The sequence below is a fragment of the Dermacentor andersoni genome, chromosome 1 (assembly GCF_023375885.2).
Source record: "Dermacentor andersoni chromosome 1, qqDerAnde1_hic_scaffold, whole genome shotgun sequence".
Lineage (NCBI taxonomy): Eukaryota > Metazoa > Arthropoda > Arachnida > Ixodida > Ixodidae > Dermacentor > Dermacentor andersoni.
The window spans coordinates 299,958,879-300,030,967 of record NC_092814.1 but is presented as its reverse complement, the minus strand read 5'-3'; the positions used below and the strand labels follow the sequence as shown (position 1 = coordinate 300,030,967).

At 44.5% G+C, this 72,089-nt stretch overlaps 1 protein-coding gene across 1 annotated transcript; it reads left to right on the top strand.

The window, feature by feature from the left end:
• The first annotated feature begins 23,762 nt into the window (after nt 1–23,762).
• Nucleotides 23,763–49,158, top strand: LOC140218970 (uncharacterized). The gene is made up of 2 exons (XM_072288755.1): nt 23,763–24,693; nt 48,971–49,158. Exons 1-2 carry the CDS (start codon nt 23,799–23,801, stop codon nt 49,156–49,158), a joined length of 1,083 nt encoding a protein of 360 aa, XP_072144856.1. The 5' UTR covers nt 23,763–23,798.
• The last annotated feature ends 22,931 nt before the right edge of the window (nt 49,159–72,089 follow it).

The window sequence follows — 72,089 nt, the reverse complement described above, 5'->3', positions numbered from 1 at the left end:
AAAACGTCGTCCGCTATGCCCTTCAGTACGTGGTTCACTTTGTCTTCGTCTTCGCCAACCTTGCGGCAAAGGGTGAGAATGTCCTGGATGTATGACACATATGATTCGGTTGACGGCTGGACGCGAGACCCAAGTTCCGTTTGCGCAGCTCGCTGCCGGCCAACAGGCTTTCTGAACAACTGAATGAGCTTTTGCTTACATTGCTCCCAGCTCGTCAGTTCTTCCTTGTGGCTTCGAAACCAGGCCCGTGCCGTTCCTTTCAGGCAGAAAATTTTGTTAGCCAGCATTAAAGTTTGGTACCACCTGTTATGGGTGCTGACGCGCTCGTACATTTGGAGCCGCTCATCGCCATCAAGATTGTCGGTGCCGAAAAATGTTCCTGGGTCTCGGGACTGCGACAAGATGACTCTCGGTGTTGTGTTGGTGGTTGCTTCTGTCCGCATGGTGGTTATCCTTGCACCGGCTCCATCAGTCGTCGTATTGTTAGTGGCCAGCCTACGTCCGCTTCGGAGCTCCATCCTGCACAGCAGTACGCTGCACCTCCACAGAATATGTTGTGGAGGAAAAAAGCAAGACGCGAAATGTATTTATACAATGTGCAGTAACTTACAGTAACTGACAAAGCCAAGTCTATAGCAGGCTAATTACTGAAGCATCTTCTTGAGCCGCAAGTTCGCGCTCATCTTCCTCAACGTTCTGCAGAACTGTGTAACAATATATTTGTTGGTAGGATGTGTTTCTAAAACAGCTTGGGAAGGAAGAGAGCAAAGAAAGGGAGAAAGAACGGGTGCTACTCAGAAGGCTTCTGGTTGGATAAAAATCACTAAATGCTTACTTCTCGAATTCTATAATGGTTAGATTAAATAATTTAGTAGATGCTACTGCCGTGTGTACCAGAAACTTCCACAGCGCTACGTTACAAGTTGTCTTAAAGAGGTCCTGTTCTTCTCTAATTACTCCTAATATTAAGCTGAAATATTTTCTACATATAACATGACAATCTCAAAAATGCACAGCCTTTGTGTGACCTTACAGGATCCAGCTAAATTTCCAGTGAAGGTGACTCTGCCGAACAGCTGCAGCAGGAATTTCGTTGCCTGTAATATTAACACAATTAAAACTTGGCACGCGTGTTATTTATGCTTGACAGCCATTTCCTCCACAATGAAAGCCAGTGTCACGTCTCATTCTGCAAAGGCGGTATAATATATTTGTATAGCGCTTACGTAAAACCATAAATAACGAAAACGAATTAAACTTTTGAGGCACATCTGACGGAACCTGCGCCATTTCTAAACACGTTACGGTGTAGTTGTCTAGTTTAGCTGGCCAAGGACAATAGGGATGCCTAGTATGCGCGCCGTATTATGTATGAAAATAGGCTAAAAAACAGTATTGACTAATTCTCTGCAGAACTCATAATTAAGCCAGTGAACGCTCAGTTGGCGCTGCGGTGAAGCAACTGGTAATTTCTTTCGTTATCCTGGTGTCATAATGCAGAATCCGCAAATTGTACCACTGTCGAATCAGTGCGTGACTTAAACTTATAATTCATCAATTTTTAAAGTACCTGTTATCAATTTCTTGCTTAAAAAACAAAGGAGCATGGCTCTAAGAGGAGCAAAGGCGAAAGATGGTGAGTGCTAACCACCGCATTCAATTCCGAAGTCTTTTGAATTCTTAAGAATCCTTCAATTTTCATGTTTTTAACGACGACTCAAGCAAGTTAGGCTTGAATTTTGTAAGCGCGACGTCACAGTGTGATTAGGCAATAATTATTGAGCGTTCAGCTGTTTACTGATGATTGAGTTATCTATATAGAAATAAAGAATGGCCAATTTATTATGAGAGTCCTCTCTAACCTTGACGCCGTAACTAATTGGTGTAACGGATGGCTCATGGAAATGAATGCTAAGCAATATAAATTTATGCACGTGTCCGGAATTACTTCAAATTTATTTTTTATTCATACAAGAACCACAGCGACATTAAGACATGCGCCATTACGTGCGTCAAACATCAACATTATTGCGGTACTCCACATCAGCAGGAAGTGAATTCCAAGCAACAATAGTTGTTAGAAAAAAAGAACATTCAAAGTGATCAGACCTGGAAATATAGGGTCGAAGTTGAAGTTAATGACCGTTATGCGAGCAAGCATAATGCGGGCCCTTCTGATGAGCATACTTCCGTATATTATGGAAGGTCGAATAAAACAGCTTCAGTTGTAACCTGCTTCGCCGTTCAAGCAAAGGGATAACACCAGGTTATTTTTTAATTGCTGCTACACTTACAAAGCAGTCGTATCTCCCCAGGACATACCTTGCCGCGACGGATTATATTTTGCATTAATATGCACCCCAGAAAACGTATACCCCACAGGGGAAGCATACTACAAAACTGGTAAAACATATGTTTTATACGCTGCTTCTCATACCCAGGAAATATGGACACATTCTTCAGTCCTTCAGAGGAATGGAGAAGCGTGACTGAATGGGCATGGCATGGCATGGCAAGAACTTTATTTTAGTCCAGAGAAACTAGGGTCCGAGGGCACAAGCCCCCAGGCTAAGTCGGTGGCTCCGCCCACGTAGGCACCGGTAGGCCAAAGGCTTTCCCGATGTCGTGAGCTCTCCGGACGGCCAGGAGTTGATCTTGGAGGACTTCGCTGGATATGCGCCGACTCCAGTCCTCCTCACTGTTGAGATCCGAAGCCCTTTGGTTGGGGCACAGCCAGAACATGTGATCAAATATACACGGAGTGTGTCCACAACTTTTACATTCCGCGGGAAAATCCCGGTCAATTTTGTTCAGCACAAAAGGTGTGGGATAAGATTTAGTTTGAATCATTGTTAATGTGACTGCCTGAGCTCGGTTGAGCTTCTGATGGGGGGGAGGAAAAAACCTCCTGCCTTCCCTATAGTGTGAGGTGATCTCGTGAAAAGTAGTAAGTGGGTCTTTGTAGGAGCCGCAGTCATCCTGGAGCAGTTCCTGATCTGATGCGCGGCATGTGAGATCTCGCACAGCAGAGTGAGCTTGCTCGTTAGGATTGCAGCCACTGGGGCTGACCGAGTGGCCCTGATGAGCCGGAAACCAGACTAGGTGTGAGCTATCCAGTTGATCGTAATTATGAGTATTAATACTGTGTATAAGTAACTTGTGTGCTTCCACTGAGATGAAGCCGGCTGAGTAATTCCTAATAGCTGTACGGGAATCGGAGAAAATCGTGGAGCCTCTCCTCATTGTAATTGCAAGTGCTATGCTTGCTTCTTCGGCGGCATGAATGGAGGTCGTTCTTAGTGACGCTGCGTTTATTAATTTACCGCTCTCATCGACCACGGCAATAGCGTAGCGGTTGCCCGATCCATAACTAGTTGCATCGACAAAAAGAGCTGAGCTGTGTTGTTGGTGCAGTTTACCCAGAATGCATTTGGCCCTGGCGTCCCTTCTGCCCTTGTTGTACACAGGATGAATATTTCTAGGTATGGGGTCTACAACTAATTGTGTCTCCACCTCCTTGGGTATTTTGAATTTAGAGACGTCTCCTCCTCGAGGCAGTATTCCGACTTCATCTAGAATTTTACACCCTGGCTTAGTGTTGGAGAGTCTTGCAATTTGTGACATCGAATGTGCCTCAATGAGCTCATCTATAGTGTTATGAAGTCCTAACTTGTTGAGGAGTTCGGTATTCGTTCCGTGCGGGAGTCCCAGAGCCCTTTTGAGTCCGGAGCGTATAAGTGCGTTTAGCTTAGCCTTCTCTCCCTTCCCCCAGTTCAGGTATGATGCAATGTACGTCACATGACTGACGAAAAATGCATGATATGCTCTGATGAGATTGTCCTCCTTGAGGCCTGCATTTCGGTTTGAGACCCTGCCCAGGAGCTTTAAAGTACTGTTGGCCTGACCTGTGAGACGGTTTAGGGCCGTAGCGTTACAGCTCCTTGCGTCAATGAGAAGACCCAGAATTTTTATTTGCTCTACTCTGGGTATGACCCGTCCTGTGTTGTCTGTGATTTTTATTGGCAGAGTTTCTAGAGGCACAAGGTTTCTAACACCTTGTCTCCCCTGTCTGAAGAGCAGCAGCTCAGATTTACTAGGTGATAGCCTGAGTCCGGTGCCCTTAAGGAAGGATTCTGTGGTGTCTACCGCTGCCTGTAGTGTATGCTCTAGTGCTGCGAGTGACCCCCTTGGGACCCACATTGTGATATCGTCAGCGTATATGACGTGCCCCAAGCTCGGGATTTTGGACAATTCCTCCGAGAGCCTGTGCATGGCAATGTTAAAGATGAGTGGGGACAATACTGAACCTTGTGGTGTGCCGTTGTTGCCTAAATTGTATGGACCGCCTGTGACTATCCCGAGTTTGACCCGAGCTGTCCGATTAGCTAGAAAGGACCTCACATAATTGTAAAAATTGCTTCCCAGGTTCAAGGTTGAGATTTCATGTAGGATATGTTTATGTGCAACCGTATCAAATGCTTTGTTAAGATCCAGACCCAGGAGGCCCTTTACGTCCCTGCTAGGGTCGTCAATAATAGCCCGTTTGATCATTAGCATGGCGTCCTGTGTGGATAATGCCTTCCGAAAGCCTATGAGATTGTGTCTGAAAAGCTCCTGGTTTTCTATGTGTTCTATTATCCTATTATGAATAGCATGTTCGGCTACTTTGCCAATACAGGATGTTAGTGATATGGGCCTGAGGTTCTCCATTGTTAGTGGTTTGCCGGGTTTCGGTATAAACGTCACCTTGGCCTCCCTTCATTCCGGTGGGACAGTGCCGGATCTCCAGTGACTATTAATTTTGACCGTGATTATGTCTATGACATCATCGTCCAGGTTTCGCAAAAGTTTATTTGTGATGCCATCCGGACCCGGGGCCTGAATGGGCGAAATAAAAAAAATATACTTCACAATATCGGCAGAGGATCAGCAAATTTCAACTAACTACCCTTAGAGGGTAGACCCTTCTAGCTACGTATGCGTTTATGGCCCTTAGCCGGCACCTTGGTGGTTCATTGGAGCAGTGTTTTGGTCAGGGATAGGCGGTGAAGTCACACTACTCTTCGGGAGAGAATCGTTTTGCATCCTCCCGACAGAGGGAAAATTATGGCTATTGTTTTTACCTTCACTTCGTGCAGACTCATGTGGACGTGTTTAGTGCTAGGCAGAGGTTATGGCGTGGTGTCCTGCACTTGCCGTGCTGGGCTGTAGCCTATCACAGCAGTCTGCGCGTCGCCTTCTGCATCAGCAGACGAAAACCACCTGACTTCGCACTTTGCGACTGCGTATTTCAGTGTTCGCGGCGACAACACCCAAGGGAGCATCGCATCGGGCCTTACTCGTAGCCGCTCGCCATCGTACCTTGCAGGAGCAGTAACCGCCGTCACAACCGCTGGTATCGCGGATTGACGACGCCACAGATGAGTGTAGCACTACCCACCCTATGCTGCCCTCAAACTAAACGCCAATGTACTATGTTCTTTAATCGATAAATCTAGACAAACTGCAGCTAAATACATGGTGAATTCGCTGAGCACGAAGACACCGCGGAGTCTAAAACAGTCCGCTCCATCCGTGAGAAAGATAATAGTTTTACTTTCTTGGAAGACTAGCTCACCTCCTTCCGCGACACATTGTCATGCAAGCACTTCGATACTATCTTTGTAGCGAATATTCACTATCATATATATATCAGCGCCTACAGTATAAGACAGAATGGCGTCATGCGTTTGCAACGCCAGCCTGTTTGTTTGAAGTACGCTGCTTGTACTCGCCGAAACCGCAGTGTAGAAAGTGTAGTTCTTATGCTACATCACCACCACCACCACCACCACCACCACCACCACCACCACCACCACCACCATCATCATCATCATCACCATCATCATCATCATCATCATCACCATCATCATCATCCCATTTTATGTCCCCTGCAGGACGAAGGCCTCTCCGCTCGATCTCGAATTACCCCTGTGCTGCGCGAACCGATTCCAAGTATATAATTTCATCGCCGCACCTAGTCTCATTCTGTAACCCTCATGGTCCAACGGTTACCTGACTTGCGCATTACATGACCTGCCCAGCACCATCTTTTTCTCTTAATGTTAATTAGAATATTGGCTATATCCGTTTGCTGTCAGATCCAGACCGCTCTCTTTCTTTCTATTAACGTTATGCCTAGTATTCTTCGTTCCATCGCTTTTTGTGCCGTCCTTAACTTGTTCTCAAGCTTCTTTGTCAGTCTCCAAGTCTCTGCCCCATATGTTAGCACCGGTAGAATGCACTGATTGTGCACCTTCCTTTTCAATGATAATGGTAAGCTTCAAGTCAGGAGCTGACAATGTCTGCCGTATGCGATCCAACTCATTTTTATTCTTCTATGAATTTTCTTCTCATGATCAGGGTTCCCGGTGATTAATTGACCTACGTAAACATACTCCTTCACAGACTCTAGAGGCTGACTGGCGATCCTGAACTCTTGTTCCCTTGCCTGGCTATTCATCATTACCTTTGCCTTCTGCATATTAATCGTCAACCCCATTCTTGCACTCTCACTATTAAGGTCCTCAATCAATTGTTGTAACTCGCCTACATTGTTGCTGAATAGAACAATGTCATCGGCAAACCCAAGGTTGCTGAGATATTCGCCATCGATCCTTACTCCTAAGCTTTCCCAGTTTAATAGCTTGAATAATTCTTCTAAGCACGCAATGAATAGCATTTGAGAGATTGTGTCTCCCTCTCTGACCCCTTTCATTATACGTATTTTCCTACTTTTCTTGTGCAGAATTAAGGTAGCTGTGGAATCACTGCAGATATTTTCCAAGATATTTACGCAGGCGGTCTGTACTCCTTGATTATGTAACGCCTCTATGAGTGCTGGTATCTCTGCTGAATCAGTAACAACATTCAGGATATTTGAAATACACGCAGGGTCGTCTTGAGCCAAGCGGTAGCTTTGACACGGTGCTTAGACGCTTCAGAAAGCTGACCAGCAAGAAAGAAGAAAAAATATGTACAGTTGCTTTAAACATTAGCTGAAACATATAGCACGTAATATAAGGGGCCCCCAAGGCTGCACAGAGGTGCTGGCAAATAAAAACTTCAAGAGATAAACACTTTCAGATTACTGGTATTTATTAAAGCAGCATTTCAGGTTTCATTGCAGCCCTGTAGTCCAGGGACCAGTTTCATCACGGCCACTGTGTGGGAGCTCGTATTTCACGTGACTGTACGTATGTCAGCCATAATTGTCACAAAATCGTGGAAGTTTCTTCTTTAGATCTTAACATTAGGCAGACAGAACATATGCCGCAAAGCACTCATCCTGAAACTTCAGTATATTTCGTTCTAACGCACATTTCCGCGCTGCTCCCTCATGTCATACAATGTACTACAAAAATGATCAATTGTTTTCCGCCAGGCAGCTGTTTTTATTCTTAATGACGCCAAGAAAGGAAGCCTGATGTCACCAACGCTCACAAGTCTAATAGGAAGCGCACACAATGTTCTTGCCCACCTTGTGCTATATACTGTAGCGCTGACGTGCTGCTTGTATGATGTAGGGAAATCCATTGCAAAAGCAGAAGTGCACGGTTGGGCACATTCGTTCAATCTCATGAACTTGATTTGCGCAAAAAAAAAAAAATAAAAGAAGTCCATGAATACACGCAAAGTGCCTCCAGCAGCCAGTCGCGCGGCAATTTTTCATGTATTTGCGCGCTTCTTTAAAGCTCGCAAAAACACTTTTATGTCGCACGTATCGAGCAAGAGAAAGCTGTGTCACGAGTTTTTCATGTTGCTCTACAATTGGTTAATTGATACAGTTAATCTAATTACAATATCTGAGAATATTATTAATTAAATAATTAACCCATTACTACACCTTGTTTAATTTACGCAACATTTCGATGAACGGCATTAAACACAGAAGCAAAGTGCGTTTAGACATGCCTGTACACGCTGTTGCATTTCCGCAACATTCTAAAAAAAAAAAAAAAAAAAAAAAACGAGCCGCTTTGTGCTGCCATCTGTGCTAATCCTTCGCATCTTCTACCAAAACAAACGTGGCGTAGGCTGCGCGCGCCCGCGAGCAGTGATACGGATAAGTTTCGCCAATTGTAGATGTATTTCCCCATAAGAAAAAGCGCAAAGAAAGTTTATATGCTAAGCTCCACGTTCTCCTCACTCTGTGGATTAAAAAGAAAACAACATTATCTCGGAATTCGTTTGTTCCTGGCGACGGAACGTTTCCATGTTGCGCAAATGCAACAGCACGTACATGGTTTATTTTCTTTGGAAAAGTGAAATGGCTCCCAAACGCTTTTATGGCCGAGCAATACCTCCTGATAGTCAACGCAGTGACCTTTCCAGGAGTGACGACAATCAGGAGTTAAATCCGTTTCGATTCAATATGTGTGCAAAATAATTTCCGGTCGATTTCTTTTTTCAGAAGGATGCGGTGTGTTCGCACGCTGCCGTGTCGCGTCATCACGGGCACAGCCTTGCGTCTGTGCTTCCATGCTCGATATTTTTACAAAAAAGCGAAAACACTGCATTGTTTCCTGGCAGCACGGGAATCTGCATAACGTACTGCACGAAGTGTGGGAACCACCTGTGGTGTACAAGCAAGTACAATTGCTTCTTTTTGTCCCACACTAAATCATAGGTGCACTAATGATTGTCACGTGCAAATAAACATCTCAGTATGAATCGCACGCAGTCTATATTTCACCTTCAAGTTCTTATTTATTTGCACGTTGTTGCAAATACGCAACATACCATCTTTCTGCGAATTCAAGCCACAGAAATTCGCTAAAGTTTGTTTCCATGGGAGTACAGCTACTGTTATCCTTCCCTACAACTCCATGAATAATAATTTGAGGACAAAAAATTGTGCAGTGAAGGGATAATTAATCAATTGACAATGAATAAATAAATATAATTAATTAGCTGAATAATTAATTATTATTTGAGACTAATTTTTAATAAGCAGCAATAACAAATAATCTGAGTATCTCCAAGCGATCGCAAACATTAATTTGAGTCTGTTCAGCTACGTGTCATTTACAGATTTTTTATGTTTGGCTCAAGTTTCGCGGGACACCCTGTATATACGCACATGCATCTACATTGACTATGGGCATGACTTGCTGTTGAATTAACACCACCTAATTACTCGTATTTTCATTAAAGATCACAATTCTCGATTTCTCTGTGCTAATCTTAAGGTCTAGATTTGTCGCTGCGTTGCTACAAATATTCGCAAGTGTCTGTAAACCTCTTTCATTGTCCGCTAGTGGCACAATGTGGTCATCTTACATCAGTCCGGGGACTCTGTTGCGCCATTTGTCAATTACTCACGTAGGATAAATCAACCCCTAATTCCCCGTTTTCCAGTCGCCCAGCACCCCCGACGAAAGTGGCACTATGAAGAGATCGCGCATCCCGACAAGCTTAGGGAGGCCCGTTTTCACACCTCCCAGTTGTCGCCACCCTAACGCAGTGACTTTGGCGTTGTGCTTCTGAGCCTGAGAGCGTGAGATGGAATGCCGGCGCAGGTGGCCGCATTTCGGTGGCGGTGAAATCCAGGAACGTTTGTGGGGGGGGGGGGGGGGGGGGGGTGCTGTGCATTGTGTGAAAGTTGAAAGAACTCCAAGGTGGTAAAAATTAATTGGAAGCCCCCCACTACGATGTGCCTCATAATTATACTGTGGTTTTTGCTCGTAAAACCGAATACCTTATTATAATTCACGTTATGCAATCCATCTATTTGCCGCAAAGGTGTCATCGTAAAATTTCGATATTTTCCGTCCTAACCCAGAACTAATCGGGTCCGCACTGCCCCATCTGTTCCGAATTACTGCAAAAATTATACAGTGCTTTCTTTCCCCCAGACAGCTGTTATCAAGGTGAATAGCATTATTTGCCTATACTTCAGCCATATCGAGCCTATCTATCTAACTAACTAACTATCTATCTATCTATCTATCTATCTATCTATCTATCTATCTATCTATCTATCTATCTATCTATCTATCTATCTATCTATCTATCTATCTATCTATCTATCTATCTATCTATCTATCTATCTATCTATCACCTTACGCCGACCCAGTGGCCGAAGTAGTCTACCTGCTTGGGCCACTAGGTATGTGCTCTTTTCAATCGTAATGACGCCAGGTAAATAAGCCTGATGCCCCGAACGCTCAGAAATATAACCGGGAGCACAGACAATGTTCCCGCCCAGCTATTGTGATGTACCGTGGCGATGAAGTGTTTCTTGTATAATGTAGGCGAGTACATTGTAAAGAGTACATTGTCTATGGTTGGGCACATGCATTCTAAGTTCATCAACTTGAATTGCGTCAAGAAAACCTGCCGAAGCATAGGCTCCTGCTGTATCAGGAGCCTACTGCTCCATCAATATAAAGGCGGTATTTTTTAACGGCACCAAATTTTAAGAAATAGGCGGATGTGAATCTTCCTGATATTATTATCATTCGAGTGTTCAGATGGTAACCTCCGGATCCGGAGTAAGTTGAGCAGTCGTGTGTTATTCACGAAGATATGTTAATTAACATTTAAAGAATTGATCTTGGGCGGCTAAAGCTAATGAGTAGTTTGGAGCCCATCTTCAAGATTGTGTAGCTGGGCGAATATATGTTTAGAAAACATGTTTCTGTAAGAGCAAACAACAAATATTTTGCAATTAAGATCGTGGGTAACATTGGCCTGACCGCTTCCAGCCTTTTGAGATATTTTCATCGATAATACGGCTCCGTGAGTATGTTCCTTGCGGCCAGACGGCTTCGGATTTTTATTCACATTGTTTTTCCGAAGGCAAGACGTTTAAAGTTGAAATGTCAATGTAGCAGCGAAAGTGCGCTACAGAAAGCTTGCTTGGTCACAGGAACAGTACACGATTCAATGATGGTGCAAATTTAGCGCGTCATCGTCCTGAAGACATTGCGCTGCCGCCGACGGAAGTAAGATAACGAAGGTGAACCGCTGAGCAGCTTCTTGCGGCCGTGCCGATCTAGGATGGCGATACTGACGTCACAGGTGCTTTCTTTTTTTGTGGGTTTTGCTTTGAGAAAGAGTAATGCAACTAATGCAGTGTCATTCGTTCTTGTCTCGTGGATTTAAATATGGGTTTTAATAATCTTCACATTGCCGTTGTTTCCAAGAGTAGGTGTAAGCATAAAAATGTTCATTCACACCCACAAGCACACACACCCTCGCACACACACCCTCGCACACACACACACACAAACACACACACACACACATACACTCTCCATCGCACGAACACACACTCTCTCCCTCGCATGCGCGCACACACACACACACTCTCTTTCTCGCACGCACCCACACACTGTATCACTCTTACATACACACTCTCTCCACTTCACACGCACACACACGTAGACGAATTCTCTCTCCCTCAGACTCACATACACACACAATATGCACCCACAGCTAACCATGCGCATACAAACAAGTACACATTCACACGCGCCCATGCATGCACCGCAAGCACGCAAGCAAACATGCACTAACACGCGCCTACACGCTTGCGCACGTACAAATGCAGGCATGCACACACGCCGCGAATGCTCACACACGCATACACGCACTCGCGCGCATGGAAATACAAAACACGGAGGCACTCGAACACGTACAGACTCTCTCTCTAGCACGCACACTCTCTCTCCGCTCGTACTCACACACATACTCTCTTTCCCTCGCACGCACAGAAACACTCTCTGTCTCCCTCCACACAAGCGCACTTTCTTTCTCCCTCGTACCCCCCCACACACACACGCACACACACGCACGCAGAGCATCCATGCGCACACAAACACGCACACATTTCTTCGCACGCGTGCATGCTGAAACACGAACACACAAGTTGGCACACGTACACGTTCACACGTGCCCACGCACACACAGCAAGCGCGCGTACACGCGCACACATGCGCACGCACATGCAGGCATGCACACACTCCGCGAACACTCACACACGCATGCGCGCCCTCACGCGCATGCAAACGCAAATACGGAGGCACACGTACGCACACACATACACAGAGTGCACACCCGCATACAACCATACACAGGCACACCCAAGACGTGCACACGCATAATCACTCTCTACTGTCTCGGCTGCCTCTCAAAAACCTGCGCGTGCAAACAGACTGCACTCCCTCTACCACTACCGTTTTAATGCCAACTGTAACAAATCGCAGTACGGTTTAAATTTGGCGATTACCTCCTGTCGTGTGACTTCACGTCCCCTCTATTACCTGCTTTAACACACCACCAACGTTCCGACTAAGTGCCATAATGCATATGTTAGAGGGGACTATCCTCTTGTTGTAGTCAGTTGAAACTTTTTGACCCTCGGCCTATTTTCTAAAATATAATTCAAAAAGAAATTTTCCATTGAGTTACAATTGCGCATTGCCGTGAAGTTTCGAAGGAGAATGTCCAGAATTGCTGTACATATTTGCCGTACTGCAAAATCAAAGCGCTTTATTTGACGTTCACTGCAAGCTTCTGGGGCGCGCTTCCGTCGCAGTGCATCGCATCGAAACCGAAGGAAGTTCAATCGTACGACGCCGCGCATACCACGTGCCCTACGTTAAACGCAATATCAATGCGGACAACGTTGATGAGATGCTCAAGAGAGACATTATTCGGCCATCGTCCAGTTTTTGCTCGTCTCCTGTTGTGCTCACCCGGAAGAAAGACGGCTCTGCACGGTTTAGCGTCGATTATCGAGCACTTAATATCATCACGGCAAAGACATATATCCAATGCCTAAAATCGACGATGCCATTGACTCGCTCCAGGGCACTAAAAGTTTCTCAAGTGTAGACCTTCAATCCAGGTATTGGCAAATACCCATGCACGAGGCGGTCAAGGACAAGACAACCCTTGCAGCACCAGACGGACTGCACGAGTTCAACGTAGTGCCCTTCAGTTTATGTAATGCTCCTGCAACATTTGAACGCATGATAGACACAGTTTTACGCGGCCTTCAGTGGAAGACCTGTTTGAGTTATTTAATAACATCCAGGGAAACACGAGGAAGGTGGAAGATCGAAATTCAAGACGATGAGCAAAAGGAGAACAAGGTTAATGCGGGAGCCAACTTTTCAACAAGTGCAGTTGTCTTCTTCAAGGCGACATACGCTTTCCTCGGCATAGGGTTCTTCTAAAGAAGAGATGGGGTAACGCAGGTGCGCGAGCCAACGACCGAGGGTGTGTTAGCGGCGAGGGTGTAGAAAGGAAAAGACAGGTGTGCGATTCAACGTCGTTGGAGGAATGTGAGGTTGCGCCATGTGTCAGGCGGCCGTGTGTTTTTCCGTGGGAGGGGCCCGGACGACAGCGTGTGCGGGGGAAAGGGGACTATTATCTGCTCCGCTGGACGTCAGTGAGCTCTCGTCCCTCTGAAATAGAGAATAAAAGAAGCGGCAGAAAATTGCGCTCGTGAAAAAAAAAAAGAATTACTGAAATGGAATAAACATATACATAGAAAAAAAAAGAGAAAGGGACGGGAAAAAACGCTAAGCAATCCAATTAAAGATCACCAAGTTCTGTTTGTTACCTATAGCTGGAAGTTTAGCATAGCAAACAGATTTTGCGGCTTCTTTCGAAACGTTTAAGCCTATTGGTTGCAATGTCGTGAACTTGGATGAGGTATGATTCGCTGTATTTTCTGCCTCGCGCAGAATGGAAATGTGGCCATAGGATGCAGAGTTTAAGTTGATCAAAGTTATGACCCGCTTAGTGGAAATGCTCGGCGACGGCTTTGGGAAGCTTTTTAGATGTGCGCGCACGTTGTGCGTTTAACCTGGCGTTTATTTATTGCCCTGTTTCAAAGATATATTCTTTCTTGCAAAAGGAACACTCAAGCATATGATCCACATCAGAACTAGTGCAAGTAAAGCTAGTTTTCACTTCGTGTGTATGACTATTTGCGGAGCTTTTATATTTAATGTCACTTTGAAGGTGCCTGCAGGTTTTGCACCTGGGGCGGCGACATGCTTTAATTAAGGGGGAATGATGTTGGTGGACTTTTGTGTGCATTGACATGTCTTTAATGTTTGTTGTGGCGATAGGTCATCCTTGGTGCTACTGGGAACGCTTTTCTCAGACGCTCGTTACTTGATAATATTGAGTAGTATTTTGGTAGGATGTCTTTCTGTATGGGAGGGCATTAGAATATTTTGTTATAAAGGCTGGTGGCACCTCACATTCTGGTGTGGGCTGTTAGCTAATTCCGACTGCCTCTCCAATCTTGACGCGACATCATAAGCTCTGTCGAGAGGAATTTGTGAATAGTTTCTTTCAGCTCCTTTGCTTTAAGGTAATTTAGGCCGTGGGTATAATCGTGGTCTTCACTGCAGATTCTTCTTATTCGTTTCGCTTGTCCGCCAAAAATTTTTTGCTTGCAGTGTGGCGGGTGATGACTATTGGAGACTAAATATTGCTGGCCACCCGTAGGCTTTCGGTAAAGTGTCATTCTCCGTTTTCCATTTTCTATGAAGACCGTCGGGCGAAGGAGGAAGCTGGATTGACTAGGAGAATGATGAGCGGTAAATTTATTACTCGAGTGACAGCGGATGAAATGGCTAAATAGGTCGATTAATGCGATTGTTCCATGTTCCCATATTATAATTATGTCGCCAATGTAACGCACATAGGTGTTGGTTTTAAAGCGTATGAATTTATCAGGCTTGCTTCTAGCTGTCTCATGAAAATGTTGGCATACATGGGAGCGAATGGTGCTCCCATGCTTGTGCCGATAGTTTGCAGGTAGTGAATAGAATCGAATTAGAAATAGTTCAGCCTGAGAACTAAGCTAAGGAGTGATAGGTAAAATTCAGGAGCATGCGCTTGAGGATTGACTACGAGCGATTTCGATATGGCTTCAATTACTTCTCTGATAAGTATGTTAGTGTAAAACACAGGAACATATAAAGTGATTAAAATAGTGCGGTTGGAAAGGGCTTGGTTGACGCTAATGCCGTCGATAATTCGCTGGAAGTGAGGCGTGTATTGAATAAAACATGGGAGGGTGGTGAAGATGTTTAAAAGGTGATGATTTAAGAGTTTAGATAGTGACTGGGTAGGTGTGCTGCTCATAATCATCATCAGCCTGGTTACGCCCACTGCAGGGCAAAGGCCTCTCCTATACTTCTCCAACTACCCCGGTCATGTACTAATTGTGGCCATGTCGTCCCTGCAAACTTCTTAATCTCATCCGCCCACCTAACTTTCTGGCGCCCCCTGCTACGTTTCCCTTCCCTTGGAATCCAGTCCGTAACCCTTAATGAACATCGCTTATCTTCCCTCCTCATCACATGTCCTGCCCATGCCCATTTCTTTTCCTTGATTTCAACGAAGATGTCATTAACTCGCGTTTGTTCCCTCCCCCAATCCGCTCTTTTCTTATCCCTTAACGTTACACCCATCATTCTTCTTTGCATAGCTCGCTGCGTCGTCCTCAATTTAAGTAGAACCCTTTTCGTAAGCCTCCAGGTTTCTGCCCCGTACGTGAGTACTGGTAAGACACAGCTTTTATACACGTTTCTCTTGAGGGATAATGGCAACCTGCAGTTCATGGTCTCAGAATGCCTGCCAAACGCACCCCAGCCCATTCTTATTCTTCTGATTATTTTAGTCTCATGATCCGGATCCGCGGTCACTACCTGCCCTAAGTAGATGTATTCCCTTACAATTTTCAGTGCCTCGCTACCTATCGTAAACTGCTGTTCTCTTCCGAGACTGTTAACCATTACTTTAATTTTCTGCAGATTAATTTTTAGACCCACCCTTCTGCTTTGCCACGCCAGGTCAGTGAGCATGAATTGCATTTGATCCCCTGAGTTACTAAGCAAGGCAATATCATCAGCGAATCACAAGTTACTAAGGTATTCTCCATTAACTCTTATCCCCAATTCTTCCCAATCCAGGTCTCTGAATACCTCCTGTAGGAAGGAAGGAAATCAACTTTATTCAGGTCCTGCAGGCCACGAGAGCTTTGGGCTCTCATGGAGTGGGCGTCTCCCACGACGGAACCGGGAGGTTGAGTTTCCTGGCGGCGTCGTGGACCTGCTGGACGGCCCAGAGTTGGGGAGCGAGTTCTTCGCTCCGGATTGCCTCTTCAAACTTGCGCTTGTCCTGTTCGTAGTTTACGTGAGCTTGCGAGCACGGCCAGAGTAAATGATAAACGTTAAGGGATGTGTAAACAAGCTGTGAATAGCATTGGATATATCGTATCTTCCTGCCTGACGCCTTTCTTTATTGGGATTTTCTTGCTTTCTTTCTGGAGGACTACGGTGGCTGTGGAGCCGCTATAGATATCTTTCAGTATATTTACATACGGCTCGTCTACGCCCTGTTTCCGTAATGCCTCCATAACTGCTGAGGTTTCGACTGAATCAAACGCAGTCTCGTAATCAATGAAAGCTATATATAACGGTTGGCTATATTCCGCACATTTCTCTATCACCTGATTGATATTGTGAATATGGTCTATTGTTGAGTAGCCTTTACGGAATCCTGCCTGGTCCTTTGGTTGACACAAGTCTAAGGCGTTCCTTATTCTATTTGCGATTACCTTAGTAAATACTTTGTAGGCAACAGACAGCAAGCTGATCGGTCTATAATTTTTCAAGTCTTTAGCGTCCCATTTCTTATGGATTAGGCTTATGTTAGCGTTCTTCCAAGATTCCGGTACGCTCGAGGTCATGAGGCATTGCGTATACAGGGTGGCCCGTTTTTCGAGAACAATCTGCCCACCATCCTTCAAGAAATCTGCTGTTACCTGATCCTCCCAAGCTTCCTTCTCCCTTCGCATAGCTCCCAAGGCTTTCTTTACTTCTTCCGGCGTTACTTGTGGGATTTCAAGTTACTCTAGAGTATTCTTTCTTCCATTATCATCGAGGGTGCCACTGGTACTGTATAAATCTCTATAGAACTCCTCAGTCACTTGAACTATCTCATTCATATTAGTAATGATATTGCCGGCTTTGTCTCTTAACGTATACATCTGATTCTTGCCAATTCCTAGTTTCTTCTTCACTGATTTTAGGCTTCCTCCGTTCCTGAGAGCATGTTCAATTCTATCCATATTATACTTCCTTATGTCAGCTGCCTTACGCTTGTTGATTAACTTCGAAAGTTCTGCCAGTTCTATTCTAGTCTTAGGGTTAGAGGCTTTCATGCATTGGCTTTTCTTGATCAGATCTTTCGTCTCCTGCGATAGCGTGTTGTTATCCTGTCTAATGGAGTTACCACCGACTTCTATTGCGCACTCCTTAATGATGCCCATAAGATTGTCGTTCATTGTTTCAACACTGAGGTCCTCTTCCTGAGTTAAAGCCGAATACCTGTTCTGCAGCCTGATCCGGAATTCCTCTATTTTCCCTGTTACCGCTAACTCATTGATCGGCTTCTTATGTACCAGTTTCATCCATTCCCTCCTCAAGCGTAGGCTAATTGGAGTTCTTACCATCCTATGGTCACTGCAGTTCACCTTGCCGAGTACGTCCACATTTTGTATGATGCCAGGGTCCCAATACGAGCATTTTTTATGTTTTGCTTTACTTGTAAATAAGTAATGTAGAACTTGCAACTTGTGGTCTGATATACAGGGTGCTTTCTTTTTTTCAGCTGCACCAATTTTTGAAAGATTGCCTATAGCAGATAGCATAATTCGAACCCTTGATCTAAATTACTCTATGAGGCGCGGCCATTGCTTCTACGGGGAATCAAAATGTTCATGTGAATAATTAACACAGTTACGCTAATTAACTTCTTAATTACTTACCTTACGCCGCATGTTTCAATCTACCAATTATAGCGGCTGAGTTCGCGCAGCTTATCCACTTGGAACGAATTCTCTGAACAGCACCAGTTCCGAGATACTAACTTTCAAAGCGTGTCGAAATGCATTGACGTTCCAGTTACTTTTACGCTTCAGTGCATGAAGTACACACCCATGTAAGCGATCTTGCACGCGACGGCGACAAGTGACGCGATGGAGATGGCTATCACGTTCACTCGTCGGCTACAAGTCGTACCCCAGGCGAGCGAAAATGTTGAGCGACGTCTCCCCGCTGTTGGCGGTATGAGGGCAGCAATGTATACGCGCCGAAACTAGCGTGACGCGTGCTTTATTAAACTACGTTTATGTGTTTTACTGTAAAGAGACACAAAAATTATTTCTGAACATCTCCCAGCATAGGTTCCTATCCTTGCTCGTATCCAAATTTAGTCATTTGCTCGTTCCGTGCGACAATCGGTAGTACTTGACCGACGTACATCCAGTTCCGGTTTCGCGCTGTTGGCTAGTCGCTCATAGAACTTCCGGGCGACGAGAGACGATTTCTATATTTCCAGAAGCAAGCGATCTGTTCAAGCGACGCTACGTTTCGTCGCTCGAAGCCGTCGCTCGTCGCCGTCGCGCACAAAATTGCTATCATGGGGTTTATGCTTAAAACTGCGGCTTCTTAAAGAAAAGTAACTGGAACAACGAATTTCGTCGGACCATGTTAAAATTATTATTTTGGAACTGCTTCTGCCCAGAGAATTCGTTCCAAGTGGATACGCCGTGCGAACTCAGCGGCTATAAATCGTAGATTAAATTATGTGGCGTAAATTATTTAATTAGAAAGTTATTTAGCGCAATTATGTTATTTATTCAATTGAATATTTCGCTTTCTAGTAGAAGTAATGGTCACCTCATCGAGTAATTTAAATCAAGGGCTAGAATTATGCCATGTGGCATAGGCAATCTTTAAAAAAATTGGTGCAGCTAAAAAACAACACCCTGTATATTACACTACATGCCATTACAGACAGCCACATCCAAACGCATCACTGCTGCATGCATCCTATTTCCGTAGTTGCGCTTTAAAATAAGTCTTCTGGGGAAAAAAAAAGAACGGAAACACCTGGCCATCTGCTTCTGCATTGCAATTTCTACATCAGATGCCGACTTCGCTATCTACATGCAGATGGCGTACGTTACTCTTAACGGACAAACCTAATTTTGCATTTATTCCACATCACGCGAAGAAGCGCATCTGAGAGTGAAAAAAGTCTGTATTTATGGCAAGTGTCGTCGAGAATGGGCAAGCCTAGAGTTACTTCTAATAAAACTGGCAAATTAAGCAATTCATAAAGTAAACATAAGGACCATTTGGGATATTTTCACGATGAACAGCGAGCCGGCGTAAAGCGGCGTCAGATATTTCTCCCAATATTCATGCACGCGATCCTATCGAAAGCAGTTAGCATATGCGTGTCTGCCCCCCCCCCCCCCCCCCTTCCCTGTGTGCTTCAGTAGCCTGCACTCAGTGCATTCTTCACCGAAGCCGATGACCCGCGCGGTAAATTCCCGTGACGTCAAGCTCCTGTGAATTGGCACGTTCAGATGAGATATACCAGAGGACGCTGGCAAACTGCTTATTTTCTTGTTTTCTGTCGACGTCTCCATAAAATGCTCGCGCCCATGCGAGTAAAACGATTGCTGTTGTCAGTGCAACGTGTTAAGTGCTGGCAGCAGTGTCTGAACCGTGCGGGGGCATTGCACGGCGAGAAGCGAACACTCATTGCTGCGGCACAAGGCTGCGTTTCTCATTAGCAACAAGTTTCACGCGTTGTACATTCAAGGGGTTATTTATTCTTCAAATTTTTGATATCCTGGAGCGGTGGGCATTTTCCTCTTGTTCTTCTGATTGTCAACATTGCAACGCACACATCGTCGTCTTTCAGAACTTCGAAGTAACCATGCCCAGAAGTAAACTCGATTTGAAGAAAGACAACGAATTGTTCTTGCGCACCCGCAATTTACATCAGCCCTTCAACTTCACTTCTCTGACACATGATTCAGACCAGTCTTTTAGTGTAGAGTAGGTTGACGCGTAAGATGTCAGCCGTGCACGGTCGTTGGCAAAGTTGCAGACGTCATATTTAAAATGAATGTGCTCACACTAGTCTACTCCGAATATGTTTTTTAGTGCATTCAGCGAAGACTTGCTGAGCTTGGTGCAAACGCAGCCAAATAAAATTTTGCTACAAAGCGCTGTTTGTCCCGACACGCAAAATATAGTACATACGGGATGTCACCATAACAAATTATGATGCTTAATAAGTGTTCGAGCAAGAGAACTAGTGAGCCTGGAGAAACATTCGGAGCAGGACACAATTTTAGGAATTTTAGGAACTAAACAGTTCGAATTACCGGCAGTAGTAACTATAGTAAGAGTTCTGGCCCCCCCGAGGGTCAGCGTCCGCAGAACGGAGCGCCTTAATCTCGGTTTACAAGTGCGCTTATTCCGGCTCTTACGACAGTAGCAGCTCTTACTTTCCTCACGCATTTTTTGCTGAAGGACACGCCACTGGGGGTCAGATTATATCGTGTTCTACTGCCAAGAACCATGTCACGGACTTGGTTTTTGGTGGCGGTTGCCGCATTCTGCTGCAGGCGGAATAAAATACCACTGAAATTTCCCTGCATACTTTGCAGGGAAATTTCCCTGCACCCTGGGCTAGCAGTGCATACCTCCGCGTACGACTAGAACATAGCCTGGGCTAAATTCCAAACAAAGTTGGCAGGGCTGTAGGAAATTTAGCTTCATCGCGAATTCTGAGTACAAAAAACTATTGCGGTCGCGTTTGGTCGTGTGACCGCCGCTGTCGTTAGATCACAAGCTTAGGATTTGGGTGAAGAAGAAATGAATCAAACCGTTTCGAGTAGGTGAACTGATACAAGGCAAAAGGAAGCTCAGGTAAGTGGCAAACACAACCACAAGCTATGCTTTGCATTTACTTATTGCAAATCTTGCAACTAGGAGTCTCGCATTGACGAAGTTGATGGAAAGCCGCTCTCACTTCGTTATGTCCATTACTTCGTTTCGACCATTACATAGTTGTAACAATTGTTCGCTCCCATGGCCAACATTGGCCACCAGGAAAGGTGAAGGTGCGCTGTTAGTCGACCGCTCCTCCTCTTTGTTACCCCCTCAACTAGTCGCGCTTCAATGTGCTGTACTACATGAAGTCTCTGGCAGGAGGTTTTGGCACGCATTTCCTTCCAAGCTTCGCGACCCTCTCAGAACGGCCTTGGCCTGCTACCCTACAAGCGCTGCATATTGAGTTCCGTAAACTAAACAAAGAAAAACCATCGCGCTCCGTCATTCAATTTAATGGTGTTTCGGCGTTCGAACGGAGCCGGATATAGTGGAAAGTGCACGGCCGCTTTTCAATTGCTTATTACGACCTCGGCGAAATACCTAATAGCCCGCCGCTTTTTTTTTTTCTTGTACCTTCTCCCTACAAATCCGGCCACTCCGCCGAGGAGAAATCAAACGAAGGCTGTCTGAGCGCACATGGAGGAAATCAGCGTGCGATTGGTCTATTACTTAAATTTATTTGTTTATAACATTAGCTGTCGTACAGCCAAGGAAGCGGGCACCGAATGCGTAAATATCAAAGGAATGAGAGTGAAGTGAGGGCCCTATAGAAGAGTAGCAGGCCGAATATACATGGCAGCGCGTAATAGATATAAGATTACAAGTGTTGCTGCACAATCCAGGAAACAGGATAGCAGAAAATAAGCATATATAAAGTACCCACCACATGCGACAACGACAGCGAGAATTCCACCATACATGCATGCACTTGTCAAATATATTCTGCGATGGCATTTAACCCATTGTGCGCAAACCTGGAGCTATACAGCGTCTCCAGGACGACAGAAGCGCTTGCTGCGCTGAGCCGTGACGTCAAGCGCCGAGGCTGATAACCTCGAGTCACAGGTGGACGCGGCGTGACACTTATTGCAATGACCTTTATTTCGAGGCGTGGTTCTAACGCCCTTATTGAGCTCATTCATGGTGTCGCGTCACTAAATTAGCAGGCGTCGTTGTCTAGGAAGAATGGGCTAGCATTCTCAAATGAAAATTCCCTTTGTTATGTGGTCCTTTGGTTACTTATTCGGAGGAACAATTTAGAGTTAAATTCTGAACCCAGAATGTAAGCGGCATGTGTCGTGTGAGCTACATACGCCGTGCTTCACGTGTAATTAAAATAATTTGTGACGTTTAACGTCCCGAAACTGCGAAGTCTGTTTAACCTGCATGCATATCAAGTATAGCGCGCAAGGTCCCTCGATTTCCACCTTTATCGGAATGCAGCGGCCACCTTGAGAAATCGAACCCGCGACCTCATTCTCAACAGCTCCACCCCCACTGAGCGCCTTTGGTAACTTTGCAATGCTTTCCATAGATGTATGCGCGGTGTCGCAGATATCGTCCTCACCGTTTTTTGTTATAATCAAAAAGTCACAGTTTCGCCCGAAAGGCCAAGCATCGATTGCGATAGCAAACTAGTGGACGAAGTCAGGATAGTAGTGTTATTGGTGGTATAAGCTTGTAAACATAGGCACACTAACTAAATTAACAAGCTAAAAAAAGCGCTCGTCCTTGTGTTGCCCCTATTCTTTGTCCCTGTTTGTTTGCGGACAAAAAGTTTTAAGATGACTCTGTTTCAACTAGGCCGACTCGCTGTTAAGCAAACATGACCACATCTCACTCGATAACCGCGGAACCTCGCTGTGAAAGCGCTGGAGTGAAAAAGCACGATAGCAGCAGCGAGCGAATAGATTTTCGTGCTGCGTCTCGCATCAACGTGAACTAAGCCGCGAAAGCACAACGCGCAATCGGACTCTGTCCCCGTCGCAGATGGCTTTCAAGATACAGCGGCGTGGGCGGGCGCGCGCGGCCGCCAGTAGTAGAACGCGCTCCCTTTACCTCCCCCCTCCCCCCAGTGGTTCCTTTCGCGCGATGGTAGACGGCGCGCTTCCTCCCCAATTGCCTCGCTTGCGTGCGCGAGATTGAACCGCAATCGCCGGCTCACCCTCGTACGCTTTCACTCGCACATACAGCACACGGCTCGCGGCGACGATCTTATCGTCCTTGGACTTTATATGGAACCTCACCGAGACACCGAGGGCGCGGGCAGAAGTGCGCGCCTTGAGTGTCCATACAATTGCTCTCGCAATAAAACGCCAAATCCTTTTCGAGGCTTTTGACGTGCTATGAGCGAGCACTGATTCACTGGTGCTTTGCATCCACTTGTACAAGAAGAAAGGCTGCATTTTGCAGCAGGTCAGAAGAAGCGCCTACAAACTACGCCGACCCTGACAGCCTCCTCTTATATTGACCGAGAATGCTCTACTAGCTCGTAGTAGCTACTCGGGGAACTTTCTGGTATGAGAAGACTCCAAAGAAAATTGCACATTGATTTTTTTAGAGCCAGTTTTTGAAACATATATACCTTACCATTCAACGCTTCTGCATGATGTGCGTTGTAAACGCACTTTATTTTGAGGAACGCGTCTTGCTTTGTTAAAAAGGGCTCAATGGGATCTTTTCTGTCAGTCTAATCATGCTACAGAAAATTTGAACACCGTATAAGTGTGTTTCGAACGTACGCGATGTCGAAATATGCCAGATGGTACTTGAGAAAGGAAAAATGTACTTCAAATAATCTTCCACTGTGTGGTAGGGCTTCATCCGATTAAAGAAAACATTTACACATTTCTGATGAATTTAGGATTATGATTTAACAGGATCTCCGCCAGAAAAAAAAAAGTGAATCTTGCAATACGGCTATACTGAAGAAAAAGAAAAATCCGGGTACTAGAAATGATGATAGAGCATAAGGGTGGCAATGGCGAAGCACTTCGCAAGATAACGGCAAAGGCCACCAGCACGATGCAGCTCATTCGACGCATCACCAACAAACACGCGGGCATGCGCGAAGGCAGCGTCATCCGACTCATACAAGCCTTCGTCATTTCTCAGATAAGGTACACGGCAGCGTTTCACAACTGGACGGTTGCGGAAAAAAACAAGCTCAACGCGCTCATACGCAAGGCGTACAAATGTGCGTTGGGACTTGCGCCTGGAGTTAGCACCACCAAGCTTTTAGAACTAGGCCTACACAATACGCTCGAAGAACTCGTGGAGGCGCAACAAGTGTCCCAACTTGAACGCCTATCCAAGACGCGCCCGGGCAGACACGTCCTTGAAAATCTCGGCATCACATACCACTCGCAACACGGCGTCAAAGTAGACATTCCAAGACCCATACGCGAGCAACTATACGTACCCCCATTGCCTCGCAACATGCACCCCCAACACCACACGGGGAGGCGTAAAGCCAGGGCAAAACACATGAATAAAAGTTACTCTAACGACAAGGAGGCGGTCTTCACCGACGCAGCCCGCTATCGAGACAGGAAGAGTTTCGTGGCGGCAGTTACTAGCCACCGAGGCAACCACCTCACGAGCGTCACCGTGAACACGGCACATGCCGAAGCGGCAGAGGAAGCGGCCATAGCACTGGCCCTCACACAAACCAAAGCTACATACGTGATCTGCGACTCGCAAACGGCAATTCGCAATTTTGCAAATGGGCGCATCTCGCAAGAGGCGTATCAGATACTCCAGCGACATCCCATACACCAGGGAGAGGCCGACGCTGATCACCGAAGGCATTTGCTATGGATCCCGGCACACACTGGAATGAGCACCTCCAACGAAGCGGCTCACGGCGTTGCTCGAGGCCTGACTCACCGAGCAGCATCGGAGGAAGAGCCCCCGCGGGGTACTGCAAACGTCTGGGCATCGGAGGATCGTATGACCAGTTTTCACGACATCACGGCACACTACCAATTACAAAGACGCATATACCCATTCCCTCACGCTACGTTAGACAGGACGCAAGCAGTACACTTCAGACAATTACAAACAGACTCTTACAGAAACCCCAGACTCATGCACGCCATGTATCCAGACATGTACACTACAAACAGATGCACATCGTGTGGCGAGGTTGCCACACTAAATCACATGTTATGGGAGTGTCGGGACCTAACAAACAAGTCGGGCAGTGCCGACCCCCCCGTCTCTTCCACCGCCAGCCTCCGGTCACGCTGGATGACCGCACTGCTCAGCTCTGACCTGTCAGCACAACTCTGGGCCGTCCTGCGAGCCGAGGAAGCCGCTTTTAGACAAGGTCACGGAACCGCGTCCGCGGCGGGTGCCCAGACCCACTAAAAAGACGCCGGACTCAAATCTTGTTGATTTGAAATAAAAGTTTACGCTCTCTCTCTTTTAGTGTGCAAAACATGAAGGGAAGGAAGCAGGCGACAGGCCAGAACAACAGGTCAGGCCAGTCTGGGCTATAAGAAGAAACATTTAAAGAAGTATGTGGAATGCACCATGACAGTTGTCTACCGCATTTCTTTACGATGTGGTCGCGGCTACATCGGCCAGAGAGGCCTGTGTATTAGCCACCACATAAGGGAGCGCGCAGATATGCGCGGGACTGTAGGCACCCGACTTTCATGTCACTGTTCCATGTACAAGTAAACCCTTAGTTTTGACGATATCCAAGTTGTAGCCAAATGCAGTGACAGAAGGACACGTGCTATTCATGAATCCTATCTTTCCGTGGTGCAGGTGAAAAGAAATGTGTGAGTGCGCCGTCTATTACCTTACTAGATAATGAATACCAGTATCTTCTGTGACGATGCGTGTTATTCTACATGTGCCTAAGTAGTTATTTACACCCTTCTTCCCCCTTCTCCTCCCCCTCCGATTGTATTTATACTCCCGCCATCTGAGCAATAAACACTGTTGTTATTTTGCACTCTGTCCAGTCGGCTTATTTTATTCTTAGATGTTTTGCAGATTAAAAAGGATTATTTTCTTGCCTGAAGTAATGTTTCACCAACGAGAGCTCAAGTAGCACCCTTATTTAATACGAGGGCGAATCAGAAAGTCCTTTCCCGTATTTTTTCAGCCAAATTACGGCTGTAAATGCGAAGTCAACATATCCATTCCCAGCGGTGGACCCTTATTGGACCGGCCCGACCTCATCTACCGGTAGCTCCGCGGCAATGCGCTGCTGTCAGTTGTGGAAGATGCTGCATGAGTCAATGGCTCATGGAGCTTAACCCTGCAAAATGCGAATATGTGTCATTCCACCGCAAACGCAACCCCCTTTGCCTCCCTTACTTAATCGCTGGCGTCGCAGTAGAATTAACCAGTTCTTACATGTACCTGGGCGTAACTTTGTGCGAAGACCTAACCTGGAATGCGTATGTCACAAACATCCTATTATCAGCTAACAGAACCCTTGGTTTCATTAAAACGGCGCTTGCGCCACGCACCACCAAATGTAAAGCTTCTCGCACACAGGTGTCTGGTACGAAAAAAAAAACTACAATACGCATTTCCTATTTGGAGCACTAACCAAATGTATCTTATAACTTCGCTACAATCACTAAAGAATCGAGCCACTAGATTCATTCATTCGTGCTATTCATACAATTCCAGCATATCATCTTCAAACGCGAAATCCGGTCCAACAAATCTTGCTTGTCGTCGTCGAATCGCTAGCATGTGTTTGTTCCATAATTTTTTTTTCAGCTCACTTCGTATTCCACCCTACATCAGCCCTCCGGCACACATTTCACTCCGCATTGGTCATCCCCTGCAAGTTGCCCGTCCACGTGTCCATACTACAACGTTTGCTGCATCATTCTTTCCTCGCTCAGCCATAGACTGGAATGACCTCCCACACGACGTCAGTGCAAACACATGTCCATCTACATTTTCTAAATGTATAATTGTCATATTTAACCAATACTTTTTCTTGTATATGCGATTACTTACACCAGTATCCACCGCTTATTTAATATCCCCATATTAGGGGTCTTTAAGGAAATAAAATGATGTGATGATGGCGGTTGTGCTTAACACGTCCACGTTTTTTATTCGTTTCCTATGAGCAAGGGACGAACGCCCATCGAAAACCACAGGGAAATTCAGCCTACGTATGGGTAAAGGTGTCTCGCTTTGAGAAGTGTGAGGTGTTGGTGTTCGCAAAAGGTGACGAAGCCAAGAGAGCCGTCCGAAGGTGGTTCCACAGCTAGCTGGACGAATTGTATAAGAGGGGCATCACAAATTCCGTGCACGATGGGGCAAATGTCTGAACCGGTGTGGAGACTGTGTGGAAAAATAGTGTACACCCATGAGCAAAAGTATACAGACTACAGGGTCACCGTAAAAACAGGATTTCTTCGTAATTAACACGCCTAAGCGGAAACTGACGACTGCGCTCGAAAATTCTTAATGCCAAGTTTAGACTGCAGTCTTTAATGTCAAGTTTTGTTCCCAGACAGAGGAGAAAATTAGTTTTATCGCGCAATCCCTTGTCCGTGTACTTCTGCTCACGGGTGTACGTAGAATATCGCACACATTTTAATTTCCTATATGTACCCTATTTTGCCTAATGAAAAATGGGGGCAAAGGCTTTCTGATTCGCCCTCGTATCCCAGGCTGGTGTTTACAGCGCGACCTAGCCATTGGTCGGGATTCGGTATATACCCCGCTCATACAGATGTTGCAGGGCCTCTTTAAGCTCATGGTTGTAGCGACACCTATGAAAGGAGGCATTCCACGTTTCGACAAAACATAACACCAAAATAAAATCCAGTTTTTGTCGAGTCGTTTTCCTTACTAAGAAGACGTGCACGCTCGAAGAACCACGATCCCTTTTTTGTTTTCACTACGATCAAGAGAAAAACGTGTGCGAGTGAACCTCTAGCACGAGCATAAATACGAGTGTATATTTTTTTAAAGCCCTGTTCAAGGACTTTCCCTAACCAACGTCAGGCTGCGAAGGCACCAAGTGGGTAAAAGAAAAAAAATAAGCGAAAGGAGATGTTACATCTAGTGCGGTTAGTGCCGCATTCGTTAACTATATCCTCGTTAATGCAGTAGACCCGTGTTGGTAGTGGCTGCGTAGGCGCCAGAGGCTCATTGCTTGATGCAATCAATAAGCAATCAACTAGGTTTCTTCCTGTTGAACTTTAAGTCTCAAATATGGCCGCCTAGCTACGCATGAGGTCGCGGATCGAATCCCGGTCACGGTGGCCGCGTTTACAGGGGGGAGAAATGCAAAAACACCCGTGTACTTACATTTAGGTGCACGTTAATGAACCCCAGGTGGTCAAAATTTCTGGAGTCCCCCACTACGTTGTGCTTCATAATCAGAAAGAGGTTTTGGCACGTAAAACCCCCTAACTTTTATGGCCGCCTAGCATTATTACAAGAGTTTAGCTGAAGCTTTGAGGCGCAGTATTTGCCCTTATGACTGCGCTCTTTGGTTGACTATGTCAAGAATAGAGATGTGCAAGCCCGGACGCGTAGAGCACAATCTTTCGGACCTTTTGCGACCGCGAAGAACTATGATATAGACACAGTTTCGCTTCTCGTGGCATAAGCTGTGTTCTCACAAGGGAATAGGGTATGGAAATTCACCTGTCTGTTGGTTTCCTCCTTGCTATGGGATGCTTCTGTTACTTGAACAAAGATATGCGCAAACTTCATCCACAACCATTCGCTCGGAATTGAAAGTTTTCAGTGAGGTAGGCAGTAGCAGTTACAGCTCATCCACGGTAGCGCAAATCAGGGCGACCTACGAGAAAGCAGATGAATTGTGCCAGTGAAAGAAATTGCCTGCAGTTCCCGAAGACACATGGACTTCTATAGCAACGACCATCAAGACAACGCAAACCACTGAGGAAACTGCCGTTCAGGAGGTATAAAAATTGGCGCATGTATTCAAAGAAATATTCAAATTACTATGAGCAACCTAGAATAGACCACAAGGCCTATGCTTGCTCACGGTAGGCTTGTGTCGCCCGCGGCTCTGCAACACAGACGCTAATGTTTAGTGATTTCAGAAAGCACGGAATTTCGCATTTCCTTTATTGAACACGGATACAAGATCGAGATCGGCTGTGGAAGGGCTTCGTGGGTTCTACCGATGCGTATTATTCGCTGGTAATGTCGAAGAAGCAACTATTAACTCGATACATCGGGAGTTCCCCAAGTGGTGAATCTCAAGGATGCGCACCGATGACCTCAAACGACTCTTGATGTCCTCATACTTGATTTCAAGGTCTTCGTCGGAAATCACACCAGTCATTGTCTCCTTTCCGTAAGTAATGAAGGAGCGGACATGGATTACGCATAACTATGGAATGATCTTCTCCAGTGTTGCCGAAGTTTTCGCATCTACGTCAGGATGTTCTTGTGAGCATTGATCTTGGTCTCACTGGTTTGCCCAGGGGCTAAACTGTCAAAATATTCGATTAGAAATTGCCTGCTGAGGGACTTTATGCTGCGTGACGTCGAAAACAGCACGTAAGAAACTATGAAGCATTCCTGTTCACTCTGATTCAATGAAGTCTTCTCAGTCGACATACGGCGCATCTTATTCATACAGCGGCCCATGGCTACGGTGTACTCGCTGCCAGAGTCCATGACTTCCGGCGTTGAGCTCTCCCGGGAATCGAGTTGGTCTGAGCTTCCAAAGGCACGTCGACTAAAAATGAGCGATGAAACAGACGATTGACCTTGTTCAGGTGGCCCTGAGAGCGTCTTCTTGCGCATCCTTGACGAAATGACTATCACAGAAGTGGCACAAACATAGAAGGTTTGTATAACATCGAGAGGTTTGGTGTGGTTTGGTGCCTACGGATATGGCTCAACCCACTACAGGGGATTGGCCATGAATCGGCCGGCGGTAGGTAAGAAGGGAAGAATACTTAAAGAGATTTTTATGATTTAAACATGATATTAAACGAATACTAACCGTTATTATCAATTTTCAGGCTGTATTATTTTCATATTTGAAGTTACTATTCTTGTGTTCATATTCAGGAAAGTAAAACAATGAAATTAACATGGCAGTCTCTTTGTTTCACTTACAAAATTAAATATGGCATCACATGCGTTTCTATTTCAGTGTCCTAGTGCCGACGCCCGAAGAGACAGCATCACAGGGAGCGCAATGACCCCAATCCAAGTTTGCGAAGGGGACCTTCTAGAAGTTGTTTTCTGTGAACGTCGAACCTACGACACTCTATAAAGAAATGTTCCATAGATTCATGTTCGTTGCATTGAACACATTGAGGGGAAGGTACCAAATGAGGGTCGCTATAAAGTAAAACTATTCCAAACTTTTCTATTCTAATTCTGTAATCAGCCCTCCGCGATTGGTAAAAAACTATTTTGGAGCACTCCCACTTCACCTGTCTGTCACGTGACGTCCCGAAAACCGCGATAGCTCCCCATCTGATATGACGTGTGCACACTGATTATGCATGATTTGACCGAAAAAAGAAAAATGGTCATTTCCGATTCGAAGCTTTTTTGCCATTAGCCCCCGGCTATTGGTCAAACGTTTTCGGGCGGCACCCACTTCACCTGCCTGTCACGCGACGTCACAAAACCGCAAAAACACACCGTGTCAAAGTGACGTGTATGCGTTAAAGATGCATTATTATGCCGAACAAAACTGAATTTTCTTCTGAATAGCCGCAGGCTGCCCCCTTCCGAAAGGAACAAAATATGGCTGCCACCGATCGCTCAGGCGCTGGGTACTCGCACCTGCCGGAGAGCATGGGGTTATTTGCATATAACAAAACTTCTTGCGTGGCCGTGTAACGTTTTCAGCACTTTCGGCAAGTTTACGACCTCGTTCTGCTAACTGTTGTTTGCTGAGGATCCGTTTTAGCGTCATCATTAAGCTTCCGTTGCATGCCGCCGCGATTTTTGACCAGCCATCGCAAGCTAAGTAAGGGAAAGCGCACTAATCGCAGACGCCGGCACCGTCTTCTTCATCCGATTATCGACTTTCAGTGCAGTGGCTCGGCCCTATCAATCCCTCTCCACTTGAGCGTGCTCCTCGCCTCTTGTCAGCCAATGAGATAAGACAAGATGCTCAGTGTAGCTAATGTTATTCGTTTTTCAAGCAAACAAAAGTGACCACCTATTGATTGACCTCCTTGATTGGTCTGTTCAAACAACCCTGCGGGTGACCGCCTGGTGCTTGCGTCGGCGGTTACGCAAACTTGACGTCGGGAAATTGGAATAAAAACTTTTTGGAATAGTTTAAAGTTATAGGGCCTCAGACCTGTGGGAATAAATTTAAGCATTGGTATTCAGTAACGCATGCTCTTGAATGAAACATCAATTTTTCTTGTTGAACACCACCTGCTGTGCCAGGGGAATCTAAGGTGCTTAAAATCGGTGTTAGTTAATACACATGATTTATCATGTCCTTCTTCAACACAAAATTTTCTAAATCTTGCAGCCGTGATGTATGCTGAAGGTTTCAGGAGGCTGTAAGAGATGCCACCGCTAGTGCGTCTGCCGACTCGTTTAAAGTGAGTCCGATGTGTCCTGATAACCTTACCAAACGGATGAGGCATAAATGTTGGGGGATAGATGAATAAGATTCTCGGAGAATGGCAGATAAATTTGCCAATGTTAGAGCAGAACAAACGGATAAGGAGTTGGTTATGATTACGGCTGAATAAATAGATGAGGGAAGTTTTCGTAGAGCTAGAATGATAGTGAATAACCCTGCCTGAAATACTGGTGTAAACGTGGGCGGTCGAAGATAGACGTACCAATTTACAGATGACGAGAAAATGCACACCCCTGCCTTCTCTTCACTCACAGAAGCATCTGTGGCTATTAGTGTGTTTATAGGGAAGTTCTCAAGCTGGCCATCTAACAAACCTTTTAGGTATCTGTCAGGCAGAAGCTTAGCGTTATTAGGAAATATATTATCGAATTCAACGCTTACTGTCGCAGTAGGTAAATTTGGCAAAACCACATCACAAATTGATACTTGCAATGGTTTTAATAGCTACTGCACCAAAATTACTTGGGGATGATGCAGTCGAGACCACTGATTCGCAAACAATACAGTCGGCTCTCGAATGTGGGTTTGGTGGCTGAGCCACGAAACAGTCCACTAAACTGCTGCTTTTAAATATGCAGGTGTTCATCATCGCACTGATCGGCATCGCACTCTGCCCGCTACCATTTCGGCTGTCCCGCACGTTGCCTCAAACTGGGTGGAACCACTCCTTGGCCGTATCTCTGCTGCCTTTCGTCAAGTCACGCTAGTTACCCCAACACTTCTACCAGCGTCACCTGTGACAAGCGCGATGAACCCTGCCTCCTGGGAGGTGCCTACCTCAGCAATATCCGCCGCCGGTTCAGCTTTAAAAGAGCAACACCCTCGCGCGCCAACGTGTGGACTCGGTGGCTGTGCCACCAAACAGTTTGCTAAACTGTTGCTGTTAAATATTCAGTTTAGTCAATTTTATAGTCATTACGCTAAGGAATTAAGCGACTATGTTTTGGTACTGCTGCCGAGCCCCCAGTGTCTGTTTGCCATCGCTATGCATTGTATTCATGTCTAGCGCCCCTTGCTGCTACTCTCGGGCGACATAGAAACTAACCCCGATCCTGACTTAAGCGCTGTACTAACTGAACTACAGAAGCGGTCTGCTGGGCAATCGCAGTCAATTAACGAGATTAACGTTTTTTTTTTTTTATGAGCTAGTCTTGACGAACAGCTTGATATCCGAACTAAACAGAAGAATGCATGCCGTCCTGAGCCACTGTCAACACATAGAGGACCTGCAGCGGCAGGTTGAAACGTTTCAGACTTCTGCAGCCGTGACGACACGGGCAATCTCCGATATAGAAGCACGTATTGATGACGCAGAAAATTTAGCCCTGCACAACAATCTAATATTGTTGGGTATCCCCGACCCCAGTGCATCCGAATCCGCCGCTCAAGTAGAGCGAAAACCGTTCGGCTTTGTGCAGACCAATTAAACATGACCGTGAATCCTGAGATTAAACGAGCGCATGGTCTCGGCCGCCACTCCAATAACCGAAACCACCTTATAATTGAAAAATTCTTTTTTTATAAGACAAACGAGACAATTCTGTATAACGGACGCAAGTTAAAAGGGACTAACTATAGAATTGGCGAATACTACTCTCGTACTGTACAAAGTGCCCGGAAACATCTTTTCACTTTTGCGAGGACCAAATTGGTTCCATTTTCATTACGCTAAAGAACTCTATAGGATCTTCTAAGTACATGTACGACGAAACTACGAAATGTGTAAAAGAAGTCCAATAGCAATCGCTACATCAGTGTCAATCAACACAGCGTTCGATAACAACAACCCGCCCTAACACTACTATTTCAGCAATTTATTCTAACATACGTAGTTTCCTTTTCAAACGTAACGTTGTATCTAATCTGGTTATATCATCTAGATATAACTTGTTCACACTTACCGAAACCTGGCTAACCGCTGACGTACCCGACGCGGAGGTCATGGATGACATACCCGGTTTCCATGTTTTCCGTAACGATGACCAGCACTCAAGAGGCGGTGGAGGAGGGGTGCTCATTGCCGTTAGTAATACGATACCCTGCTCTGTTGTTGTTCGCAACCCAAGTGACCTTCAAATATAAAATTATAAACTATGAAGACGCCAAATAAACAGACACACACAAGAGAAGAGAACGGGACAGGGCGCCAACTGTTTTATTTACAGAACGCAGGCACATATATACTGTTAGTCAACACATGCGCACAGAGCAAACATTTATTCACGCATCTAATCCAACATTCATGACGCACCACGCTCAAGAAACCTCATCTCGGCCTTATAGAATGATATCGAAGTATCGCTAACGCACAAGCTGCCTTTCTTGCCTATGTGATAGGCTTCAACCAATTCGCTTGCTCTAGTATCTTTACTTTGGGCAAGAATCCGCACATTTGAAAAACGTGGTTCACAAGAGCGTGAGGGACAGGTCCCCATGTGCTTAGGCAAATTTGGGCCCTCTTTCATTTGCTCAACATGCTCCCTGACACGCTCATTAACACAGCGCCCGGTCTGACCTATATAGGAACGACCGCACGAAAGGGGGATCTCGTAGACAACCCCTTCGGCACACCTCATGAAAGGTCGCCCATGTTACCGTTCTCTTTTCTTGTGTGTGTCTGTTTATTTGGCGTCTTCATATTTGATAATGAACAGGTCCCAACTAGCCCAACACGAAGTGCTTTTAAGACCTTGAAATATTATGGCTACTCTTTTGTGCAGCCCCGCAAACTATATTACTTGGTGTTTGCTACCGCCCCCCGCGAGCAGACACTAGCTTTACTGACAAGCTCGACTGCGTCCTCGATGCACTAATGAAAAAATACATTAACGCTCAAATTTTGCTCTTCGGAGATTTTCATTTCCCTAATATCAACTGGGATAGGTATCCAAATTCGCCCCACAAAGTAGAACCGAAAATGATTTTCTCGAAGTCTGCTTTAATTTCAATTTAACCCAGCTGGTTTTAGAACCAGCACGCGTAGTGAAGGACTCTGCCAGCATTTTAGATCTCATATTAACTAATCCGTCTAGACTATCTTCGATATCTTACCTCCGGGAAATTAGCGACCGTAAAGTAATTTGCACTGTCTTTAACTTTACCTTTTCAAATCGAAAACGATGGACGCTTATACGACAAAGGCAACTACGATACCATTAACAACGCGCTTATGTACGTCTACCTCACTTTCAGGGCAGAATTCCACAACCGCACACTTCAAGCAAATTCGTTCATCTTCCAACAAAAAATCACTGACATAGCTGCTAACCACATTCCAGTTATTCCAGTAGGGACTACCAGCAATAAACCTTGGTTCACAAAAAAAATTATCAACACCACAAAACAAGAAAAAAAACATTTTTTCGTTCTCCCAAAGCAAAACAATTGTCCTGTGGTCTGGGGCAAATATTACGAGGCAGAGAAAGCTTACCTCTCAGCTATACGCCGCGGAAAGCACTCCTTTTTCCATGACACGTTGCCTCGTGTACTAGCAGTAAGCCCCAGAAAGGCTGGCAGTTTCTAACCCCCAAACCACCGCACGCTATTATTATCGCCGATGGTAACGATACAGTGATCCCCGAAGAAGAGTGTGCCGGTGCATTTATCCGCGCGTTTTCATCGGTATTCACCACTGAACCTGATGATCGGTTACCTATAGCACCTTTACCTGTGCAATCTCTTATGTCACCCGTCGAATTCACTGAACATGACATAACGATAATTGTAAAGCTAAAACACTCATCTTCATCAGGGGCGGATGGCATCAACTACAACCTGTTAAAAAATAATAATACCTCTGTGCAGCGTGCTTCAGGTTAATCTTCTTGCAGTCTTCATTCTGCTGTACCATCACCGTCGCCTGGAAGAAAGGGCAGGTCATTCCAATAAACAAATCAGGTAATAAAAACTCCCCTCTTAACCAAAGACCGATTTCCCTAACCAGCGTACCTTACAAGATAATGGAGCACGTCATTTTCACCTAAATTATGCAATTTCTTGACACTAACAACTTCTTTCACACATCCCAACAATGCTTCCATGAGGGTCTGTTATGCGAAACGCAACTTGCTATGTTCGTTCATGACTTACGCGTTAATCTCGATGCTAACACCTAAATCGATGCTATCTTTCTGGATTATGCTAAAGCATTTGACAAATTACCTCACGAATGCCTAATACTGAAGCTCTCCCAGCTGAACCTGCACCCTGACATATTAAATTGGGTTATTGAATTTCTCACTAACCGATCAGAGTCAGTGCTTGTCAATAATTGCAACTTCCGCGCCCCTCCCTGTAACATCTGGCATCCCGCAAGGTAGCGTTCTAGGCCTCCTACTTTTTCTTATTTACATTAATGACCTTCCTCTTCATGTTTCCTCTCACATCCGTTGATCGTTGGCAATTGGGTCATCTACCGCATAATTACTAATGACTCTGACCACAGTATTTTGCAAGATGACCTTAACAAAGTGAAAGACTGGTGCGACGACTGGTTAATGACCCTTAGCCCCAATAAATGTAATGTGCTTCATTCGTTGCCATCAGCCCATATACTCGCCGTATAATATTACTAATACTACCTTAGAAAAAGTGGACATATTTGAATACCTCAGCTTCACCCTGTCATACGACTTAGACTGGTCTGCTTATGTAACACACATTACTGTTTCCGCTAATGAAACCTTGGGATTCATGAAACGTCATCTACGTCGTGCACCGTCTGACGTTAAACTACTAGCCTTCAAGACGCTCCTCCATCCGAGACTTGACTACGCATCCCCGATCTGGTCACCACATAAAAGTTACCTTATCAATACACTCGAAAGAATTCAGAATCGGGCGGTAAGATTAATTCATTCTTCGTATTCTTATAACACTAGCGTATCACTACTAAAAGCACAGTCCGCCTTAAACACGCTATCATCTCCGCGTCGCATTGATTTGTTAATCCACTTTCATAAGTTTTATTACTGCTCGCTTCACCATGCACCATATGCGCTAGCCCCAACCCCTCGCCATTCCCTGCGCGCAGGGAATTCCCTGCAAGTAATCCGTCCACGCAGCCCGTACTACAACCTTCTCTGCATCTTTATTTTGCCGATCATCAACCGACTGGAATGGCCTGCCCTGTCACATCGCCGAAATCACCTGTTCATCGACGTTTGCTGGTAAGTTTAATACTAATATTGTTCATTGAACTCATGTGGCCACTAATTAGAATAAATACGATTTGTGAGCCCCACCCATTATGAAATACACCCAGTGAGGGGTATTTAAGGAAATAAAAGTGACAAGTGAAGAATGAACACATAGGAGAAGCGTCTCTGGGGAGAAGCATAAACATTCAGTAATGCCTCGACTGTCAAAATTCGAAATCGAGTTTGAAGAGAAGGTAGGTGAGTTTCATGATAAACAATATTATTCGCTACAAATTTTGGAAGGCCAAGGCATAGACGTAATGATTCGCGTTCTAAAAGAACGAGAGGCCGTTAATTATAAGCAGGACCTCCAGAAAGTAATACGCAACCAAACTCTAAAATCAGGCGGACATAAATACAATAAATCGTCAGCAGAGTCTCCCTGTGCATTGCAAGATGGCTGTTCCTGACTCTTCGTAATAAACCAACTGCCCATGCTTCTTTATATGCGAAGTATTCTATGTGTGTCCGCCAATTAAGCTTTTCTGTATGAATCATTCCCAGTTACTTTAATTATTCTACCTGTGGAAGAATCTCCTGATCATACGACAGTGTTATCCTGACGGGAAAAGTTAAGGGGAAACCATGATTGCACTTTTGTTGACACTTAGCGATATTTGTATTCCTTTAAGTCACATTTCAATCTGATTCATTTATGACTGCAACGCTTCATAAAAGCTATGTATATCACTTGACACCCAATAAATGCGGTATCATCAGCGTATACGCATACCTGCAGATCACGGTGTGTAGGAATATGACTGGGTAAAATATTAAATAAGATGAATGAGAGTACTGCGTCTTGAGGAACGCCCCTTGTCTGTAACGTTGAGAAGAAAAACCGTTGTGATAGTCTTAACATGTACGTCCGCTCAGGAAATTATGAATCCATGCAATTATATACTGTGAGAAATTCACATTTCCAAATTTGTTGATCAAGAAGGTGCTCTCGACACTGTCATACGCCTTCGCAATATCTAAGGTTACTAAGGCAGCGTACTGGTTGTTGTAGCGAGCGAGTTGAATTCGTCTCTCCAAGTAACAAGAGCACACCAATTGAGCACCCAAGTCTGAAGCCTTTTTGAGAGTCACTTAATAATTGGTTGTCGCCTATCCACCTTTCGTTATGACCACACAGTACTTTCTCGATTAACTTTACAAGATTTTAAATCGGAAAAAATAGGGCTAATGTTATCTATTGTGCATAAATCGCCCTGCTTTTTAAGTAGCGGAATTACTTTCGCAACTTTCCAGTCTAGATGAAACCATGTAATATTAATTAAAAAAAATTAAATTTAAGCAAATCCTGGGGAGGCGATTCAAATATCATTTTTATCATTGCTGCAGTTATGCCGTCAGGACCTGGAGCTGAAGCTGGCAGCGACTTTGCCACTTTCACTAATTTTTCTAATGTGACTGCTGTAAATTCATCAGCTTGTTCAGGTGCCGGCATATGATAGGATAGAAGTGACGTAAATCGACTCTCCAAGCCTTTTGCAATCTCCTCCAGTGACTGCCCCAATCCCGTGGAAGTTAAACTAAGGGATCCTACATTTGCTGGTGCTAAAACAATCTTTTTAGACCGTAGAAACCTAAATAGGGTTTTTTATTACCATACTAAGATAGATAACTACAATATTTGGCGTCATAATTTTATTCCGCTTTGTCAACTGTCTGCCTGAATGTAGCTGCAACAAATTTATATTCATCCCAGTTACGTGGAAACTGGTCATACAGTAACTTTTCCACTCTAGTTATCTCCTTCTATATTCGCATTCACAGTCAGGATTCCACGAGGGGGAATACGCGCCGCCTTTGGTTCACTGCATACTGAATCTGGATTTTGTATAACTGTCACTTATCACGCGACACAAATTAGGTGCCTTTACTTCGTCCCTTCGTCCTCCCTGTTTATTTAAATCTGATCGCAATGAATCTCGACATTTTGCTATAAGTATTATATGTGCGCACATGGTATTGACCAAATTAATTTAGCACGCGATTTAAAAAAAATTTTGAAGATGGTCGCTGTTTGTGCTCGAGGTGATGGCACAACCCAAACTGGAAAAAGTCAGGTAGACCACTGAACGCGATTTTCCGGATACGTAAGTTGGGGTTCGCGAATTTATACAATTAAGGTCATTTGATGAAATCCAATCGAACAATTGTTTGCCCCAAGAATCGGACGGATATCCCGATGATACATGGTGAGAATTTAAATCACCAGCTATGATTATATCATTTCTGCATGCTGCAACCACGGCATAAAGAAAACCTGTATTCATAACTCCTGTAGAAAAATAAACATTGACTGTCGAAAATGGGTCACAACCAGGTAGGATTACGTCCAATACTAGCATCTCACTTTCTGCAGAGAATGACTGGTGACTAACCTTAGCTATATGACAAAATTTCGATGAGATGAAAAATGCTAAACCCCCTCTACGAGCAGGGCGATCCAGACGAAAAATACGATAATTCTTTAAATGAAACTTGTTTTCTGTAGATAACCATGTTTCTTACAAAATATTCAAATCAGGAGAAAGTTCTTCATAAAGACATAACAAATCAGTGGCTGTAGCAAAAATGGAACGACAGCTCCACTGTAGCACTTTTAAGGTCCCTATGTTGACGATATACCGACAGTATTACCTGCCGTCTGTAGAATGCTATATTTTAGGAAATCATCCTTTGATAGGTTGTTATTTTGACTCTTTTTAGCCTTTAGTTTATGAAGGATAGCAGTTCTATGGGAGTACGGAGAAGCACGACGTTTGCACGTTCGAGTATCCAAATCCATGTTCTCAATGTTTTCTGAATCGGAGTCGCAACTGTTACCACCTTCGTGCTTGACATGAGATACGGAAGGTTCTGTGTCGTCTGCACTGCGGTGCGAAGTCTCTGGTGATAGGTTTTTGTATATGTTGTCATGAAAAGCTATAATGTCAGAAGCAACACTTGGTCGTGCAGCAACCTACAAAATTTGTCACGTCTGAGCAGCGAAAACTTGCCCCATGGTCTTAGAAAGGTTCGAACAAAGACTGTCAAGGGCTTTTGCCATAGCATTCTCCAGACCAGATACTACAACATCACCAAGAGATGCCTCCATAGCCTTGAGTGATGTGCAGCAGTTTCAGCGTACCCACGTGATTTATCTAATGCAATAGCCCAAGCCTCCCGACGTGAGCATCGCTTCCGTTCTATAACTTGTAGAATTTGAAGCTTTTGGCCTTTCGCAGGGCATTTAGAGCAGTCCGCAGGGTGGGAGCCTCCGCTCAAGCAGCATCGCTCGCTCTGAGAGGGACACTTTTTTGCATCGTGGCCTTCACGCATAAAGTGCGGCACCGAAGCTCTGATCTACAACCCTTAATGCTATGGCCATGTCGCCAACACTGAACGTATTGCAGTGGGCAGGGAGAAAGTGTTTCAAACCTGTACATTAAAGGCCATGCTTTGATCTCTGGCGGCCTAGTTGTCCCTGCAAGAGTGACAATGACCGACTCTGTGGGGACTCTGATTCTCAGAAACTCGTGAACATTGGTAGACAGATATGGCACCTGTCGTGGAAATACCGGGTGCTTCCGGGTGATTGCGAACATTGCGAGATTGCGAATGCTCACCGGGTGATTCGCGAACATTCCATAATTTAGAAGGTCGGAGACACAGGTCTGGTCCAGCGAACCCAACGTAGAATGCCCCCTCTGCCAAATTGTAGGACAGCGGTTATGCTCTGGAAGTGCGGGGTAGCTTTCCGCGGCTCTTCTTGAATTGTCTTTGGATTCTTCACCCGGATGAATCCACCATAGGTCGGCACTAGCGCAACTAGAACGGTGAAATTGCCACTGCGCAAGAAAGCCTCCATAGAGATATCATTAACGGGAACGGAAGCCATCCAGAGGAAAGAACGCTGGCCGCGAGAAGAAGAGACATTAAGAACTCACTATGAAATCAACCAGATTATAAGAGGGAAATACTAAATAAAAACAAATGAACCATCTGATACTTGACCAATAAAGCGCAACACCAGGCCCGGAGAGAGCGTCCGTAGAACCCGATGTCAGTGGCGGTCCAGCGAGAGGCCCAGAGCCCCGATGAGCGCTGGGCACTTCTTTCTCTTCCGTGATTGCCTCCACGTTGCCCATTTAGGGAACTCCACGAAAGGTGTAATAGAAAATCTTCTTTAGCAAATTTTTGGGGATTAGTTTTCGGAAACTCATGTTATCCGTATCCAGCTTTTCTGGACATAAGATTTTAGTTCGCGCGAGTGCCACCATGTGGCGTATTGACTTTAAACTTTTCAAAGTTCCCGCGGTGACATAGGGGTGACACCAGCGAAAAAAAAATTAAAGGAGTAAAAGCTATCCCTGCGCATTGCATTTCATCATAAAGCTGGTTCTGCCGGTGTTATCAGTGTTCTTGATAAATAGTGTCCGCTCGTAGGCTGGAAATTGCTCGCCCGTTCCGACTTGGCAGGACAAAAGTCCTTAATTAGCCAGGTCAGGCCAGTGGGGCGCTGGGCTGGGGGGCTCCAACCACCCCTCCTTAAAATCTCTTACTGACAAATAAAGTTTTTCTCTGTATCTTTCTCTCTTTATATATTATATACATATACTTGTCCTCCTAAGAACGTTTAGTCACGATGAGGCAAACACAGCGGTGATTGATTCCGGGCTTTTCAGAGGCTTCCCGAAAAGCAGCCACGTTTTACTTTCTTTCTATTTTTTTAATGCTGCTATGTCAACAGGCTAGGATTATCGTCGGAAGCACTTCGCTGCAGCTTTAGTTCAGGCCTAACTCCGATGTCGCCTATTCAAATACATGTAAAACGCAGAAAAGCTTTTATGAGATAACCACTGTGGTGAATTTAAGGAAATTCGTTCCATTTGAAAGAAGATACTAGACTATAGTGAATGTCAGAAACAGAATTTTGATTTAGTTCTCGATGTTTCAAATAATTTTCAAAAACTGATATGCTTAAAAAAATAAAAGCACGAAGCTTACAAAATTCGCAGCTCTGCTACTAGAATCGATATAGCAGTTCTGTAAACATCATCCATGAGAGCATCTAAAGTTGACACATTTGATATTCGATTTCTATCATACGTAAATTTGTTACATTGTTTACAAGTGTTTCAGAGAAGATGTACACACAAATAAGTGGTATTTTTGAGAGTCATGTATAATACATCAATTTTGCCCTCTTAGATGTACTTTTAGGTGCAATTGACAAAACTGTGATAGATTTTTGATTGCTGAGTTACAGATAATTTCGTTTTCAGATATGCAATTTTTTCCTATGTATACTTAAAAAAATTGAGGACTTAAAGGGACACTAAAGCGAAACAATAAATCAATTTAAACTAATGACGCATTGCTTGAGAACCCTGCAGGCAGTCATTTCAAAAAAATAGTTTGATTATTAGATGAGAAAATGAAGGTCCAAGTATCAGTATTTGAATTTCGCGCCAAAACCCCAGAGCCGGTACGTCAGCGTGACGTCAGGGATTCCAAAGTATGTTTTCGCATTTGGGCCGCGTTGGCTGATCAAAGGTTCCTGAAACTTGCAATGTTTAATATTTGGTTCCTTTAGAACACGATGTAGTCAATCTTTACCGCTATATATAATAAGTAGGCCCTAGAAGATGCCATAAAAATCCAAGACGTCACAGCCCCCAGGTGCGGAAACCTAAGTAGGCATCGCCACCCGTATTTCGTTCTTGCGCTTTTTCTGGCTTACGAAACGCCTTATCGTTGTAAGAGTCGTGTTTTTGGTGTTGTAGAACGGCAATTTACTGATGCAGAAGAAATAATTTTTATCTTTAGTGTCCCTTTAAATAAACAATTCGCAACCAACAGTGACTATATTTAAATTTTTTTTAATGCAACAAACCTCCTCAAATGTGTGCTGTGGTTGTTGGGAAATACGATTTCTGAATTTTCATGTATTTAGATAGGAGTCCCGTGCAGCGTCTTCGAGAGACGCCGTCGTTGACGGCTTTTGATTTTCACCTATCGGTTCCCCCTATAATTTATTAATATTGATTATTTTATTATATGGTACCCCATATTAGTTCAATAGCAATTTTGCTTTCCACACTGGTGGCCTACCGCATCAGCTGCGAACCGAGAAACGATGTGCTTAGGTATAAAGATGGACGCATGAAGAAGTTGGTTTTACACCTTAGGGTAAAAGGTATGACACAATCATTGTGCGAACTGTTTCTTTGTCGTCGTTCATTAGCATACTATGGCCGAAGATGCTGACCATATCACGTCTTATTTGGTGATCACTGGGCCAGGTACACTTTTGGCCATGACATATACAATAGTTGCATTTATTTGTCAAAGCTCTACCCTGTCACGGTTACTCACGTGAGTGAAATATGACCACTATTTAGAGTTATTGTGCAGTATTACGTGCATAATTTGTCTGCTCTCCATATTCTCGACCAAGTTGCCATTTCGCCTTTATAACATAGCCGCATTGCCGACTAGCAGGTATCGACCGCCATAAAACCTGCCCACGCACTCAAAGGCCTCGCTCACAACTCCTCGCACTTACTTGCATCCAAGATTTGTGTGACTGTCGAGGACAGCATTGAGGAATGTTGGCAGTTTGAGGAAGGTGACAGTTGACACATAAGACAATTTGTTCGTTCCTTACTGCGCGAAAATTGGTATCAGCCTTGGAAGAATTACACCGTAGAGTGCATTGTAATTAATGTGATGGAGTCCTCGTCCCAAATTTCACAACCCATGCCTCACCTTGCAACGACTCACCCAGTAAGACTGACGACTAAGCATCTAGCTTATATGTGTAATCATCCAAAAGTTGCCGGGCACTGAAATCGGCCATAATACCTACTGGACCTCTGTTGAATACTTGCTGACATTCTCGCAATATTTCGTACTATTGGGTTTCAGCTGAACTCTTTCAACAGCCACTTCAGTGGTCCCGAAATTTGGTCTCGCTGCCAACGTACCTTTGGTTTTTTATCTTTAAGATGTATTTATATTAAGGTTAGTGCTGTCCCGATATTTCCATCGGCTTCACCTTTCCGAAGATGGCCGAATTTTTGTCGGCCTCTGTTCGTATTTTGGGGAATTTTCAATATACGTTGAAACAATAACACGGCCCCCTGACAATGCCGCTCAAAAAGTCCTTTTATTTTGCTGGGGTCGTCTGCAAGCTTCTGTTTTTTTTTGCCTTTCATCAAGTTCCTGAATTCACTACAGATTGTAGCCTTTTGACGACTACATTGCCTCGGAAGTCAGTCATTATAAAATGGCCATTGGATTGAAGCTGTTTAATTCAAATTTACCATGGACACCACAGTCGCTTTTTCCCACTTGGAATATAACTATTCACTTACTGAGTGCAATTGTTAAGCATATAACTTCACAGTATAGAAAATTATGGTGATCCCACGCACTGTGGGAATCGATTTAAGCGAAGCTATTTGTGCTGTTTGCTTTGACTGGCAATATTTAGCGGTGATGGTGACTGCGAATGTTTCATTTCTTCAGGGCTTGGTGCAATGCGAAAGTAGTAAGCTCATGGTAAATGTAACCTTGCCTGTACCACTGATGTTTGTCTGTGTAGTACACAGAGCATACATGGAGACGTGCTTGCTTGAGTCGTTCTTGTGAGGCATTATTTATAACCTGTTAGAAAGTTGATGATTTTCACTGCCTTACATGCCACATCGCATCGCGGCAGAAGTGTTCGCAGAATTATGGTGTTGTACGGGCCAAAACCACAATCGGATTTTGAGGCACGCCGTAGTGGCGGACTCCGGAAATATGGACCAACTGAGGTTTTTCAACATGCACCTAAATCTAACTACAAGGGTGTTTTCACATTTCGCCCCCATCAAAACGGGGCCGCAGTGGCCGGGATTCGATCCCACGACCTCGTGCTAACGATCCTCTTTACGCAGCACTTTCATATTATGCAAGTCGTGGGCCGGAGTAAAGGGCAGGAGGGTAACACGCCTTCCCTAAATGAAACATCCGGAATAACCATTTGTTCGACGGTTAGACATATGTCAAGGGCCCACGATGCGAAACTTCTCCAAGCCGGCATCTGCTTGCAAAGTGGGTACTCAGATGAAACGTTTTCAAACGGATAAGCTTTTAATTATCATAAGGGTGTCTTCACTGAAATTTCCTTCCATGCAATGAGGTGAAAGCTCATAAGCATTTAAATGTTCTTTATTTTTAGAGCCTCCTATTAATATAAGGTAGCTCTCTTTTACAACCTCCTAAACTAAAAAGTATCTTATGCATAATAATATGCGTTAAATGTGTAAACACACACGCAACAAAAGTGTTAGCCCATTTCCCAGTATTCGCGTAGTGAAGCACGTCTATACTGTCACGTTGTAGTGATGTGAAGAATAAGGCAGTTCGGAAAGAGCGAGTCACGAATCTAACTGATTATAAGGCGATTCTATATCCAGTCCTGATGACCAGGAAGTCGAAAGCTTCTATGAGGACGTGGAATCGGCAATGGGTTAAGTCAAAACAAAATACACTACACTGATGGGCGACTTCAATGCCAAGGTAGGCAAGAAGCAGGCAGGAGACAAGTCAGTGGAGGAATAGGGCATAGGCACTAGGAATAGCAGGGGAGAGTTATTAGTACACTTTGCAGAACAGAATAATATTCGAATAATGAATACCTTCTTCGGCAAGCGGGATAGCCGAAAGTGGACGTGGAGGAGCCCGAATGACGAGACTAGAAATGAAATAGACTTTATACTCTGCGCTAACCCTGGCATCATACAAGATGTGGACAAGCTCGGCAAGGTACGCTGCAGTGACCATAGGATGGTAAGAACTCGAATTAGCCTAGACATGAGGAGGGAACGGAAGAAACTCCTACATAAGAAGCTGATGAATGAGTTAGTGGTAAGAGGGAAAATAGAGGAATTCCGGATCAAGCAACAGAACAGGTATTCGGGTTTAACTCAGGAAGAGGACCTTACTGTTGAAACAATGAACGACAATTTTATAGGCATCATTAAAGAGTGTACAATAGAAGTCGGTGGTAACTCCGTTAGACAGGATACCAGTAAGCTATCGCAGCAGACGGAAGATCTGATCAAGAAACGCCAATGTATGAAAGCCTCTTACCCAACAGCTAGAATAGAACTGGCAGAACTTTCGAAGTTAAAATTAAAAATTAAATTATGGGGTTTTACGTGCCAAAACCACTTTCTGATCATGAGGCACGCCGTAGTGGAGGGCTCCGGAAATTGCGACCACCTGGGGATCTTTAACGTGCACCTAAATCTAAGTACACGGGTGTTTTCGCATTTCGCCCCCATCGAAATGCGGCCGCCATGGCCGGGATTCGATCCCGCGACCTCGTGCTCAGCAGCCCAACACCATAGCCACTGAGAACTTTCGAAGTTAATCAACAAGCGTAAGGCAGCTCACATAAGGAAGTATAATATGGATAGATGTGAACGTGCTCTCAGGAACGGAGGAAGCCTAAAAGCAGTGAAGAAGAAACTCGGGATTGGCAAGAATCAGATGTATGCTTCAAGAGACAAAGCCGGCAATATCATTACTAATATGGATGAGCTAGTTCAAGTGGCTGAAGAGTTCTATAGAGATTTATACAGTACCAGTGGCACCCACGACGATAATGGAACAGAGAATACTCTAGAGGGATTTGAAATCCCACAAGTAACGCCGGAAGAAGTAAAGAAAGCCTTGAGAGCTATGCAATGGGAGAAGGCAGCTGGGGGGGGGGATCAGGTAACAGCAGATGTGTTTAAAGATGGTGGGCAGATTGTTCTTGAAAAACTGGCTACCCCGTATACGCAAATGCCTCATGACCTCGAACGTACCATACTCTTGGAAAAACGCTGACATAATCCTAATCCATAAGAAACGGGACATCAAAGACTTGAAAAATTATAGACCGATCAGCTTACTCTCCGTTGCTTACAAAGTATTTACTAAGGTAATCGCAATAAGAATCAAGAACACCTTAGACCAGGGGCCAGTTCCACCGCGGGCACTGTGTCGGAGCTCATATTTCACATGACCGTACGTATTTCTGGTCAATCTGTCCTTGGTTTCGAACCGAAGTAACCAAGTGTTACCGCTTAGCTCGACGGACAATGCCGCCTCTCCACCCGGCCCTCAGTCGGGAGGAGGCCATAATCCTAAGGCAAATACAAACCGCGTCACTTCTCGTCCTCGCAATGCTGCACGTGCTTCACCCAGAGCTCTATCCGAGTGGGCTGTGCGGTGTTTGTGCAGCGGGTCCGGCGGACCAATGGCACATCATGTGGGACTGTGCCAGGTTCCCGACGGCAGCTACCTCCAGGATTTACCCGCCAGAACTTCAAAGTGCATTGCAGTCAGCAGACAAGGACTCACAACTATGGGCCGTCCAGCAGGCTCGGGGTGTGCTCGAAAAGCACAAGCCTCCTGACCCACTACAAACGGGCCCAACTGGGGTAGTGCAGAGTATAGGGTATAACACACACACACACACGCACACGCACACGCAGATACGACACATCTTCGCCCGCATTAACATTTATACGTGCCCACGCACGCACGCACACACACACACACACACACACACGCGCACGTACTCACGCACACGCACACACGCACACAGATACGAATCATCTTCGCCCGCATTAACATTTACCCGTGCCCACGCACGCATGCACAAACGCGTGTATGCTTGCAAGCGCATACACGCGCTCGTGCGCACGCATATTCACTTACGGAGAAACAAACACGCGCGCACACGCAAATGCAAGCTCACACGCACGCACGCTCAATGGGCGCTCACGCATATACAATCCCTCTCCTTCCCTGCTGCGTCACAAAAAAACATGCGCGTGCAAAGAATCTGAATGACACTCGCTCTGCAATTACCGTTCGAACTCCAGCTGTAATAAATCGCTTTACGGTTTATATTTGGCGCTTATTCAAGTCAATGTGCCCTCTGCCGAGAGGGTGCAAAACAATTTGCTCCTGTGGTGTGACATAACCGTCCATTGCCGACCAAAACACTGCTTTAACGCACCACCAATGTTCCAACTAAGTGCCATAAACGCATATGTTGTAATATGGGACTACCCTCTCGGCGCAGTCAGTTGAAACTTGTTGATACTCGGCCGACATATTGAAATAAAATTGTCTACAATTTTGCCCACTCAGTTACGCGTGTTCATTGCCGTAAAGGTCCACAGAATTATGAAGGCGCGATGTCAAGAATTCAAGAGTAAGTCCATGCTACAAGGCACGATAGTTTCGTTTTTAAGGTAGCGCGAAAGCATGCGCATGTTTGTTGTTATGTTGTTCAAGGAAGAATGTCTTATATTAAAAGCGATGGCTTAACAAATGAGCAACCGGTTGCGACGTTTTAGGAAAGAAAAGTAGAGAATATAATAGTTGAACAGCACTCCTGAAAAAACCAAAATTGTCGCGCTAGTTAGTGCTAGTTAGCGCACGTCCTGTCATCTTTCTTGTCCGTGTCAATCCAGCGCTATGACTTCAATTGATGCAGCGAACCAACTAGCCCAAAAATATACACTCCTGGATGTCATTAGACGACCTTACGACGGGTGGAGTTTCAGATCACGTGATCACGAATTTAAAACCCCGTGATATAGAACCTTGCTCAACCCCACAAGCGCTCACAAGCTCCGTCCCTTCCAGTTAAGCCTATCCTCGGCGACAGCCACGGCCAGGCTACAGGAAAGCCTGCTGGGGCGGCGCATCGCCCAAAATATTGCTGTGTTGACTTTAGCGGGGGTCGAAGAGAAGTACAAATGGCAGCGCGGATCCGGTAAGTACGTGCTTGGGCGCCACAACTGAACAATTTATAATTGTCGGTTGGCTCAGTAGTGAAAGCTGTGTGTGGAGCATGGCCGCATTTGTATGTTTACGCGTGTATTTTCACTTCCACCGAAGCTCCAGCTGCTGTAGCAAGCCAGCCATCGCGACGTTTTGTCGTCTTTGTTTCCTACGCTACGAGGAAATATGGTTCCACCGATTCAAAATGAGGTGACATATTCTAGAAAACGTGACACTTGGTGCCATAATCGGTGAGCTCTCAGGAATAACTCTCAGGAATGGCCGCAAACACTTTCTGAAGGAAGTAAATAAATAGTCCTACTACCCTCCCCAACAACCTTTGTACGGATAAAAAAAATACTTCTACTTTAACATGCAAAAAGACGGTCGGCAGGGGAGTAATCTTTTTCCCGATTGGTACGTGGTATAAAACACCCACAAATTGGAATGCGATGTGGGACGAGCGGTTTACTCCCATTTCGCATTATTTTTGTTTACATTGGACGTAGGGATTTTTGGTTGTATTCACTGATGCATGATTTGCCTCTCTTTATTAAGAGGGAACCAATTAACCGAGGCTCAGGAGCAAACGCAGCTGATCCGACTCACGACCACCAAGGCGGGCCACCTATTCTGCGTGAATGTGGCCGCCGCATTCTTCTTCTCCTCGACGACCAGGGATCCACTGAACTTGACGCCGGTTCCCCGCGAGATCCGAAACTTCATCACGATCGCTCCTATTCCATGAAACGTACATCCTGACCACGACAGAGGCAGGCGCCTTGGCTGGGCGACCGCCCTTCTGCAGCGCCCAGACACGAAAGCGGACGACGTCACGTTCGGGGACGCCGCCGCCTACCGCAAAAGCCGAGCCTTCGCCGCGGTCGCGGTCTCATCCATGCAGCGGACCTTCAACAACGCCACAATCCTCACCCGAGACCCCGAGGTGGCGGAAAAAGTAGCCATAGCCCTGGCCGTGCTCGACGGCAAACGGGAAGTGATCTGCAACGACTCCACATCGGCCATCAAAGCCTTCGAACGGGCCGTAGTCTCCGACCAGGTGTTACGCATTCCCCCTAGCGCGGATCCGAGCACCCTGAAGAATCACACTGTCATCTGGTTCACCGGCCATCTCGGTCGTGTGCCGGGCGCCCCGCCCAACCTCAACGAGATCACGCACGACGCAGCGTGCGTGCTTACCGACCGCGCCGTCCCCTGGCAACCCCATCTCGTCGAGCTAAAGGACAAACGGGACGCGCTCATTACGTACAGCAAAATTACAAAACACTGCTACCTGGGGCGCCGCATCTTTCCGCCACCACACCCCAAACTTAACAAGCGGGAGGCACTAACACTACGCTTCTACATACGCACATGTACCCAAACACCGCGAAATTGAAATTTTTTTTATCCCGTAGTGTACCCAAGCGACACGTGCCCCTCGTGCAGAGACACGGTGAGACTCGCACACATGCTCTGGGAGTGTAGAAACGCTCTTCCAGACTCTACCTCGTACAAGTGGGAGAAGTACCTCAGAAGTTCACTACTCGCCGAGCAGCAACGGGCCGTCCTGCAGGCCCGCGAAGCGGCCGCCAGGTAAGTACTTCCTATCGGCCCCTACGTGGGAGACGCCGCTACGCGCTAAGCGCTTCCTCCTCGACCACAATAAAGTTTTCCAGTTCACTTCATTTGTAAAAGATGGTTGACGGGGAATGTTAGCAAAATATTACTTTTCTTCAGCTTCAATGTACTCCAGAATGCGCATAATCCTATCCCCCCTCTGCCGCCTGCTACTCCATATGTAGTCAAGGCTAGAAATGTAGGCGGTTGAAAAAAACATCGAAAATTCCGAAAAAGCAGCTTTTTTTTCTTTTTTTTTTTGAACCAGCATAAAATTAAAGAAAAAATAAAAACAGAGTTTCCCCGCAGAATTCTTCTGTTGCAATGCGACTCCTTTCGACGTATTAAAAAATTGGACAAAAGAGGTAGTTCGAGAGTCTGCGAAACACTTGAATCGATCCACGCAGTGGCAACGACTTTAACAAACCCTTGAGTTCCCCCTCCCCCTCCCCGCATGTCGCGTACTGAAGATTCCCCCTTCTACTGCGGCATGTCAAATAAACTGGCCCGAGTTTGGAAGTGCGCACACCAAGCTATGCAACAAGCTCACAAGGGATCGCTTGCAGAAACTAGTGTACGTGCACTCGAACCTCAACGTCCGGAAGGCTTCGTCCGCTCCACAGCGAAGCGTTGACGCGTAAAGCGAAAATGAATCCGACACAGAATAATACAAATGTCGGTCTTGACGTTTTCATGTGAAATCGATGCCTTGACGTAATATCGTGCCTAAATTTTGAACCCGAAAGCTCTGCTGGGACTTTTGGGTTGCAATAATGTGACAATTACACTCCTTTCATAGTTAAAGAAATGAATGTGTTGGGTTTTTCATAGCTCTGTGCCCAATCGTCTTCTTTTATAGTTTTCGTATTTTTCAGGAAAAAAAAACATGATAAAAACCAGGTCCTTGCACGCCCCTCAAAATTTCCTGAAATTTTATGTCTCTAGTCGAAGCTCCAGTCGAGGCTCTAGTCGAGGGGACGTGATTGCTTTCAAAATGTGAATGCGCTCTCTTTCTACTTGTTATCTGTTTCTGTGCCGTCTCATTCCATTTAGAAATTTCAGCATTGTCAAGTCGTTATAATTTCTTTTTTATCCGACCGCGTCAGGCAATCTCTGAAGTGCAACATGCTCTATAACTGATCAAACACTGAATGTTTAAAGTTTAAAGGAGCTTAGTAGCAACAATAAACATATCTTTCACTTCGCGTTTTCGACGAGTGCTTTCCCTTCAGATGCAGTGCTTTTGCTGCTGTGAATGTGTAGCCGTAGCAGTTTTTTCCCTAGCGACATCAATTATGTGCTCGAAACTGGTTTTATCCATCCGTTATGGTGAAAATAGCCCTTGACGTCACCGACGTTATTTTATCGCCGTCACGCCTCCTCGTCTTCTTGAGCTTCACCAAGGTCATAGGTATAGAAGTTGGCGCGACCAGCGGAGTGTTAATACACCGATCGGCAGGAATCTGTGTCCATTGGAAACAGATGGCACAACCAGGAAAAACGTTGAAAACTCGGCCGTGATCGCCATCCAGGACAAGGCGACTGAGAATTGCATCCCCGGCGTCACTCATTCACTCGCTAATGCATGGGCCTTCAACAAAAATTGTTGCGTTGCGGGAACTGCAACGCTAAATATTCATGAGGAGAACACATAATGGCACTGAGCGTGTACTACAAGCAAATAATATTTTAATCTTTACATTTTATGCCATTTTAACATTATATTAACTTGAGGCGGCAATGCAAGCAGCACCCACCATCGTTGCATAGTGGTTATGGTGTTGGACTGCTAAGCCCGAGGTCGCGCGATCGAATCCTGGCCGCGGCGGCCGCATTTCGATGAGGGCGAAATGCGAAAACACTCGTGTAGTTATATTTAGGTGTGCGTTAAAGAACCCCAGGTCGTCCAAATTTCCAGAGTCCCCACTACGGCGTACCTCATAATCAGATTGTAATTTTGGCACGTAAAACCCCATAGTTTAAAACAAAATGTGATCAGGTGACTCTTGTATACACAGCCAAAGACATCAGCAGAAAATACCTTAGTAAAAAAAAAACATAAAACAACTTGACCAAAAAATAAGCATTGGATAGCGCCCTTCGAATTAACGTCAGGTTTCTCTAGTTTGGAAACAGTGCCGTACCCTCTCGGCCACGGTACCTGCGCAGTTGTGTTCGGCAAACTATAGACCCTCGTGGGCTAAACTCCGAAAAATTACAACAATGCTACGTGCATTGTAATGGGTGTACCACGGTGCATATTTATTCAACTAACGATTATCCTTGCAAAAATATAAAGCGGCTACATTCTCCGGACAAAATAACGCGAGATTAGCACAGTGACAACGGAAAGGCCGATGAAAGCGCAGTACAAATGTAAACATCGGTTAACAAGAGTAGAGACATGTGTGCTACCAGGAAGAAGTGAGCAATAAGCGTTGCCCTCCTTCAAAAGAGAAAAGGGAACTCTTAGCTCTTCAAGCTCTCAGGACGTTCGGTGGCAACACGAGCATAGTCGGTGTAGGGTTATTTTACATGCTTGTCGCCAATGGATTGTTTGTAGTCCAGCTATACCGATTCCTTATTTCTGTGGTTCACTCTATGCCATTGGGGACCAATTTAAACGTAGCCTGTGCAGGAAATAATACGCTACATTTTGTATGAAACACACAAACATTGCATGTTTCTTCACCAGGTGAGATTGCTTCATTCGGCGACAGCCCACTGCAGATCCGACGAAGAGAGCGTTCGATAGAGGGGGATGATGTTAACACTCTTGTTTTGAAACTCACTTTCCACTCTAAACGTGGAATTAGAATAAACAAATAATTATTAGTTCAGCAAAGCGACGGCGCAGAACGACGCGGACGAAGAACATATAAACCAGGCCTTTGCATGCGTCTTTTGTGCGTCGCTGACTCCCTCACGTATGACTCATGAACAATCTGGAACCAAGATTCTGCTTGAAGTAAATATTGAATTATGCGGATAACATCGTTACAAATAAGTGTTATTAATTTAATTGATGGAATAATTCAAGTTTTCATCATTTTTATGCTTCTTTACTCGATACATGTTTTTTTTTTTTTTTTTCTTGGGATGCTACGCGGCATAATGTTAGAATGAAATTCTACCTAAGCATCGAAGCCCGTTTTATCAGAGTATTACAACAGCAATTTGTAAATGGTGAATGAGCCATCGCACAAGTCGCCAGGTTTGCTGTTCTTTACGTAACTCAGTATATTTTCGCCGATTGTCTATGCCCCAGGACATGCCCAATGTAGACCTTTGCTACCCTGTTACCAGTTCATGTTCAAGTTTATTGCTTCATTAGTGGTACATATACACTGTAGACGTTATACAGAAAGAGGTCCCACAGTTAGGAACTGCAGCGGTACCTCTTGTTCTTAGTTACATAATAATATATAACTAAAAATGCGTTAGTTGCTGTTAGGAACAGCCAAAAAAACGTACTACACAATTTGAACAGTGTTAAAGGAATAAAACCTACGGCAACGCATCATTACATAAAAATGTACATAATAAACAACATAAAGAAATACATCGAAGAAGAGGTACAGTTTACATGGTAGTAATATAAGATTTCGGTCAAGGCTGGTACGATGACAATGTAGGCGAAGATTCTGCATGAGCCTGTAAATTATTTCACATTTTCACACTAGCAAAACGAAGTTAGTTTGCCATAGTTGCTGAGGGACTTTGGAAGTAAAAGATTAGTTTGTAAACCGAGCCTAGTAGTGTTAGGGTCAGCAAGACTATTTCGCCCAATTACATAATATAATTATGGGTATTTAAGTAGGCGGTAAATAACGATGCTGTGGCTGGAGCGGATAATTTTATTTATTGTGAGTAGATTTAACTCAGCGAAGATGGTGGTAACATAAGCGTTATAAGAAGTCGGCGCACTGATACGGACAGCGTTATTTTGGATGCGCTGCAATGGAGCTATTTGACAGCGATATGTAAGTCACCAAGAAGCGATACAATAACTTAAATGGCTATGAAGAAAGCACAATACAATGTCAAGAAAGTGTGCTTTTGAAGTATGGCCTTTACAAGCACCCTAATAACATAGACGATCTTTTAAGGAGCTCATATCCAAATGAAGCTTTAGAAAGGGGGCTAATTGAACGCCTAAAGATTGGCACTCATTAGATGGTAATGTTGGGTGAGACGCTATTCTCACTGGGCTAAGGTTACGACGAGGTTTAGTGTGTTTCTCACGTTCTCAATTTCTGGTTGCGTCGCCGGCAAAATTTTGGCGTCACTTCTCGCCAAAGAAGCAATCAGTTTCGAACCTTATGATAAATGGCATGGCCGTAACGTATCGAAAGGACGTAGCGGATGCCTTAAACCTTTAATTGTGTTCCGTGTCCGCCAGGGATGATGACGTAAGTCCACAATTCAGTGCTTTTGACAAAATTCCTGCAATAAATAATTATCTGTTAGTGAAGAGGGTGTACTGACATTTCTGCTCAATCTAGATATCAGGAAGTCGCCGGGAATTGACGGCATTCCTGCTTCTTTTCTCTTCCGTTACGCTGAATGGTGCGCAAAGTACTTATGCTTGATATTTAATAAATCAGTGTCCCGTGCTGAACTTCCGAATGATTGGAACATGCTAAAATTGCACCGATACCAAAAACCGACGACCGGTCTCTTGTCTCTTCCTACAGGACTATTTCCTCATTATGTACATGTGCGAAGATACTCGAGCACATTGTATTCACACATTCTTCCACTTTTGCTGAGGAAAACTGCATTATTGGTAGCCGACAGCATGGTTCCCATCGCAAACATTGCACGGTAACGCAATTATTAGAAATTGTTCATGACACCGCAGAAGCTTTAGACAGGGGTAACCAAATAGACATGATATTTCTGGATTTTTAGAAAGCTTTTAATAGAGTGTGCCACCAAAACTGCTTCTGAAATTTAAACCTATTCTGAAAAACGATACATTGCTCGCGTGGCTGGCCGCATGCTTATCATTCAGGCATCAAGCAGTATATATTGATGGAATCAGTTCGGACCCTGCCGGTGTAGAGTCCGATGTTCCTCAGGGCTCCGTCCTGGGACCATTACTTTTCTTGGTCTTTATAAATGATATTGCTGCCAATATATCAATTAAGATACGTCTGTTTTCCGATGATTGCATACTTTGCCATGAGATTGTGGGCCACCACAATCAGGAATTATTAAATGTGTCTCTACGTAAAATTCAGGCCTGGTGCTCAACTTGGCAAATGTGCATTAATTATAAAAGAAAAACAGTAGCTATGACTGTAAGACGCAGTTCATCCTTTGAAGCTCCGCTGCACCATCGATAACAACACCTTATCTCAGGTTACAAGATACAAATACTTAGCAGTCATAATTACATCAGATCTGAAATGGAATGACCACATAATGTACACTGTAAAGAAGGCAATGAAAGAACTTGGATATTTAAGAAGAACCCTTGCTAAATCCTCTACAGAAATTAGACTACTCGTGTACAAAACTTTCATCAGATCAATTATAGAATGAGCAACAGTTCTTTGGGATCCACACACAAAGTGCAATATTAGCAAACTTGAGAATGTCCAACGCAAGTGCGTCAGGTTCACATATAATTGTTACAGTTGGAAAAAATCCCCATCAGCCCTTTTGCAAACAGCAAATTTAGAGAACCTACAGGTAAGACGACACCAGGAAAGGCTAAAAATGTTTTACTTAATTTGCCATACCCATCTTGGAATAAACAAAAATGCATATTTTCATTAATTACTCCGCGACAAACCCGTTCTTTCTATTCAAAGAAGGTGAGCGAGTTCTTGTGCAGAACAAATGTGTTCAAAGCCTCATTTTTCGCGAGCAAAATTCGCACATGGAATAACCTGCCTGTCATTGTGGTTGAGTGTTCGACGGTGTCTTCTTTCTTGAGTGCATTATGTAACAGATAACGATGCTTCACATTGCAGTGGCATATTGTTCGTACTTTGCTTTGTACGTCTTATGTACGTTCTTCTAATGCCGTACTTGCTCGACCAAATGTACATCGTATTCCTATATACTGTATTGTTATGCACCCCACTCCTGCCTAAAGCCTGAAATCCAGGCTGGCAGTATATAATAAATAAATAAATAAATAAATAAATAAATAAGTAAATAAATAAATAAATAAATAAATAAGAACCGTAAACTTTCTTTTCTGAAGGTTAGTGGACATTTTTTTAGACGAATTAAAGATATTACTTAGTTCATCATTTAAACGCTCAATTAATGCACAGATGTTGTTACAGGAAGTGTAAACAGTGGTGTCGTCCGCGTACAAAAAAATCATTCTGTAGAATTTAAGTAGCCTGGAAAATCCTTAATGAATATAAGAAATAAGGGGAGACCGAGTACGGACCCTTCTGAAACGCCAGTGCTAATTATTTTTGTGTCAGACAGTACTCCTGAAATGCAAAATTTGCTGTCTGTGGTGTGAATAACTTCACAGTAGCTCTGAAGATGAACCTGTTATGCCGCATGCACTGAGTTTAGTATAGAGAATGTTGCTATTTAGGGAATCGAATGCTTCTGAGTGATTGATAAAGACAGATCGTACGCATCTGGCCCCATCAATTTCCGCTTTGATCTTGTCAGTGAGTGGTATGAAAGCTAGGTTAGTAGAATATCCAGGGTGAAAATCAAACTGTCTTGGTGTTAATAGTTGGAACTTGTCCAAGTAGTTAGAGAGGCGCTGTTCTGTTAGTTTTTCTACTGCTTTACTGAAACATGGCAATATTGATATAGGCCTGTAATTTGCCATTAAGGTGACGTCTCCTTCTTTATGCACCGGAATTATTTTTATCTTTTCAAGTCGCTGGGTGACGTTGCAGTATTAAAGCCTAAATTGACAACGCGACTGAAAGCTTCCCATATGCTGCCAACAATTTCCTTGATGTGATAAACGCATATAGGATCTGAACCAGGACTACAATGTTTAAGATTCACAATCGTTGCGCGACCTTCACTGGGTGTAGCTGGGAAAAGCTAAAACCATAAGTGCGACACGTGAGTGTCATTACCACTGGGAATATCAGGCACAGTAGCAAAATGTTGCTCCATGCACTTGCAATATCTTTTGGATTTGTAAGTATTCAGTCTTTTTCTTGAATTTTTGTTATTCTACTCCTAGTAGGATTCTTATTCAGAAACACATTAGGTACCTGCCACTGCTTGCGGCAATTGTTCCCACTTCGATTTATTACATTGTTTTAGTAAGTTTTCTTCGCCCTTTTTTTAAAGTAGGCCTGCCAGTGAGGTGCAAAACTTTTACCACCGAAGTATGAGAGATTGGTTAAATGGTCGATTTCTGCATTTACGACACAGATTTTCTTTCACGCGCATGCTGTTCAAAAATCCTAGTGTAAGCCATGGGTTTGAAGAGGAGGCATAATGTTTATAGCACTTAACTACTGTTGTTGCTGAGGATATACAAGCTTCAATTATGCCAAAGAACTCATCATAAGAAGCTTCAGCATTATTTATTGGTGTCACGTGCAACCAATCTCAACTGGTGACAAGCTCGATGAAGTGTTCTTTGTCAAAATGGATTTTGTGTAGAGAACGTCAAAGGTGTGATTAAGACGTGGAAAACGCAGCACAATTGGAAAGTGGTTGGTTATGCTGATTAGTACGATAAGAACATCAGCGGGATAAAGCAGGTTTGTTGATGCATGATCGATGAGAAGATCCGAGTTAGAGACGCATCTAGTGGGAAGTTGTAGCAATCACTCAATATCGTATCCACGACAAATGTCAATGTATACTCTGCTGTGAGCACAGTCCTCATTCAGAAGATTGAGATTTAAGTTTCCCATGACAACTATGCCTTTGTTTTCATTAAAAACAGCATACAGAATTCAATTTCGAGCGACGCAAAACGTGCTTGCATTGTCAACGTATCTGAGCATATCTGGCGGTTGTCACGTATGTGGGCCATGAAATGAACCCAGATACGTGACAACACCCTTCAAGGATTTCCGCCGGATATGCTGTTCATTCATCTGCGATACTGCTGGCACTAACATATTTACAGTCTGTCATGCCATCGCACTCAGCTGCACTCACCGATGTGCGATCGGCCACGATGCGAGTATGACGGAGTAGCCCATGCCGCGCCTGGGAGGAGATTGTTCAGTAAGGGTTAAACAAGGTGTCAGGTAGGGGTTGAGCCGGAGCACAGCTTGTTCGTTCCTGGGATTCCTAGCCCCTGTTTTCCTCGCCAACGAGTAGCATCAAAGGCGCACTGCTGCAGCCCTGAAATGCATGACATTAAGTAACTAGAGTAGAACGAGGGAAAAGGCAGGCCTCACTCAAATGGTGACGTTTTGACAAGAAGTCTTGTCTCCGTTTCCTGTCAAACCGTCGGCACCGGACTGAGGCTGCCGTCTTTTCTTTTCTCTTTTGTTTCCTTTATTTAACCCTTGTGTTCCAGAACCTTCCGCCACTCGACCCTCCCTGTAGACTAAAAATAGCCGATGGCCCTTTTTGTTCACCGACTTTCACGCCCTTTCATTGTTCATGGCCTTTCAATGAAACTCCAGGGACAATCCTAATCACATTGTATTCAGCGAAGGGGCGGCGCTCTGCTTCATTCGGTGGAGTCGATGAAAAGCTTCGTATCGAGGTCTATCAGTGAATACGGGGGTAAGTTGCCATCTTCCCAGCACATCACTTGGATTGCCTCTAAGGTCCATGACGGTACGCTAACACATATTTGAGGGAACCTTTTGGGTCGCGTACCACCTGATAAGGGCGAGTCAAAGCCCACCGGCAATACTATACAGCGACCTTGCTGGGCTGCGAAACTGAGTCATTACACTCAACGACGGGGTATTTCCAAAAGGTGCCCTTGCCTCCCCAAACGCCATCTACAACAGGGTGCTGCTACAGCTCCTGAGGAGCAAGGCAACCAATTTAAAGTAGGCATGCACCTCAAAGAAAGTCCCGTGGGAGTCGTTTGCTGCTTATTGCTTTTCTTTCTTTATTAAAGATAAAGATACCAAAAAGAACACCAGGAAGGACACCACGTCAAGTACTCATAGTGGCGGAAACACCGGCCACGGATACCGACTTCGAAGCGTACAGAAATTAATTTGTTTTCTCATCAACTTAATTCGTTATTTAAGGGAACAGTTATGAAATGTGCGCTTTCCTAAATAAGTTGCTCGTACACCTTATAAAAGTCTGTCAACAGAGCAAGAGTATTTAAAACCAGGCGTATCTCCAGAAACAGGCATTTCGACACCACCAGTGCAAGCAGTGTACCAACTCTATTATGTAGTGTTGTTGAGCGGAAATACGGGTGGGAAGAAATGGAGTTGAGAGGACAGACGCTCACTTACAACTGAAGTTTAATGAAGGGTTTTCCAGGAAGCGAAGGGCAGCACATGCGCAGTTTATAAATGGCGCAGGTGCTACCCTCTTCAATAAGATGGCGAGTTGGGCTAGTTGGTTGACGTTCATATTTGATATTAGATTGAAGCGCGCAGGGTAATATCATCAGCAATCTCGAAGGTATAATAAAAGCAGCGGAAGAATTCCATACTGACCTGTACAGCACTCAGAGGACTCAGGAGTACTCCATTCGAAACAATAATGAACAGGATACAGAAACTCCTCGTATATCTAGAGATGAGGTCAGAAGGGCCTTGCAAGACATGGAAAGAGGAAAAGCGGCAGGTTAAGATGGAATAACAGTCGATTTAATCAAAAATGAAAGAGACATAATGCTAGAAAAACTGACAGCTCTCTATACAATTGTGTTTATCGACTGCAAGGGTTCGAGAAAACTGGGAGAATGCAAACATTGTATTAATCCACAAAAAGGCAAACGTTACAGAACTGAAAAATTATAGGCCAATTAGCTTACTCGCAGTATTACATGAAATATTTACCAAAACAATCTCCACTAGAACAAGGGCAACACTAGATTTTAGTCAACCAAGGAAACAGGCTGGCTTCACGAAGGGATACTCCACAATGGATCACATCCATGTGATTAATCAGGTGATCGAGAAATCCGCAGAGTACGATAAGCCTCTCTATATGGCTTTCATAGATTACAAGAAAAGCATTTGACTTAGTAGAGATCCCAGCAGTCACAGAGGCATTGGATAATCAAGGAGTACAGACCGCTTACGTAAATACCCTGGAAAATATCTACATAGATTCCACAGCCACCTTAATTTGACACAAGAAAAGTAGAAAGATACCTATATGGAAAGGGACAGACAAGAAAAACACAATCTCTGCACTGCTACTCACTGCGGGCTTGGAAGAAATATTCAAGCTATTAAACTGGGAAGGTTTAGGAGTAAAGATCGACTGTGAATACCTCAGCAACCTTCGGTTTGCCGATAACATTGTTCTATTCAGCGACACTGCAGACAAGTTGCCACAAATGATTGAGGACCTTATCAGGGAGAGTGTAAGAGTGGGGTTGAAGATCAATATGCAGAAGACAACGTTAATGATGAATAACTTGGCTTCGTCCTGCAGTGCACATAAAATAGACTGCTGATGATAATCAAGCGCACATTAGACGTGGACACAGAAAGGAAGTAGACAAGATGGCGCTTTACTCTCAACTGAATTTGTTGTTGGACAGGAAAGCATTTATAAAGATGTTACAGTATTCTCGTGTATGCGCAGCAAAGAAAGATGAGACACTCATGAGACCAGCGCAAAGATTTCAGACACCTTAAAATTTTATCGTAATTGTTGTCTATCTAAGTAGATACGCATACCCTCTATCGTGCAGCGTAACAGTTGTCTGGCTGACGCAATCACTACCCCCTTTTCTAATATAATATGCCTCAACTATTTCCCGAGTTACTTGATCTTTGTGTCTGAAAATAATATGTGTGTCACAAAAACTGGACTTATATCCACCGTTGCTGCAGTTTGTGCAGTGCATGACTAGATGAGTATCGTTTGTGGAGATTAACAATGCGTTGTATTCGCTAAGTCGATCGTTTACGCATCTGCCGGATTGCCCCACATACACTTTACCGCAAGGGAAAGAGACCACGTAAACCATCCCCTCCCTGCATTGACAAACTTGTTTTGATGATTAAAAGAACAATACCTTGGTTCTATTGCTTTGTAAACGCACGGGCCGATACGCGCCAGCTTGTTTCTTGCTGTGAGTATCACGTCAATGTGGCACCTACTTTCAATATTATGCAAATTATGTGCGAACTTGCGAACGTAAGGGATAAAATCTATTTTCACCTCCCTCTCGTTTGACGGTTGGTTCTTTTTGCCCTTTAATTTCATGGCTATGACAGGGTTACCTGCGTAGGCTAACCTGAATTTCGGAATTTTTCCAAGCGGCCTTTTAAACTCTCACTCATGGAGTGCACACATGTTTTTTTCAAAACTGACATAATAGTGGCTTTGAGCCGTCATGTCTACTTCCTTTCTTTGTCCACGTCTAATGTGCGCTTCAATCTAAATTCAAATAGGGAATTCTATGCAGTTCATGTCCAGCATGCGATACTCCCCCATGAGAAAATAGACGTATAAATAGAGAAACGATGCATTGAGTGTTAGTTATGCCATTAATAGTGAATGCGTAAAGCCCGAAGTATGATTGTCGCTGTACCTTGAAAGAATCAAAAAGAATCACTATCAAAACGTTGCACATATTCCCAATGACAAAGAACAAAACCGGAAGCACAAATATTTCGTTGGAACATTGTGAAGAATGCTCATCAAAAACACTTTACGAAATGTCGGGTGACCGTAGGACAATGATGACTTTCCGTTACCAATTAACATTCAGCGGAAATTCGGTGGTTTCTTGGATAATTTCGCATGTCTTCACCCGTTAGACAAGCCACACAGCACGAACAAAGCGGCAACTGCTGTTTGTGTTTCGGCCCCTTTTGGTGTAGTAGTTTATTTCGCGCGATCGATCGATCGCGTTAAAGATATGGAAGCTGTTTCCTGCACGTGGGCTCGCTTAGTAGATAACTTTACTTCTTTCAAGCTGCTCCGCGTAGAAGGATTCAAGGGCCGCAATGCGCGTCTTCATTGGCTGAGAGTAGTCCGTCAAGATGCCCTAGAAAGCGTACCATTGACCCTTACTTTAATACTCGCAAGGTTACTGTAGGGAAAAAAGATTCTGATTGGATGCTTTTTACTTTTTCTCTTAAAATTTACATGCTCTTTGAAATAGTGAATGAAAAGTAAGAAAGGTTGAAGCGCACTGGTACCTGTAAAATAAAGGATCGTGTTTTTGTTTGGTTGCCGTCGCATGTATAGGAAGGCAGCCGAGTGCAACATTGGCCTCAAGAACGGCACGTTTGATGAGCGCAAAGCAACGGTTGTTGCTGTTGAAGAGAAATTATTTGTAGTATTGCACCCGCGTGCGATGTTCATCAAGAACGTCAATATGCAAACTGATTGCGCTGAAGTGGTTTCACGCAGAGTTCGACAATAAGGTCTGTTCACAAACAAACTTCTTGATAAACGACGTCATGATAATAATTTCATGGGTGCTGCAACGCAAAGCTTTTCCTATCTGTCTATTTCGTATCTGCCACTAGCCCTACACGATTTGCCAAAAAGTTTTCGGGCCTCATCCACTTCGCCTGTCGGTCACGCGACGCCTAGAAAACTACGAAAACTCTCTATCTGATATGACGTGCACACAGTGATCATGCATGATTAGGCCCAACGCAGCACAAAAATATTAGCGATTCTGTGGCTGTTTTGCCATGAGCCCTAACTATTGTTCAAAATTTCGGGAGGCTATGCCTACTTCGCCCGTCTGTCTCATGACGTCGCAAGACCTTAAAAACTCACACGTCAAAGAGACGTGTATGCACCAAAGATGCATTAATATGCCGAACAAAACTGAATTTTTTTCGAAAAAGCCGGAGACTGGCCGGTCACGAAACGACAAAATATGGCTACCAAACTATCGCTCTGGCACTGGCTACTCGAAGCTGCCGGCTAGAATATACTTCTCTGCGTATATTAAAAATGATGGAAGTATTACGTTGTCGAGCCCTTTCTGCACGCTTACGACATTGCTCTGCGACACCTTCTTCGCTAAGGTGGCACAGCGATCACGCATGCCGCGTTTGTGGCCGACGACTTCACGGTTTATCTCTTTTTTAAAGCCGTCTGTAGGAAAGCATACCCATTCCCAGTTACGTTTTTCGATAGTACCTGATTATACAAATACATACTCAAAACACGTGGCGAAATGTATTGTAATAAATCTGTAAATTTCGACACATATTGTTAGCACAAGCTTGTCGGAAATGGTGTCAGCCGCCAGATTTCTTGCAACCGAGTGTACTTTGCCAACTGACCGGACTGGATAATACGTTTGTCCAGTTGGATTCAATTAATAAAACTTTAAACTGGTATGCCAAAGTGTGTAAACAATTTTAAAAAAGAATGTGTTGAACTTTAATCTATTGTATCCTGGCTAGAAGGTAATAGCGTAAAATCCTTACATTGACAAACACGAGCACTCCACATAAGGAGAAAGCACATTCTGTCAGTAGACGTTGCCTCTTTTCTACCCTGGCAACAATGTTAGAAGGTCTCCCGAACATGATAACACGCTTCTGTTACCATGTAATAAAACGACGAAGCTTCGACGACATGCTAAGCCTCTTACAGTGCCACCATGGAATACTGTTCCACGAGCACTGTCTGCTTTATATGCAGACGCGGCTGCTAACACAGGGGGAGGCCGAGTCGTCCTTTGCCAGTCCAATCGCATCTTCAAATTCACGTTGCCCAAAGGTACCAAACAAAATTTCACGCCCCAAAGCTTGAGCTGCAGGCTATGCTCGAGAGAGAGAAAGGTAAAGAAGAAAATACAGGAAGCTTAACCAGGTTCACGCCCGGTTGGCTACCCTACGCATGTGAAGGGGAAATAAATATATGAAGGAAGAAAGAGAGCAGTGTGCGCACACCTGAAGATCAATCTTCTCTCAGTATATAGTCACAACTACTCATGCAGTCTGGTTGTCTTCAAGAAGCGCATTAGTGCTTTGGTGGACTTGAGCATACTCGATGTCTGTGACCAAGGTCATAGTATCTTTGCGTCTAAGAATGCTCTGTCGTCTAAGCGGCTGAGATTTGTTCGCAGTGGATGTCATAGATAGTCAAAGGTTGTGCAGTGGAACATAATGTGCTCAATAGTTTTGTCACTAATGGAAGAGTGGCATCCGACGTTCTTGACCATTCCGGTTAGGAATGAATAACCGTTCATAAAAGGGACCCCAAACCAGAGCCGGCTCACTAAAAAAACAAACCAGGGTGGCAGCCAAAAGCGCAAGTCAGGGTCCATTGAATACAATTGCGAATGTGCCAAATTCAAGGAATTTCAATGTTTAAATGTGATCCATTGACCTAGTGAGTAAAGGTACCGGCTGAGCAGGTTCTCGACAGCTGTACTGGACCGCACTTATCTTGCTGGTGAGCCAAGTGCGCGGCTTCATCTGCGCTGTCGTTGCCGGTAATTACGCAGTGACTCCGCCACCGCTGAAATACTGGCCGCTCTCGAAAGCTTCGTCGTCAGGATGTGTAATTTGATTCTTACACTAGCTGCTCATGAATGCTATGCATGATGCAAATAAAGCCGCCAATACATTGGCCACTATTAGGGTGGTATGGAACAATAATTTCCTTAGCGCAATACAGCACCTCAAGCAAGTTTTCAAGACGCCACGAATCTGCGATCAGGTATTCACAGGTGTTTGTTATTATTCATAAATATACGTACGTACGTCAGTGGTTCTAGCGATCACACTGTCATTCATGCCACGTTTCCTTGCAATATACTCAAAAGTAAAGTATCAAAGAAAGTACTAACACTATATGATAAAGCCGATTATCCAAGCATTAATCGTGAACTTTCTATCTTTCATGAGCAACTTGCCCTTACGTATCAACAGCGGTCGACTGAGAGTAACTGGGCACTTTTCAAAACAGAAATGCTGCGTTTAATAGGTCTTTACATTCCAACTATCACGATAAATGAAAGAGCGCGTTCCCCCTGGTTCAACACTACTTTACAGCGCTTAAACAATAAGAAAAAACGATTATTTCGCGTAGCCAAATGCTCAGGTTCTTCTTCTGCCTGGGAAAAATATAACAAAGCTACTAAAGAATATAACTCATTAAAAGCACACACAAAACGTAATTTCTTTTCTACTACCGTCCCAAACATGTTGCACTCTAACCCGCGGCGTTTTTGGAAAACGATAAAACCCGAAACTAATAGCTCTATTTCTCTATGTGATAATTCTGGCTCACCCATTTCTGACTCAAATGTTCCTGATGCCTTGAACCTTGCATTTTGTTCAACGTTTACAAAAGAACCTGTCAATGAACTACCAGATTTACCATTTTTCGATTTTACACCAATGGAAGGTATTAATTTTAGGTCGGAAGGCATCGTTAAGGTAATAGATGGCCTGAAGTGCTCATCATCCTGTGGAACCGACGGAATTAATGCCAAAGTGTTAAAAAATACGAAGTATGTCTGCAGTTCAATCCTCTGTATCATCTTTCAGCAATCACTTGACACAGGCATTGTTCCAAGAGACTGGAAAACAGGGAAGGTCATTCCAGTCTTCAAGAAAGGTGATCGGTCTTCCCCAGGTAACTACCGCCCCATTTCCCTCACCAGCGTATGCTCAAAATCATGGAACATATAATTTACTCTCACGTTGCTAACTTCCTAACTTCAGTGAAGTTCTTTCACGCTAATCAACATGGCTTCAGGAAAAATCACTCATGCGAAACGCAGTTAGCTTTATTTATTCATGATATTCATTTAAACCTCGACTCCAACATTCCGACTGACGCCCTGTTTTTAGATTTCGAAAAGGCTTTCAAAGAGGTTCCACATTCTCGCCTTCTACTAAAATTATCACGCCTAAACATCCACCCACTTGTTCTTAACTGGATCTAGTGTTTTTTAACTAACCGAAAACAGTTTGTATATGCTAACAACCTTACATATACCGTTTCCTCCGTTCTATCTGGTGTACCTCAGGGCACTGTTCTTGGGCCACTCCTATTTTTAATCTACATTAATGACCTGCCATTCACTGTAACCTCTGCAATACGTCTCTTCGCTGATGATTGTGTCCTATACCGCCCTATCAATACCGTCGCAGACGTCTCTACTCTTCAGGAGGACCTCTTTCGTATTCAAGACTGGTGTGCTACATGGCTCATGTCCCTAAACGTTAGTAAGACTGTGCATATTTCATTCCATCGTCGACCTAACTACATTCCCCCTGCCTACAAGATTAATATCTACTACCGACTCCTTCAAGTACTTAGGAATTCACCTATCCAAAGATTTGTCTTGGACAAATCACGTAAGCCACATAATTAATTCAGCTAACAAAATTCTTGGTTATCTTCGTCGTAATCTCTTCATGGCACAACCACCCGTGAAATCAGTTGCCTATAAAACGCTTGTGCGACAAAAACTTGAATATGCATGTGCTATCTTTGACCCTTACCAAACTAATCTCACCGAAGCCCTTGAAAGCGTTCAAAACCGTGCTGCTAGATTTATTCTTTGAGATTACTCATATCACACTAGCGTTTCATCACTAAAATCTAAACTAGACCTATCGCCTCTTGCCTCTCGTCGTCGCATCTCTCGCCTATGCCTCTATCACAGGTTTTTTTATTCCATACCTCGTGACAGCCAGCTGGTTCAGCTGGCTCATCGTGTTCGTCGAACAGGCCATCCGAACTCCGTAATCCCACCCCAAGCCCGCACCACTACGTTCCTGCAGTCATTCTTTGTCGGAACTGCCCGAGACTGGAATGGCCTTTCCAGACAAACTGCACTCATCCGCGATACAGCACGCTTTAGATCTGCCATTGAGTGTTCCGACCCATCTTTGTAATTTCCACATCATCAATCCCGCCTTTTACATGCCCACCCCTCATGTAATGTCCTATTTTGGACCCTTGAGGTATTAATAAATAAAAAAATAAAAAATAATATACTGTAGGTGCAAAGTAGATAATAAAAGTCAATACGACCTACCCGAAGGAAATGCTCACTTGCTGCACACTAGTAGACCTACTTCCTTCGTTTCATTCAGACTTACACTTTATCATTCTAGCCTCAAAATCACTTCTAGGACAGGAAACGCGTGGCTAGTTCCTCAGTATGTCTGTGCCTTCGCCAGTAACCTTTCATAGGTTGAGAATGTTTCTTTTCAGAGAAATAAAAAAACACGGCTTTTTTATCTTTCGGAAGCACGTTAAATACCCTTGCAGGTCAAAATTAATCCGGAGTCCCACACTACGGCGTGCCTCATAATCAGAAAGTAGTTTTGGAACGTCAAACCGCTGAATTTAGTTTTTCATATTTTCTATTTTATTATTTTTTTTTATGAAACTTTGGCTTGAAGTGGTCCCTACACCCTCCGTGATATAGCCTTGGGGTCAAACACCTGAAAACCCAGGGAGCGAGAGAAAATTATCAGAACTGCCAACTTATGGGAGGGAAAAAACTTACGGTTATACGCGCTAGCATAGTAATAACAAGCTTTGTCAGTGACTTCAACAATAGCTACAAGAGGAGGCCGTCAACGCTTTCAAGATCTACCATGACACGCCGTAAGACAACCTGTTGCAATTAAATACAAGAGAGAAGTTAGCAGCTTTCATATTTTTCAGCATGCACTCCTCGCCATATAAGATAATAATTTGCCTCATCAGGCACAAAACACTGCTTTATGTTGTCATATTGGTACCCTTTTGGGATACTATTTTCTCTTTTGCTGAGGCCGTAAGCGCTCTTGAAATTGTGGTACCATGTTAACCATTGATTCGACAAACAGTGAGTATATCGCGCATTCCGGTTCACCCATTTTTATGCAAATAAAGTAATCGTATGCATCGTTTGCCTCTGTACTTTTATGTTCAACGGTGAGATGTTGTCAGTGTTCCGCATTGAGTATTTGTGTTTGAGGATGCCTCCGATAAGCTTTGTCCCTATTCTATGCACCACGTCAATGTCAATAGTGATGGACCCATGAATACGTACGGCAGTTTTTGGTGTTGTTAAATTTAGCTGTAGGCGACGAGCTGATCAAACATTCTTTCAAGTGAAATCTATATTTTGCGTCAGTACTGTTGCAGTTTCACAAAGTGTTAAACTAGACCCAGCATTTGTACATACCTGCCAGCCTGTGAGCTTCAAAATTCGTAAAATTCCCGTGGAGCGGAAGGGGGGAGGGAGGGCGGGAGAAGAAAGAGGATGACAAGTGTTTTTAAGAATGTTGATGTGAGCACAGACCTTGGGCCCTATAACGTAACACTATTCCAATATGTTTCTATTCCAATCTCCTGACGTCAAATTTGCGTAACCGCCGACGCAAGCATCGGGTGATGACCCGCAGGGTTGTCTGAAGAGACCATTCAAACGCTCTTCTAATTTATAGGAGGTCACTTTTGTTCGCTTTAAAAACGAATAACATTGCCTACACTGAGCTGCTTGACTTATCTAATTGGGTGACAAGAGCCGACGAGCACGCTCAAGTGGAGAGGGATTCGATGGGGCCGAGCCAGGGCACTAAAAATCGATAACCAGATGAAGAGGGTGGTGCCGGATTCCGCGATTGGTCCGCTTTCCTTTACTTAGCTTGCCGTGTCTGGTGGAAACTGGTTGGCCGGCATGCAAGGGAAAGTTAAGAATGCTGCTAAAACGAATCCTCAGCAAAGAAGACTTGGCCGAGAGAGGTCTTAAACGTGCCAAAAGTGCTCGAAAACGTTACACGGCCACGCAAAAAGTTCTATCGTACGCAAATAAACGCATGCTCTCCTGCAGGCGCGAGTAGCCAGTGCCTGAGCGACCGGTGGCAGCCATCTTGTACGGGGCAGCCTGTGGCTATTCAGAAAGAAAGTGCAGGGGGGGTATAACGTAAAACTATTCCAAACTTTTCTATTCCAATTCTGCAATCAGCCCACCGCGATTGGTCAAAAACTCTTCTGGACCACCCCCCCTTCACCTGGCTGTCAGGCGACGTCAAGAAAACTCCGATAGATCCCCATCTGATATGAGCTGTACACCCTGATTATGCAAATTTGACCGAACAAAACAAAAATAGTTATTTCTGATTCGACGCATTTTTGCCATTTGCCCTCGGCTATTGGTCAAAAGTTTTCGGGCTGCACCCACTTCACCTGCCTCTACACGCAACGTCACAAAACCGCAAAAACTCACCGCGTTAAAGATGCATTAATATGCCGAACAAAACTGAATTTTCTTCTCAATAGCCGCAGGCTGCCCCGTTCCGAAAGGAATAAAATATGGCTGCCGCCGATCGCTCCGGCACTGGCTACTTGCCCCTACCGGAAACCATGGATTTATTTCCGTGTAATAATTCCTTCTACGTGGCCGTGTAACGTTTTCGAGAACTTTCGGCACGTTTACGACCTCATTCTACCAACTCTTCTTTGCTGAGGATCCGTTGTAGGGTCATTTTTAAGCTTCAGTTGCATGCCGCCACGATTGTCGACGAGCCAACGCAAGCTAAGTAAGAGAAAGCGAACCAATCGCAGACTCCGGCACCACCCTCTTCATCCGGTTATCGATATTCAGTGCAGTGGCTCGGCCCCATCAAATCCCTCTCCACTTGAGCATGCTTCTCGCCTCTTGTGAGCCAGTTGAATAAGACAAGCCACTCAGTGCAGGCTATGTTATTCGTTTTTCAAGCAAACAAAAGTGACCTCCTATGTACGAGGGGAGCGTGTGATTGGTCTCTTCAGACAACCCTGCAGGTGACCGCCCGGTGTTTGCGTCGGCGGTTACGCAAATTTGGAGTCAAGAGATTGGAATAAAAACATATTGGAATATTTTTACGTTATACGGCCCCAGTTTTGTTCCGCATATTAATGCACCTTTAACGCGTACGCGTCACATTGACGTGGCGAGTTTTCCCGGTTTTGTGATGTCGCGTGACAGGCAGGTGAAGTGGGTGCAGCCCTAAAAACTTTTGACCGATAGCCGAGGTCTAATGGCGAGAAGGCGTTGAATCAGAAATAAGTATTTTTCTTTTGTTCGATGCAATCACGCATAATCAGTGTGTACACATCATATCAGATGGGGAGCTATCGCTGTTTTCATGACTTCGCGTGACAGACTGGCGAAGTGGGGGTGGTCCAAAAAAGTTTTTGACCAATCGCGGGCGGCTGGTTGCAGAATTGGAATACAAAAACTTGGAATAGCTTTACGTTATGGCACCCGTCTTATGGTATACGTACGCGTTTCGTAACGATGATTTAACATAGGAAGCATCACGCAAGCTGTAGCAAACTTGTATCAGCAAAGACAAGAAATACATTCTCTTTAGCTTGCATTCACGTGTTAACCGAAGATTGCTGTTGCCCATATCACCTGCTTCAGAAGCAATACTGAATAAACTTGCTCGAAGGAAGTTTCCCGCCGGTATAGATCGTGCGGAGCCTTGCACTTCTACAAGAAGGCGGCGCTAGTACCATCAAGATTCGTTTTCTGTGTGCATATTCTTGCAATCTTGCGTTCATCTCATCTTTCTGCCCTTTTAAGCGATTTCACGAACTCAATTTATTTTTCGCAATATACCACGCAGCATTCGTAAAATACTGGTACAGTACAGTACTGGTACAGTACAGTACAGTAAATACAGTACTGGTAAATACCAGAGCACTGGAGGTGTCTGAACCATCACAACATATTCGCCTTGACAATGGTCTGAACTGAAGCCGGAATTGAGGTGGTAAAACAAGCAGTAATGAACTTTTTGTTTCACTGCTGAACGAAAGGTATTTTTTTCTAAGGGGCGCTTGTTGGGCGAGCTGTTGCGTCCATTTTGAGCGCAGGAATGCCACCAAACAGAAAGAGACAAGTAAAAAGAATTCAGTGGAAGACAAATAATGTTGATGGCAGGGTGCCGAGCTCACAACTGAGTTTGTATCTAGAAACACTGTTATTACTCCATATCCGAATCACTTCCGACTAATGAGCTGAGGCTTAAACTACAGCAGAAAAGTGAGGTGGCAAAACTCGCAGCAGTCAAGGCAGCAGGACAAACGGATCTTTGTTTTACTTAACGTATTTTTTTATTAATAGCAGCGTACATTAAGCCGTCTACATGTAAGATAATATTGACAGTCACTTTATCACACGCCAAAGATGGTGAAGGCGAAACCCTGTACGCTCAAGAAATTCATTAAATTACTTATTGTTCTCATTCGGAGGCATTGTTACTTCTTATTACTTCTTTTCTCCCACCAAAGGTTGTGGGTTCGAATGCCTTAACTGACGCTACCTTGACTAACTGTGCATTAATTAACTTCGCCTGATCAACACCAAAGATTGTGGGTTCATGTGCCTTAATTACCTCCCTATTAATTACCTGTGTCTTAGTTAACTTCGCCTTAGGACCAAAGGTCATGGGTTCGACTTTCATAGAAGCTAAAGGGTTTGACTGCCAGCGAAGATAGTATGTTCTAGGGCCTCAATAACTCAATATCTCAATTAACTGTGCCTTTTTTTGGCATGATGAGCGGCATCAGAGCCAGCTGTGGAGAAAGACGACAACGATGACCGCGAGAGCGGTGATACGAGCACATGTCTACGCAAGGCGAGCTCACATGACTTTCTGTACCGCACTGCGCGTTTTCCAGACCATCGTGAGTACGAGCCATTTAAGGCTACCGCCTTAAAATATATTCACCCGCGATGCGAACGTTTCGCCATGCCCGTGTTCACCTGTTATAGAAGACTCGCCGGTATGCACAGCGCAACCAGTCCATGTCGTATGATTACCGTCCCCCGCAGCTGCATTTGTTGTGAAAATAGGCGGCGATAGCAGCAGGATCGTCGCTTCTACTTCGTTACTGAAAGTACTGCGTCCTGCTGCAAACTATATGGCCATGCATTGTTTTCCCTGTCGCAGTCACAGAGTGGTGATGGTGTTCAATGTGAACATAACCACTAAAAAAATCAGG

Bases quoted from the DNA above. Each gene is read 5' to 3' on its own strand.
- LOC140218970 (XM_072288755.1), top strand. From the start codon at position 23,799: ATGCAGCTCATTCGACGCATCACCAACAAACACGCGGGCATGCGCGAA. The intron at 24,694-48,970 runs GTACTGCAAACG...CTTTATTAAGAG, and splicing joins GGAGGAAGAGCCCCCGCGGG to GGAACCAATTAACCGAGGCT.